This window comes from Phocoena sinus, chromosome 8 (assembly GCF_008692025.1).
Source record: "Phocoena sinus isolate mPhoSin1 chromosome 8, mPhoSin1.pri, whole genome shotgun sequence".
Taxonomy (NCBI): domain Eukaryota; kingdom Metazoa; phylum Chordata; class Mammalia; order Artiodactyla; family Phocoenidae; genus Phocoena; species Phocoena sinus.
The window spans coordinates 100,806,421-100,874,550 of record NC_045770.1 but is presented as its reverse complement, the minus strand read 5'-3'; the positions used below and the strand labels follow the sequence as shown (position 1 = coordinate 100,874,550).

General features: G+C 55.9%; 3 protein-coding genes across 9 annotated transcripts in view; 2 read left to right on the top strand and 1 right to left on the bottom strand.

The window, feature by feature from the left end:
- RAB3IL1 (RAB3A interacting protein like 1) overlaps positions 1-3,562 on the top strand; it is a 20,697-nt gene extending 17,135 nt beyond the window's left edge. For all 4 annotated transcript variants that reach the window (XM_032641752.1, XM_032641754.1, XM_032641755.1 and 1 more), the window contains exons 10-11: positions 1,571-1,637; positions 2,528-3,562. In XM_032641752.1, the coding sequence (XP_032497643.1) occupies positions 1,571-1,637; positions 2,528-2,560 (100 nt within the window). In that variant the 3' untranslated portion in view covers positions 2,561-3,562. The remainder of the gene's footprint in view (positions 1-1,570; positions 1,638-2,527) is intronic.
- A 7,542-nt stretch (positions 3,563-11,104) lies between these two features.
- FADS3 (fatty acid desaturase 3) lies at positions 11,105-26,784 on the top strand. Of its 3 annotated transcripts, XM_032640287.1 has the most exons (13): positions 11,110-11,525; positions 20,765-20,875; positions 21,375-21,572; positions 21,964-22,065; positions 22,198-22,320; positions 22,555-22,615; positions 23,173-23,249; positions 23,709-23,806; positions 24,172-24,268; positions 24,405-24,484; positions 24,545-24,567; positions 24,669-24,794; positions 26,458-26,781. In XM_032640287.1, exons 1-12 carry the CDS (start codon positions 11,319-11,321, stop codon positions 24,758-24,760), a joined length of 1,269 nt encoding a protein of 422 aa, XP_032496178.1. In that variant the 5' UTR covers positions 11,110-11,318; the 3' UTR covers positions 24,761-24,794; positions 26,458-26,781. The 3 variants fall into 3 exon arrangements, 2 of the variants coding, with proteins under 2 accessions (XP_032496178.1, XP_032496177.1); XM_032640286.1 differs by lacking the exon at positions 24,545-24,567 and having other exon boundaries at positions 11,113-11,525; positions 26,458-26,784; XR_004351108.1 differs by lacking the exon at positions 24,545-24,567 and having other exon boundaries at positions 11,105-11,525; positions 23,709-24,268.
- Positions 26,785-31,568: 4,784 nt separating this feature from the next.
- Positions 31,569-66,929, bottom strand: FADS2 (fatty acid desaturase 2). Of its 2 annotated transcripts, XM_032640289.1 has the most exons (13): positions 66,354-66,478; positions 65,942-66,059; positions 57,035-57,145; positions 55,288-55,485; positions 55,067-55,168; positions 48,924-49,049; positions 40,312-40,372; positions 39,824-39,900; positions 34,967-35,064; positions 34,633-34,729; positions 34,247-34,326; positions 33,661-33,786; positions 31,569-33,328 (listed from the first exon to the last, which is right to left on the bottom strand). In XM_032640289.1, exons 1-13 carry the CDS (start codon positions 66,359-66,361, stop codon positions 33,277-33,279), a joined length of 1,254 nt encoding a protein of 417 aa, XP_032496180.1. In that variant the 5' UTR covers positions 66,362-66,478; the 3' UTR covers positions 31,569-33,276. The 2 variants fall into 2 exon arrangements, with proteins under 2 accessions (XP_032496180.1, XP_032496179.1); XM_032640288.1 differs by lacking the exon at positions 65,942-66,059 and having other exon boundaries at positions 66,354-66,929.
- Positions 66,930-68,130: the final 1,201 nt, after the last annotated feature.

The following is a 68,130-nucleotide window of genomic DNA, read 5'->3' as shown; positions in this document are numbered from 1 at the left end:
AGGGGATCTGTGCCAGACGCTCCCATGCCTAGAAAATTACATCTAGAACCTTGTTCTGCCAGGCCTACGTGTCTGCTGTCCTGGGCAGAGCTGGGAAGGCAGAGGGGAAGGGTGTGAAGTTCTAGGATGTGGTCCCCACCCTGATGAGACCAAGGAGTGTGGAATCCATAGGGAGAAGAAAGTTCTGTCCCCAAAGCGCAGCCCTGGGGAGAGAGCCCCACTGCTCCCCACCATTCCCTAGTCACGGGCCTCTGGTAGGGCCTACTGGCCACTGAGCAACACCAGGGCCTGGGACTCAAGCTTCTCCTGCCCATCCCATCCGGCCCTATGCAGCCCCTCCTCAGCCCTCCCAGGAGGCACCTTTGCCACACTGGGTTAGTCCCCTCACCTGGCCTCTCTCACACCTCCCTGCCTTTGCCAGGGCCACCAACCCCCTGCACCCAATTTTGTCCCCCTGGCAAGGGCTCCTGTGTGTTTGAGGGCCCAGCAGGAGCATCGCCCGTCCCTCAGCTTTCTCCACTCCCCAGCCTGTGGCCCACACACACTTGATGTCCCTCCCCCAAAGTGCTGGGTATTCAGCATGGGCAGTTGTGGGCACAGCTGCCAGCTGCCTTCCACCCTGCTTTGGGTTGGGTACCCTAGAAGCAGGGCCTAAGATGGAGACGGTGTGCAATTCTCAGGTGGCAGAATGGGGGTGGGGGGAAGGACAGGCAAAGGTGAGGCTTCAGCTGGAGTCTGGCTTCAGCCTGATCCACAGGGGCTCTGGAGCCCAGAGTGGGTTCCACCCAGAGGCACGGGCGTGGCCTTTTATACCCAAGATGCCTGTCAGTCATTGGCTGAAGTCTGTGAGGGTATGGGGTGCAGAGGGGCACCAGCAGCCAACATTCTCAGCAGTGGGGAGATGGGGCCCCAGCCTGGGGAAGGGGCCTGGGAGGGGCACTGACAGCGCCCTCTCAATGGTATGAGAGTCTTCGTGACAGAGATCAGGTCTGAGCCAGCTCAGGGTCCCCAGTGCCTGGCACAGGGCCTGGCTCGGAGCAGGCCTCAGGTCAGACTGGGGGCTTCAGGTGGGGATCCAGGGCAGCCAGGTGAGCAGCTTCTGATCCCCTCACCTTTCCTAGCATTACGAATAGCACCTGGTAAGGCCTGGCTGGCCGGGGCCTCCAGTAGCCAGAGCGAGCAGGCCCCTCAGGGGAGCGTGGATTCTAGGCAGCCTGCCCGGTTTCATCTTTGCAGCTCAGCCACTTAATAAGTGGAGGCTCCATGGCCTCTGCAGTCGTTGTGGGGTCGTTCTTGGAGCCTCAGCTCTCCCCACGTGTAGACTGGGAATGATAGGCACGTCTGCCGCACCGGATACGCGTACTTGATTACGCTTAGTTGTCGCTATCGTTTTTATTAGGAGTACTAGTATTGCTGCTGTTGACTGCAACGTTAGAGCCCAGAGTTATCTGAGTCTCACAGGACGTGGGTCTTCCCGCTCTGGTCTGCGATCTGCCCTGGCTTTTTTTTGGGGGGGGAGGGGGCAAGTGTGAGGGCTGGGGGGGTCACACCCTGCCCCCTCTGCCCACAGATCACGGCCGTGTGCAACTTCTTCACCTACATCCGCTACATCCAGCAAGGCCTGGTGCGGCAGGACGGTGAGCGCCCCCTGGTGGCCGCTGGGGGTGGCGCCCGGGAGGGGAAGGGCGGGGCGGGGCGGGGCGGGGCGGCCGGGCCAACCCCAGGGCTTTGCTGCCCCCCGTCGGAGGAGGACTCTGCGAGAGAGAAGGTCGTAGATTAGCAAAGCGATCCGGAAGCTCCTGTTGCTGAGCCCTGTGGAGAGAGGAAGAGCGGAAGGAGCCTCCTGGGCTCTGCCTTACCGGGAAAACCAGCCTGGTGCCCCCACATACCTGGATCCAGCTGCTTTTTCCCGTTCAGAAACCTCTCCAGCCCCCCGGGCCTGTAGCGACGGCATTCCTGTTACTGGCCTGGCTTACACGATGGGGCCTCCCCCTGTGAATCTCCTCCCCTCTCCCGCCGCGTGGACCTCCAAGTGGTGGCTGGACACGGCTCGCCCACCTCCCCCTGTAGACACTCCCCGCCCTTGCCCAACAGGTCCTCTGTCCACCCGTTGTCCCCCTGCCCCCATTCTGCCAGGCCAGGGACGGGCCCTGTGCAGGGTCGCTGGAGAGCCCCGGGAGCAGGGGTTGGAGAGCATTTGCAGTCTGTCCAAGTGTGTGGCAGTGTATACATGCGTGTGCGTGTCAGGCTGTGGAGGTGACCGTCAACCTCCATGCCTCCCGGGCTGCAAGCCCCCAGAGTGGAACCTCAAAGAGGTCCGGCTACTCACTGAGATCTGTCCTCAGGGACTGGGGAGTCCTAGGGTGCCCACCAGCTGCCCTAACCAAAGCTGGGGGAGAGGCCAGGCCATCTGCCTGAGGCAACCCTGAGTTGGGCACTGAGTGGGCCCAACTGAGTGGGCACTGAGCTGTCCACTGAGTGGGCACTGAGCTGAGTGGGCACTGAGCTGTCCACCCTCTGCCTGCAGCGGAGCCCATGTTCTGGGAGATCACAAGGCTGAGGAAGGAGATGTCGCTGGCCAAGCTTGGCTTCTTCCCCCAGGAGGCCTAGGTCATGGCCCAGGCCTGGAGGGGGGCTCTGAGCTGGAGCCAACACCTGCCCCAGGAGAGACAGACAGACGGGGTCCTAGAGCCAGCCCTGAGCCAGAAGCTGAACAGAGGGACAAATGGCCAGGCCATGGAGGCAGCACTGAGCCAGCAGCAAATGTCCATCCCAGGACAGGACCTCAGGAGGTGACCTCTCGCCCCTCGTAGTACTACAGCCACCAGGAGACTTTCAAGAAAGCACCAAAGACCAAGGAGCTGGGAGCCGTACAAAGGGCCTCAGCCCTTGGGAGGGCACCCCTGGGACAGCCAGCACCCCCTCCCCAGTCCTAGGAGCTGCTGCCTGCAGGTGCCTCACTGGCGAGATCTCCAGGGTATCTCCGCACCCCCTCCACACTTTCCTAAGCCCTGGGCACCAGCACCCCCTTGTGGCCATCCTTCACCTCGTTCCCAGGTGGGCCTGCTGTGCCCAAGGGCCAGAGAGCTAGGAGGAGCGGACGGGGCGCACGGGGGCCTCGCTGGCTGTCTTCCACTCCATCCTGTATCTGCCTGACAGTGATCCCAAAACATTCTTAAGATGTATCAGGGGCCCTTCTCCCGCCCGCCCGCTCGGCCTTCCTCCTTCCCGCCAGCTGAGCCCAATGCTGCAAGGAGCCTTCGCCCCCACCACTGCTGGGAGGATTGGGGCACTTTCCTCCCAAAGTAAAACACAGACAGGCCTCAGGATGCCCGGGCCTGTTTTCAGCTGTGGATGGCCATTCCGACGATGGAGGCTGAGATCGCCCAGCCCGGTACACAGGACTGGGGTGGGGCAGGCAGGACCCGGGCCCCTCCTCCCCCCTCACAGCCTACTCAGTACTGGGGTCCAACCTGGACACATCCCTCACCACGTCCGATTTCCTCCTCTGAATGGAATGTAACGCGATCTCTATTTAATAAAGGACGGCTTTGTTGGTAGAGGCCAGGCAGCCACGCGCCTTCACTCCTGCGCCCTGGGGCTTGGGCCAAGGCTTGGGCATCTGAAGGAATGAAACAAAATCCTTTCTTTGCCCGCCCTCGTGCTTGGGATTAAACCCAAATCCTGAAGGGATTGCTGGAGGGAGCACCAACCGAGTCCTCCCCAGTGTTCCTGGGGCAGTAGGTGATTGGGGGATGAGCCCGGCTCCCTCTCCCGAGAAGTGGTTTGCTGTCAGGAGAACGGGGGCTCTGTCGCTGCCTCACAGGGGATCTTGGGCAGATCCCCTTGCCATCTCCCTGCCAAGTGTCACGGAAGCCTGGAGCTCAGAGTCAGAGCATCAAGGCTGCCTGGTGCGTGCGTGCGTGCAGGGCAAGGCAGGATTGATTGGTGATGTCTGCCAGCAGCACAGCAAGGCCTGGGGTAGCTCTGGTTTTCCCCGCCCTGGTCAAGGGACAGTAGTCAGAGGTGGAAGAAGGTGGAGTCACCCGGTCCTCTGAGAACCCAGGGTAGGCCTTGAGAGGTGCCTTGTGGGGCCTGATCCCCTCCCCACAAGTAGGGATGTGGGCCCAGGCCAGTTGGTGTCCTTCCTTGTGGGGGTGGGACGTAGCAGCTTCTGGGTCAGTATTTACTGGGGCTGGTGATCCCTCGAGGGGACTTCTCTGTTGGCCTGAGACCTTGGGGCCACTCAGCTGGTAGGTCGAGGCCCCCCCACCCTATCGCTCTCTCCAGCCAGTAGCCTTTTCCCTCTTGCTCTCCCGCCTCCAAGACTCTCCCTCTCTTCCCAGCCCTCCCCGCTACTCCACTTGTGATTTGAATCCCTTCTGTCTCCCCAGCCCCCTCGGATGTTCACGGGTTAGGCCTCCTGTCACAGATGTTCATTCATTCACTCAACAAACGCTGGGCAACTCATATGCCAGACACTTCTCCTGGTGCAGGGGGTACCTCGCTTGAGCTGAGACTCTCACGGGGAGACTGGCAATAAAAACAATGCACGGGTGACATCCACGGTGTCAGATGGAGGAAGGAAAACAAGGAAGGCGATGGAGGATGTCAGGGAAGGGTGTATCCTGTCGCATTATATGGGGTCACCTATGTCCTCTCCTGCATACCAGTCTCTTTCTGTCCTGGGTCAATCCTGGGTCAGCCAGGGGACAAGGGAGGATGAAGGTCTGGGCCCTGGAGCTGCCCGTTCCCGCCCTGAGCTTCTGTGCTCCCGGTCCAGCCCACACCCAGCGCCAAGGAGACACCAGGCAACAGTTCAGGCAACCTGGCAGAGAATCCCCACGGCCAGATGTGCTCAGCCTGACCCTGGCAGGTGAGCAAAGAGTAGCGGAGATGCCTGGGGGGTGCCTGTGACCCTTACACTCTGGCGTCAGTGTCTCCCAACAATACATAATAGCTGAGCACTTACTGTGTCCCGGGGCTAGTTCCAGACCCTTTACATGAACGAATTCACTTCATCCTCAGGACAACCCTATGAGGTACTGTTTTCCTCATTTTGCAGATGAATTGACTGAGGCACCACGAGGTCATACAGGAAATGGTGGCCCCAGAATGGGAATAAATGAGCCCAGCTCCAGAGCCCACGGTATTCGCCAGCTTCCTAGATGCTTTATACTCACCACCTGTCACATCCCAGATGCTGCATTAGGTCCTTCCCTGTTTTTCAGGGATGTAGAAACAGGCTCAGGCAGTGGCGGAGCAGAATTTTAATCTAGGTTTGTTTCTCACCTTTACCTCGTGAGGGGTGCCCTCACCCCTGCTCTGCAGGCTTCTGGGAGTGGGTATGGGGTGAGCTCAGGGCTTTGGCTTTTGGAGTTGGGGGGCAGGGAAGGTTAGCTCACATCAGCCACACGGGAGTTGTTCCTCTTAAGTGAATTTTCTAGATAACCCACTCAGGTCTCTCTAAGTAGTGCCGCACAGGTGGCCACCTCTTACAAGCCAGCACCAACCACAGTCTCCAAGCCTGAGCCCAGCCCCACCCTGGCCTCACATGTTGTGCTGCTGTGTCACGTTTTACCATCTGCCAAGCCTGTACCGATTTGGTCCGGTCAGGGTTGTGTACCCGGGCAAGTCACTCCTCTCTGGGCTTCAGTTTTCTCATCTTTGACTTGGGAATATCAGACTAAATGACCTTTGCAGCCCCACTCTTTCCCTTTTTTTTTTTCCATTTATTTTATTGTGGTGAAAACCCACACAGTTGACCATCTTAGCAATTTTTCATCGTATAGTTCAGTAATGTTAAGTATATTTGCATTGTTGTGAAACAGATCTCCAGCACTATTTTTTTTTTTTTTGCGGTGCGCGGGCCTCTCACTGTTGTGGCCTCTCCCGTTGCGGAGCACAGGCTCCGGACGCGCAGGCTCGGTGGCCACGGCTCACGGGCCCAGCCGCTCCGCGGCATGTGGGATCTTCCCGGACTGGGGCACGAACCCACGTCCCCTGCATCGGCAGGCGGACTCTCAACCACTGCGCCACCAGCACTATTTTATCTTGCAAATCTTAAACTGTGTACCCATTAAACAAATCCCTTCCCCCATCCCTGGCCACCACCATTCTATAACTGCTTTAGAGATTTTATATAAGTGAAGTCATGCAGTATTTGTCTTTTTATGACTGGCTTATTTTATTTAGCATAATGTCCTCAAGGTTCATCTGTTTTGTAGCCTGAGACAGGATTTCCTTCCTTTTTAACGCTGAATAATATTCCATTGTGTTCATAGACCACGTTTTGTTTATCCACCGTCTGTTGATGGACATTTGGGTTGCTTCTACCTCTTGGCTATTGTGAATAATGCTGCTGTGAACATGGAAGTACAGATATCTGTTTGAGACACTGCTTTCACTTCTTTTGGATATTTAGAGGTGGGATTCCTGGATGATATAGTAGCTCTTTTTTTAAAAAAAAATTTATTTATTTATTTGTGGCTGCATCAGGTCTTCGTTGCTCTATGCGGGCTTTTCTCTAGTTGCGGTGAGCGGCGGCTACTCTTCGTTGCGGTGTGCGGGCTTCCCATCACAGTGGCTTCTCTTGTTGTGAAGCACGGGCTCTAGGCGCGTGGGCTTCAGTAGTTGTGGCATGTGGGCTCGGTAGTTGTGGCTCGCGGGCTCTAGAGCGCAGGCTTAGTAGTTGTGGTGCACAGGCTTAGTTGCTCCGTGCCATGTGGGATCTTCCCTGACCAGGGCTCGAACCCGTGTCCCCTGCATTGGCAGGCGGATTCTTAACCACTGCGCCAGCAGGGCAGCCCCCATATGGTAGTTCTATTTTTAATTTTCTGAGGAAACTTCATACTGTCTTCCGTAGCAGATGCACCATTTTACAATGCCACCAATAGTGTACAAGGGTTCCAATATCCTTGCTAACACTTGTTCCACTGGTGTTTTTTGATAATAGCCATCCTAATGGCTGTGTGATATCTTATTGGTTTTTTTTAATTACGTATAGTTGAATTCCAATGTTGTGTTAATTACTGCTGTACAGCAAAGTGACTCATTTATGCATATATACACATTCTTGTTCATATTCTTTCCCATTATGGTTTATCACAGGATATGGAATATATTCAATAGTTCTCTGTGCTGTACAGTAGGACCTTATCCTACTGTTGTTTATGCGTTCTATATATACCAGTTTGCATCTACTAATCCCATACTTTTCCACTCCTACCCTCTCCCACCCCTCGGCAACCACCAATCTATTCTCTATGTCCCTGACTTTGTTTCTGTTTTGTAGGTAGGTTCATTTGTGTCATATTTTAGATTCCGCATATAAGTGATATCATATGGTATTTGTCTTTGCCTTTCTTACTTCATTTAGCATGATAATTGCAAGTTGCATCCATGTTGCTGCAAATGGCAGTATTTCCTTCTTTTTTATGGCTGAGTAGTATTCCGTTGTCTATATGTACCACATCTTCTTTACCCATTCATCTGCCAATGGACATTTAGGTTGTTTCCATGTCTTAGCTATTGTGAATAGTGCTGCTATGAACATAGGGGTGCATGTATCTTTTTTTTCTTTTGTATAAAACACAGTCCCTACCATTTATTTATTTATTTATTTTTATAAATTTACTTATTTTATTTTATTTATTTTTGGCTGCTTTGGGTCTTTGTTGCTGCGTGCGGGCTTTCTCTAGTTGCAGTGAGCGGGAGCTACTCTTCATTGTGGTACACGGGCTTCTTATTGCAGTGGCTTCCCTTGTTGCAGAGCACAGGCTCTAGGCACGTGGGCTTCAGTAGTTGTGGCTCGCGGGCTCTAGAGCACAGGGTTAGTAGTTGTGGCGCACAGGCTTCGTTGCTCCACTGCATGTGGGATCTTCCCGGACCAGGGATCAAACCCGTGTCCCCTGCATTGGCAGGCGGATTCTTAACCACTGCACCACCAAGGAAGTCCCACATGTATCTTTTTAAATTATAGTTTTGTCTGGATATATGCCCAGGAGTGGGATTGCTGGATCATATGGTAATTCTATTTTTAGTTTTCTGAGGAATCTCCATACTGTTTTCCACAGTGGCTGCACCAACTTAAATTCCCACCAACAGTGTAGGGGTGTTCCCTTTTCTCCACACCCTCTCCAGGGTTTGTCATTTGTAGACTTTTTTTTTTGGTAGACTTTTTAATGATGGCCATTCTGACTGGTGTGAGGTGGTACCTCATTGTAGTTTTTTGTTTTGTTTTGTTTTTTAAATTAATTAATTTATTTTTGGCTGTGTTGGGTCTTCGTTGCTGCGCGCGGGCTTTCTCTAGTTGTGGCGAGTGGGGGGCTACTCTTCTTGCGGTGCACAGACTTCTCATTCCGGTGGCTTCTCTTGCTGTGCAGCACGGGCTCTAGGCGCACGGGCCTCAGTAGTTGTAGCATGTGGGCTCAGTAGTTGTGGCTCGGGGGCTCTAGAGCACAGGCTCAGTAGTTGTGGCGCACGGGCTTAGTTGCTCCATGGCATGTGGGATCCTCCCAGACCAGGGCTCGAACACGTGTCCCCTGCATTGACAGGTGGATTCTTAACCACTGGGCCACCGGGGAAGCCCCCTTCATTGTAGTTTTGATTTGCATTCCTCTGAGATTAGTGATGTTGAGCATCTTTTCATATGCCAATTGGCCATTTGTACACAGCCTCTTTATTTTTTACTACGGGGTATTCTAAGGAGCTCTACTGTTCCATCATAGTGATGCCTCCAGGGAGAGCCTTTCATGGCTGCTAGGGCTCTTGAATAATGAATAATAACTCTTCACTGAGTAGTTGTGTCTAGGGCCTAATAACCAAGCTCGAAAAGTGGTGAGCTTTAACTCAAAGCCAAATCGTAAAGCTCTGACTTGGGTCCCCTTTGCGTGTCTGCTGGAGAACAAACGCCTCGGCTTTGTGACTGCTCTTTTTGGTAGGCGCAGAGTTTTTCAGAAATTTGCCCGACCGGGCCACCGTCGCCCCTACGCGGCCTACACAAACATCATTTGACCCCAGGACAGTGGCTGGTGGCACCGTAGGGGTGTGGAGACTTCAGTGTGTCCAAGAGGCCGTGTAGCAGCTCGTGGAGAAGCCCAGCAGGGGCTGGGACAGGGGCTCTCTTCAAACCTCATGTGCCCCCCCCCAAAATATGCTCCAGCTGGCCAGACCCTCCCTTGCCTTTTGTATACTTCCCCCTCCCCCTGCCTAAACCCTGACAGTGGCCCCTTGGCAGCTCAGGAATGTCAAGTAGTCCCTCTCTCTTCCCAAGTAGCCTGAGGGGCCTCGCTGCCCTGATGGGGGTTTGGAGACAATGGAATCCCTAGTTTCCCCAGGGCCCCTGACTCCAGGAAAGTTGCCAGCTCCACTGGTTTGAAGCCCAGAGAGGCTATGGAAGTCCCTAAGGCCTGCAGAGAAATGTGGGAAGCTGCTGGTTGGGCTCTGGGGAGGAGACATAGTTTGGGCTTTTAGCCACTCAACTCTAGGTGGCAGGAGGGTTCAGCCATCTCTCTCCCCCTGTTGGGATGAAGTAGCTGGAGGCAATGGCCTAGCCCTGAGCCCTGTCCTTGCTTTACCTCCAAGGGGATCCTATGAGGGCCTTCATCTGCCTCATCTCTCTGGGGGCAGCTGGGGCAAGTGAAGGTTCTAACCCACTTAATTCCCCGCTACCTCACATGAGCTGACACCAGGCTCGGGCCCAGGGAACGGGTCAGGTGTCAGCAACTGACCACTGATGGCTGCTGAAGACAGGGTGAGGGCCACGCCTCCTCCATCCTTGTGCCCATGTGTGAACGTGGTGGGGGCAGGGGCATCTGCCGTCACCTCCAGCCTTAGCTGCCAACCACATTCCTCTATCCCCACGCATGCTCAGGGAGGGGGCTCGAGGATGCCTCAGTGGAGAGGGCTCAGGCCGCCTATGGCTGTGCTGGCAACAAGGCCTTACTGGTTGTCCTGGCAACCGAATGCAGGTGCTCCTGGTACCAAGGAGAACCCACACGACCCCTCAAACCCTTCTTTGGATCCTGCCCAACCTGTCTCACAAACGTTAGTGACAATGATTTCCTACAAAGTGTTAAACGAAAATAAAATTTTAGCACATCAGAGAACTGTACTTAGGGTTCTCAGAGTGTGTTCCCCAAACCAGGACATCCGCATCACCACATCAGCATCACCTGGGAACTTGTTAAAACACGATTCTCTGCCCCCAGAGCAGACCTGCTGAGCCCCACTCCGGGATGAGCCCAGCAGTCAGTGTCTTGACAGACCCTCTGATGATTCTGACGTGCACTCAAGTTTGACACTTCCTGTCCTGTAGCATAACCTTAGCCTGATTTCATTCGGTGTTAGGTGTGAATTCTTAACTTTTAGGAACACGTACCTTTGTCTCAAAAAAACTACAAAGTGTAGGGCAGCAGCCTACACTCTCAGAAGGAATTTAAGTAAAAAGTAGGCAAGGGTACCGTACCGAGCAAGCCAGCCAGTAGAGCAACCACAGCCGGTGAATGACAGCACCCCACTCCCCACTCTGGCGCCCCTGCTCCCCTTCTGCCCCAATGGCCATCCCGAGGCATCACCGACCCTGCAGCTCCAAAGGCAGGAAGCCCACCGACTTCCATAGATGGTCAGGGGCGGGGGGAGGGCGGTCAGGCCAGTAACCTCAGCCCCGATAGAGGGGCCTGGCTGAGCCGATTCTGGGGACCCATGGTTTGAGAGCTGTTTATGGTCACCCCTAGGTAGTGTCCCCACCTCTGGGCGCTCAGGGTTTAACCTTCTAGGAGGCGCGGCGGGAAGCCCATTCTTCGCAGACTCTTGTTCTGGGCCCCACTGGGCGCGGACCGGACCCCCGAGGGCGCGGCGGACGCCGGCTGTGGGCTTTCCGTCCCTCCGGCCCCGCCCCGCCCCCGCCCTGCCGAGCGCAAGCCCGGCTGCGGACGGTGCCCCCCGCAGGCCAGAGTGTTGTGGCCGCGGAGCCTCGCGGGCGGGGCGCGCCAGCCTCGACACGGCCCTCCCCGCCAGCCCCGCCAGAGCGCGGCGCAGCCAATGGGGGCCAAGGCGCTGCGCTGGGATTGGGGCGGGTACGGGGCGGCGGCAGGGGCCGGGGTGCGGGGAGGCGAGGCGAGCGCTGTCAGCGCGATTATAAGGGAGTGAAAAGTTGCCGGCAGACAGCCCGGCGCACGCTCGTACGGCGGCCGCAGCGGCAGGGCGGGGCCGCGGAGCAGCGGGTGGCGGCGGAGGAGGTCTTTGAACGCGGCCTCGCTCCTCAAGAGGTCTCGTTCTGCGAGGTCCCGGCTTCGCGAGGACTTTTGCACGCAGCCATGGGCGGCGTCGGGGAGCCCGGAGGGGGACCTGCGCAGCTGGGGGCGACGCTGCCCACCTTCCGCTGGGAGCAGATCCGCCCGCACAACCTGCCAGGCGACAAGTGGCTGGTCATCGAGCGTCGCGTCTACGACATCAGCCGCTGGGCACAGCGGCACCCGGGGGGCAGCCGCCTCATCGGCCACCACGGCGCCGAGGACGCCACGGTAAGGCCGCCCACCGCTGGCGGGGTAGAGCCCAGCGCTCGCTGGGGCCTGCTCGTGGGCACCGTGCCCTGCTCCACCGGCGGGGCCTTAACATCCTTCTTACTCTCGCTGACCTTTGACCTCCCGGCCGGGGACCCAGAGTTGGGATCTACTAGCCGGGGCCTGATGTGGAGTAGGGAGACCACATCGGCATGGAGGACCCATACCCCCGGCAGTGGACCAGGGCTGGGCTGGAGCAGATCTGTGCGGGAGGAAGGGTCTCTCAGAGGTGGGTGTGTCATGGCAGAACGCACTGGCCCTTGCAGAAGGGGCTCCCTGATGCTCTGAGGTTCCTCCTCTCAGTGCTGGCTCTCCCAGACCAGGCTCTTCATGCCGAGCGCTTGCTGGATGCCAGAGGTAGGGCGGGTTCCCCAGGGGCTGGCAAGGATGTGCCATCAGAGGCTGGAGGCTGGGCAGCAAAGCTTGAGCGAGGCCTAGAGGTCTGTGGCTCTCCCAAGAGCTGCTGTAAATGGCTCTGAGGAGCCGTGACTCACCTCTCCTGGGCTAACAGCTGCATGGGGGAGAATTTCGCTAGTCAGGCTGGGTGGGCCTCTTTGGGAAGCACATTCACCCCAGGAACAGGCTGGCCCCTGTGGACCCCAGCTTCCCCTTTCCAGCCACGTTCAGACATGTTTCGGTCAAGGAGGAATGTGGCCTGTCCAGTGGGACCATCTGGTAGAGCAGCAACAGGAATGAGGCTCCTCACCAGCCCCTTTTCCCACAGCCCCCCATCTGGACAGTAGGACCTGGGGCCGTGACACTCTGTCCTTGACCATCCAGAATTCTAGGCTGGTCACACTGGGTACCAGGAAGGTCTTCAAGATTCCAGGGGATGAATCCCTAACTGGCGGAACTTTAGATAACAAAAGCGATCGTGCCCCATCGCAGAAGGGTCAGTGCCCCTGTTGCCAGAAACATCTGCTCTCTGCCCACTGCCTTCTCCCGTGGCTTGCGCAACCTTCCTGGGACTCTTTTAGGGGAAAAAGTGTCTCTTCCTCATTTCCCCAGGAAGCTGAGAGGTTAGGGTCAGAAACCTCCTGAAACTCTAGAAGCTGACCGAGAAAGCCTTATGGGTCGTGCTGAGCGGCCCGGCGGTGGCCGCGGAGTTGGAGCTGACTGTGGGCCAGGGAGTGTGTGACCGTGTTAGGCCTGTACACCTGCGAACGAGGCATGTGTTTGTGTCCGTGATTATACATGTGTGTGTTGCTGCCAGGGCGTGGGGGGCATGAGGTGCCACAGCCCCTCCCCCCTCAGCCTGGCTGAGCCCTGGCCATCCCTCCAGGATGCTGGGGGCGGCTCCTCTGGCCTTTTTTTCAACCTCTGACCTGTCGGACGGGATGGAGGCTGGCAAGAGGAAGACGATGGAGAATATTTACGAATCGTTTTTTCCTGCTTGGTGCCTAGGTCTGTGCTGGGGGCCCTCCCGTGTGGGAACCCCATTTAGCTCTAGACCCTGAGACACGCCCCCCCCCCCCCCACCATGACAGGTTTCTCACTGATTCATCACCAGTAAGGTCTGTTTACCCATTTCCATTAAAACACTCTGTCCGTTCCCTGGGGCCAGGTCCCGGCTCTGCCATTGGAGGCTCTGAGGGACCTGGAGCCAGGCATATCACTCCTCTGAACCTCAGTTTCCTCATCTGTAAAGTGGGGACAGCTGGGCCAGACAGTGAGCCGGCTGAGGGCAGGACTGTGCCTTCTCAGCTCCGTGGCCCCAGAGCTGCTATGTAGCTGTTCCTGGTCAGTTTATGTGTGAGTGTGCCCTGCAGACTGTAGAGTGCAGTGGACAGCCATGGCATAGCCACGTCTTTGCTGGGTGACCTTGTCTGGTTCATTCATGGCTGTAACAGGACATGATGTTAGGCCATCTCTTAGCTTCCCCGAGGCCCCAAACCCTGGGCTGGAGTTGCCAGAAATACCTGGTCTGTTCAGGCCAAAGGGGTTGTGAGGAGGCTGGGGTTGGGGGACCCGTCTTTGTCTGTGGTGGGCCCACAGGGCAGAGCAGGGATCAGATCACCCCAGTGCCCTGTGTGGTCCAGCCCAGACCCCAGGCACGCCATCCCCGGCCCTGGAACACGGGGGGGGGGGGGTGGCGCAGCCATCTTGCCGGGCTCTGTTCCCGCAGCCACCTTTTAGCAGCCCTTGCTGCCCATCAGCTGTTCTCGTGTTCACGCCACAAAAGCCTTCCTGCCAGGAAATGCCCAGAGTTCCTGCGCCGTGAAGTCAGTCTGTGGCCATCCTGGGATACAAAGCCGGGTACCCTGGGGAGAGTGCTCTGGGCCTTGGGCCAGGTTTGTCTAAGAGTCATAGGCGGCCTGAGACTAGTGGAGCCAGCCATGGAGGGGTGAGGCCCAGCCGCTGCCGATCATGAGTTTACCAGGGCTGGGTGCCGAGCACCTACTATGTGCCAGGCTCTGAATTCAGTGCTTGATTTATAGATACTCCCTCTTTGAATCCTAACGATACCTCTATGGGACAGGTACTGTTACTCCTATCTCCATTTTAAAGATGAGAAAACAGACTCAGAGAGGCAAAGTGACTTGAAATTAAATGATGGGTCTGGGATTTGAATCCACAGCCTGTGCTCTTAACCACCTGCTTCACTGCCACTTAGCTGTTTATTTCAGTTATTCTTCAGTTATCAAATCATTAAATCCAACAGCAGATATGCAACGAGCATATCCTACGTGCCAAGCCCTGTTCTAACCTCTGAAGATAAAGCTGTGAACAAAAAAATGTGCTAGGAGGGATTTCCCTGGGAGTCCAGTGGTTAGGACTCCGCTTTTCCGCTGCAGGGGGCACGGGTTTGATCCCTGGTCGGGGAACTAAGAACCCACATGCTGCGCAAAAAAAATAAAAAATAAAAAAATAAAAAATCTGCTAGGAGGATGTTCCTTGGCAGAGGGACCAGCTAGGACAAAGGCTCAGAGGTGGGACTGTACTCCGTGCATTTAAGGAACAGCAAGGCTATCAGCTATCAGCGTGGCTGGAGCACAGCAGTGAGGAGAAGGGCAGGCAGTGTGGTCCAGAGGTAGCAGGGGAAGCAGGACTTTTGTTTTATTCTAAGGGGAGCTTGAAGGGCAGAGCAGGGAAGCCAGGGGAATCTGATATACATTTAAACAGATCCTTAATGAGGAGGGGGAAGGCAGAGCCTCCTAGGAGAAGGGGGAGGCATTAAGAGATGGTGGGGACCTGCCCTCCCCAGGGGAGGCCGCTTGGAAGAGGTGGCCATTCACCCGGGCCCTGGCGTGCAGGTGTGTCCAGGGCAGGGGGCAGGTGATGCTGTGGGCTCAGGCACACCGACAGGAACCATTAGGATTTAGCTCACTGTGGTCTTGAGAAGACAAACTTCAGAGGTAGTCCTAGCGTTAGCCCATTTTGCAGATGACGAGACTGAGGTTGAATAAGCGTGCTTTGAAGGGACCTTCTTGGAACCCTCAAAGGGCAGGGCCTTTGTCCTTGGGCTTGGAGGGTGGGGTTTGTATCTGGGGGTTGGGGAGGGGCAGGTCTGGGCAGATCTGAGGCTATGGAGCGAGGGTGGGGCCGGAGACAGGGGCTGGCCAGGAGCTCAGACAACCTGGCTCCAGAGCTGAGGAAGCCGTGCTCTGCTTCCGCTTACCACGCCAGCTGCCTTGAGAGCTGCCTAAGGGCCACTGCCCGTGAAGTGTGACCCCTCTGGGCTCTGTGGGTGTTTTCTGCAATGTCCCCACCCACCCAGGCCCCTGGTGGGGCAAGAGGGGGATGGCAGTGCCCTGGGGGAGGCGTCGGATCATATGGTGCTGGGCAGGAACTTGGGGAGCAGGGCTGGGGATGCTAGTATCCTAAGCATGCCGGCAGTCCCTCTGCATTTCCTCCCAAGGATGCCCAAGTGGCAGCCATGGGTTTCTCAGGAAACAGCAGCGGGAAAGAGCCAGAGCTCAGTGGTGGGGAGAGGACCCGGGGCCAGAGGGTCTGGCCGCTTCAGGCCACCGCTGGGTCAGTGACACCTGTGAGGCCAAGGGTGCTGGATGGAGGAACCCCCACCACCACCACCACACCTGTCACCAGGGGCACCAGGGGTGCTGGGGGACAGGGGCAACTTCCTGAGGACATCCATCCTTGAGCTGGGCTCTGCTGCTCCAACGGGAGTTGATGCTCATGTTCAGGGCTGTGTGCCCTTTGGCCTCAGTTTCCTCATCTATAAAATGGGGATACTGATAGTGCCTCCCCATTGGCCTCCTGTGAGGAGACCCAGGGAGAGGATGAGAAGGAGCGTCTGACCTGGGCGTGAGATCCTGCTGTATCTTCCCAGCCAGGAGAGGGAGGGAGGAAGAAATTCCTGGGTGTGTCCACTCTCCCATCCTCACAACCCACTGCTGCCTCCTGAGCTGAGGTTAAGAGGAGCAGACCCAGACCACCTGAGCCCCCAGCAGCCCTGCTTCCTTCCCTGCTCTACCCCCTTCCCGATCTGGAACATTCCAGATTCTTTGGAGAAGTGACCAGAAATGCTCCCCGCCCCTACCTTATCTCTGGGGTGGAAGGAGGCTGCCAGCCCCTCCTGTTTCCTAGCCTCAGGCTGGCCAGGACAGTGACCAGCAGGGCGCATGCACCTCCACCCTCCACCCTCCTGCCTCAGGCCTGCGGGCCTGAATCTCACTGGACACCAGGCCCCTCCTAAGTGCTCTGCCCGCACTGACTCAGTCCTCCCAGCAGCTCTGCGAGATGGGTATTTGTGGTTCCTGATTTACTGACAAAATAGAGGATGGAGAGGGGGTGCGACCTTGTATGTGGCTCCAGGGCTCAGCTCCTAAGTGGCGGCTCAGATTCCATCCCCTGCAGGCTGGCTCCTGAGTCTCCCCACTCCCACCCTTAACCAGCTGCTACCTGGAGTTCAAGGCGGGGCTGGGGCAGGGCAGGAGCCACTCTGAGGCTTCCAGGGACTGAAGCAAGGCTGGGTGGGAGCTCTGTCCTGGGAGAGCGGGGACGTCACAGAAGATAGACCTGGATTCGAATCCCAGCTCTGCCACTACAAACTCTGACCTGGGCAGGCCAGAGCCTCTGTTCCCTCACGCGCAAAATGGTTCAGACGCCTGGCTTGTGGGCTCCTTGCCCACTTATGCACACCTGCCATCCTGCCCCAGCTCTGTGCAGGGCTCTGAGGCCACCCCTGTGAACAAGGGCCTGTCCCTGTCAACCGCAGCTTATGTTTAGAGACATCGTTTGAATTCTAAAAGTTTCACCCAACTCTGTTCCAAGAACTAGTGAGAGGCCTCAGTTGCCATCCCCGTGGGAGAGGGTCACAAAGTTTGCACCTATGCCCCTGGGAGGACGTTTCCAGGCGCATCAGGGGTGGGGCCTCCTGCAGTACACTGAAACTTGGTCAGTGCAGCCCCAGAAACCCCAGGACCACCATCCTGACCCCCACAGCCCGGTCTCCGAGCAGCCAGATTCTTGGCTTCTCGGGATGGTGACCAGCCTCGTGATGAGGGCCCCTTCCCTCCACCGAGGAGACCCACTGCCTCCCGTCTGACCAGGAGTGGCCACAAGCACAGTTTTACGGTCAGACCAAGTTCTGGTCCAACCGCCACCAAATGGAGCTGTGTGACCTTGGGTAAGTGGCTCAACCTCTCTGAGTCTTCTGCCCAGCTCCTGAATCCTTAAGCAGAGGCCAAAGAGGACTGAGTCACATGGCCCAAGCCAATGTTCCAGAAAAAGCTGTTTGCCGAGGTTTTGGTCTGTGGCCAGGGACCCACCTTGTTGGTACTCAAACGGCAAGCAGCGTAGGCTCAGCAGTGCCCACCCAGCCCCAGGAGCCCGAGCTGCTATCCGAGGACCTGGCACAGCCCCGCGCTTTCCCACTCACCAGCTGAAGGCTTGTCCACCAACTCTGGGATGTCCCTGCCCGGACCTGAGGGAGCACACACCTTCCCTCCTCAGTGCAAAGGACATGCCTGGCTGGGGGTCCCTCGGGCAAGCCTGGCTCTGTCCTCCTTCAGGGCATTTCCAGGCCTGGCTTGGGTGAATCAGGACCAAGGGAAAGGAGTTGGGGAGGGAGAGCTGCTCCCACAGCTCCTCAGCATGGCCCTGGAGCATCTGAGGTCTGCCGGGCGCTGGGGTGGCCCCAGAACAGACACAGAGGTCATGAGAGAGCGGGGCTGGGAGAGAGGAAAGCCTGGGGCCGGAGCCACAGTACACACACCTGCTCTGTGAGTTTGTGCGTGTGCCAGGTTGTGTCTGTCTGGGTGTTCTTGTGGCCTTGCCTGTGCGCGTATTCCCAAGCGTGTCTGGGAGCCTTAGTGGGTCGGTGGTGGTGTCTGCACGTGTGGAGGCGCATCCTTAAGGCACTGCACTTCCGTGACACGTGTGCACCTCTGGTGTCACACTCTTTGTAGCATGCCGTGTGCCTCTGTGTGCATTTGGGCCCTGTGTGCCACCAGGGCAGTTTCAAAGAAAACGAGAGGTAATCAGAGTCAACGCTCGCTCAGCCTTAAAAAGGAAGGAAATTCTGACATGCCACACATGGATGAACCTTGAAGACATTATGCTAAGTGACAAGTCCGTCACAAAAGGACAAATACTGTGTGATTCCTCTTCTACGAGTCAATTCTTCTTTTTTCGGCCGTACCTCGAAGCAGGTGGGATCTTAGTTCCCTGACCAGGGGTGGAACCCGTGCCCGCTGCAGTGGAAGCGCGGAGTCTTAACCGCTGGACCGCCAAGGAAGTTTCTGTGAGTCAATTCGTAGAGACAGAAAGCAGCACGGTGGTTTCCAGAGGCCGGGGGGAGGTGGAAAAGGTGAGCTAGGGTTTCATGGGGACAGAGTTTCAATTGGGGAAGATGAAGAAGGTTTGGAGGTGGATGGCGGTGATGGTTGCCCCGACAGTGTGAGTACACTTAATGCCACTGAACTGAACGCTTCCAAATGGTGACGATGGTCAATTTTATGTGTGTGTGACTGTAATTAAAAAGAAAAGAACCTTAGTGCTCTATAGTCCAGAGCCCGAAAGGCCCTGGGGGCGCACCCCTTTGATGTTCCCCCTGGATTTGCCTAGTTCCAGGCAGGAGAACAGACTCGCTCAAGGTCACAGTAAGCGGGGTCAACCAATCACAAGAGCAATTTTCCTCTTAGCTCCCCAGCCAGTGCCACTCCTGCGGCTCCCCAGTAGGCCAGCGCCCGGGCAGCTTCCTGTGGGGCCAGCCTCCCCTCCCCCCCCCCCCAGGGGTGCTGCCCCTCCATCAAGGCTCTTCCATCGTGAGGGTGAGGTCTGTACCTATACAACCCCTTCCCCTATTATGAGCTCCATATAAGGGTGCGGATGTATAAGGCTGACTTGGAGGGGCCCCAAGTCAGCCTTCACAAGGGCCTAGGTTATCCCAGAAGCTACATCCTCTGAGCCCCCAGGTCCTCAGACTGCCCTGCGCCAGTAAGAGAGCAGGCAGCAAGAAAGGGGACCCCTTGGGTGAGTCCTGCAGGGGTGGCCTTCAGGTGGGAGCTGGAGGGGCCTGAGGTGTTTCTGTCCCCGGGGATGGGACGGTGTGGGATGTCCTGAAGTGAGTACAGGGGCCCTGCTGTTTTAACACCCACCAGGCACTGCTAGGCTCATTAGCAACCAGCAGTCACCTTCCCTGGCCCAAGGGGACCCGCCACTACTCCAGGCACTGCTTCCACAGTTCAGGCTGCTGGCCGGCTGGGGGTTGGCTCTCTCAGAGAGAGCCTCCGAAAGTGCAAAGATAAAAATTGGTTGAAGAGCTGTGAACAGCAATGAGCCAGTGACACCAGGGCTAGATCAGGAAGACTGAGTGAGTCCCAAGCGTGAAGTTCAAGTTTACTCACACTTCAGAACTGCCCGGTGCTAGAGGTCGGGGTCACTTCCTGACCGGCCCCTTTCCACAGCCCTTTATCTTTCCTGGGGTCGCTCTCTTCCTCCAACCCCTTCTCCTGCTCTGCCCCCCGCCCCCACGACAGAGAATCACAGGAATGTTAGATTGTTTATTTAACTTACTGTTTAAAAAACTTGTATTTTCCACTCCTGCTTTTAAAATCAAGTGAGTTTAACTGTTTGAGCATCTTCGGGCTGTGTGGTCCTCGACTGATTTTTTTTTTTTTTTTTTTAAACATCTTTATTGGGGTATAATTGCTTTACAATGGTGTGTTAGTTTCTGCTTTATAACAAAGTGAATCAGCTATACATATACATATCGACTGATTTTTTTTTTCTCCCGGTGGCCCAGTGGTCGTCAATTGCAAGTTTCCTCACCCACGTTTTACCCACTGCTTGTGTTTGTGAAAGGTGATTAATCTGATGTTTGTGACCCAGTAGAAAAGCATATGATTTCAAGAAAGCTTTCCAGTGATCTTTTTGGAAAAGTCAAACCCTTTCAGGAAAGGAATCAGAGTCTTCCAGGGAGAACTTTCTGTAAATCCTGATTTATTTTTTTAAATTAATTAATTTTTCGCTGCATTGGGTCTTCGTTGCTGTGCCCAGGCTTTCTCTAGTTGCGGCGAGCGGGGGCTACTCTTCGTTGCGGTGCGCGGGCTTCTCATCGCGGTGGCTTCTCTTGTGGCGGAGCACAGGCTCTAGGCATGCGGGCTTCAGTAGTTGTGGCGCACGGGCTTAGTTGCTCCGTGGCACGTGGGATCTTCCCGGACCAGGGCTCGAACCTGTGTCCCCTGCATTGGCAGGCGGATTCTTAACCACTGTGCCACCAGGGAAGTCCCAATCCAGACTTTTAAAAAATATATTTATTTATTATTGTGGCCGCGCCGGGTCTTAGTTGCAGCATGCGGGCTCTTAGTTGCGCCATGCATGTGGGATCTAGTTCCTCCAACCAGGGATCGATCCCGGGCCCCCTGCATTGGGAGCACAGAGTCTTACCCACTGGACCACCAGGGAAGTCCCCTGTTAGTCCAGATTTTAAAATACCCGACCAAATTTGGGGAAGCGCCCCATGGTGGCATGAAACAGCTGGAGCCTGGCAGGCGAGGGATGTCTGTTGGGGCACCCATGGCCTGGGGAGGACCAGGGAGGGCTCACAGGCAAGGCTGACCCGTGTGGTCCTATTTCTGTGACGGCTGAAACACAGCGGACTGCCTGCCTGCCTGCCTGTCTTTCTGTCTGCTCTGCCCTTCCATCAACAGCCCTTCCACTTTGTCTCTGCCTACTGCCTCTGGGTGCTACTCCAGCCGTCTTGTCTGTCCACCTGATTGTCTGCTCTCCTTCAGGATGCCTTCCACGCCTTCCACCAGGACCTCAATTTTGTGCGCAAGTTCCTGCAGCCCCTGCTGATTGGAGAGCTGGCCCCGGAGGAGCCCAGCCAGGATGGACCCCAGAATGTGAGAAGGGCCCTGGTGGAGGCTAAGCCCCCAGTGGGGGGCTGGAGGGGATGGAAGGCATTGCCAGTGGCAGCTTCATTCGAATTATCCCAAGGGGCCCTGGGGCCAAGGCTGGGTCTGCCATCCCTTCCTGGGCAGACAGTTGTAGGCAGAGCTGTAGGGACACCCGCACCAGCGTTTGCCGGGGGACCCCAGGCAAGCTCCTTCCCTGCTCTGGGCTCTGCATCCCCATCTATGATGAGGATTTTGATGAGCTGCACTCTCGGGGTTTTCCCTGCTTCTCAGGTACCCCACACCTTTTATGGGTGGTGGAGGAGCCTTTACCGCCAGCCAGCAACCCAGCTCACACCCCAGGCTGGGCACTCTGGTCCCTCCGTCCCCTTCGGCCACAGACCCACTGGGCCTGACGCTGGGAGGAGTGGCTGTTGGGGGGGGGGGTTCCGGGGACGCCTGGGGCCTCCTTCGCTTCCTCGGCTGACCGGCCGTGCCGCCGTGGCAGGCCCAGCTGATCGAGGACTTCCGAGCCCTGCGCCAGGCGGTCGAGGACATGAAGCTGTTTGAGGCCAAGCCCACCTTCTTCGCTTTCCTGCTGGGCCACATCCTGGCCATGGAGATGCTCGCCTGGCTCATCATCTACCTCCTCGGCCCCGGCTGGGTGCCCAGCACCCTGGCCGCCCTCATCCTGGCCGTCTCCCAGGTGACCCCAGCACTGTCTTGCAGACACCTAAACTGACCAACAGACACAGGGCCTGGCACACATGGACACTCGGGACATACTTACTGAATGAATGAATGAATGACCAGTCCCATAAGTGTGTATCTGTGGGTCAAGCTACAGTTTAAATATGCGAAGGAAGCTCTTTACTTAATAAGCCCAGAGGGAGCCCACGGCTGGGAGCTGGACGGCTGCCACCTACAGCTCCTTGACAGACCCGCAGCCCCTGGACCTCCCGAGGAAACTGGCCTACTAGGGTCTAGAGTGGAGTGCCAGCTTTGGGGGTGCCCTGCGAGCTGGGAGGGCTGGCCGGGGCCCGGGGCTCGGCCCCAGGCGGCTCCCTGCCTCGGCTCCTGACCCTGCGTCTCCCCAGGCCCAGAGCTGGTGTCTGCAGCACGACCTGGGCCACACCTCCATCCTCAGGAAGTCCCGGTGGAACCACGTGGCCCAGCAGTTCGTGATGGGGCAGCTGAAGGTGAGGCTGGGGGCAGGTGGTGGGCAGCCAGGGGCTCAGTGGGGGGGCCGCACTGGGTCTGCCCGAGTGTGCGGTTGCCATGGAGAGGGGGGCGTGGCCCGGCCCCACTCCTGAGAGCCCCCTCCCCTGCAGGGCTTCTCTGCCCACTGGTGGAACTTCCGCCACTTCCAGCACCACGCCAAGCCCAACATCTTCCACAAGGACCCGGATGTGACCGTGGCGCCCGTCTTCCTTCTGGGGGAGTCGTCTGTCGAGGTGCATGGGGGACACGCTCGGGCTGGGCCTGCAGCAGAGGGGAACTGGTAGTCCCTGAACCCCCTGCTGTGGCCCAGCCCCCGACTGTAGCTCCAGGCTGAGCCCCTGCTCTGGGGGTACCCCTTCCCCCTCTCCCAGTTGGCTAGAATCCAAAGTTGCCTTGGCCCCTGGGCCCTGCCTGGGACAAGGAGGGCCTGGAGAGCCGCTCTCCCCAACGGCTGCCTGTCCCCACAGTACGGCAAGAAGAAGCGCAGATACTTACCCTACAACCACCAGCACCTGTACTTCTTCCTGAGTGAGTGTCCGCTTGTCCCCCTGGGGGTGGGAGCCATGCCGGGGCCTGCACGGTCCACCTGACGCTTCCAGCCCCCTCAGCACGGCACCTCCAGGTCTCTCCCGGCCTCTCTCTGGTCGCCCTAGCCTGCAGCCCATGCCGACTTCCATCGCCAGGCCTTTGCCCCAGCCCTTCCCTCTGCCTGGGGTACCTTCCGGCAGAAGGGAGCAACCACAGTCTTGCCTGGAGCTTTCAGAGTTCTTTCCTACCCTCACCGCAGGGCGAGCCAGAGCTCTAGGGCAATCGTTGGGGCAACAAGGTGAGGATTAAAGGGCGCGGATGTATAAGGCTGGTGCCGACCTGCTGAAGAGGCACAGGAGGTGGTGGGGCGAGGACCAGCCTGGAGAGGCTCAGACACGGAGGGAATGAGTGAGGACCGGGCCTTGTGGGTGATGCGGGCTCATCCCAGCAGGATGGGACCAGCACCAAGTGCCGCTGGCCTTCCTGGAGGAGCAGAGCCCCGCCCCCAGCCCTGTGCCCCGCCCCAGCCCTGAGCCCTCTCACGCCCCTCCTTGCAGTCGGCCCGCCGCTGCTCACCCTGGTGAACTTCGAGGTGGAAAACCTGGCGTACATGCTGGTGTGCATGCAGTGGATGGTGAGTGGGGGCCCTGCTCGGGTCCCCTGGGCGTACAGCTGTGGTGGCAGGAGGTGGGGCGTCAGGGGGCAGCCTCTCTCAACCAGCGCAAACAGGTGTGCACCCGTGCAGGGGGAGTGAGTGTGTGCCTGTGTGTGGTTGCAGGGGGAGAGCGGGCGTATGCACAGGGCGTGCTGTGGGTCTCTCACGGTGGGGTGTCCTCCCTGGGGCTGGGGATCCACTGGGCCCCCCCTGCCAGGCATTTGTCTTCCCGGGCAAGGCTTCCCTCAGCCCGCACCCCTGCACGGCACCTTCACCTCCATGGTCAGCCCCCTGAGGCTGGCAGGGCAAGGATCCTATCCACTTACTTGGCTGAGGCACCCAGGCCCAGAGAGGGGCGGTGACGTGCCCGTCCAGGATGACCCAGCTCCCCTTCCCGGCTGCCTCGAGGCCTCTGCCCTCCTCCTCCCTCCTCTACAGGACTTGCTCTGGGCCGCCAGCTTCTACGCCCGCTTCCTCTTTTCCTACATTCCCTTCTACGGTGTTCCTGGGGCGCTGTTCCTCTTTGTGGCTGTCAGGTATGGCCAGGTTTGGCATGGCGGGGTATGGGGAGCTCACACACAGGCGGCAGGGGCCCCTGACCTCAGCCCTCCATGTCCCCATCTGCAGAATGGGGACAGTACTGTCTCCCTGGGTTGTCGAGTGGCAAGATCCTGGGGGTGGCAGGCCTCAGGGAAGCGGCCCGGCTCACGAGCGGCCCCGGGGGCGTCCCCCGTCTTGAGTAGGGCAACTCTAGCAGCCTGGCAATGGCCCCTGCACCACTCAGCTACTTTAAACACTAGCGGGGAGGGGTTGCCGCCATCCCGTAGTACAGATGGGGAAGTGAGGCCCAGGTCTGAGTGGTCAGCTGGACGTGGGGTAGCGCCTGAGCCTCCCCTCACAGGGTCCTGGAGAGCCACTGGTTCGTGTGGATCACACAGATGAACCACATCCCCAAGGAGATCGGCCACGAGAAGCACCGGGACTGGGCCAGCTCTCAGGTGGGCAGCAGAGGCGGGGTCCATCCTGGGGGTGGGGGTGGGGTCCCAGCGGAGAGGCCTGGGGGCGCTGATGGGGCTGCCACGGGGTCGGGCTCCGTGCCAGCCCCCTCACGTGTGCCCCGCCCGCTCCTGGCAGCTGGCAGCCACCTGCAACGTGGAGCCCTCTGTCTTCCTTGACTGGTTCAGCGGACACCTCAACTTCCAGATTGAGCACCAGTGAGCGCGGGCCCCGGGGGCCCACGGGGGTGGGAGTGAGGCCTGAGCCTCTCTGTCCAGTCTTCCCCCAGGGAGGCCGAGACGTGAGCCCTGGATTTCCTGGAGGGCCTGGGAGAGGTGGTGAGCGGGGCCCGGGGGGTGATGGGTGGGTGGGGGTGCCAGCACACGCTCTCCCCGCCCCCAGCCTCTTCCCCACGATGCCGAGGCACAACTACCGCAGGGTGGCCCCGCTGGTCAAGGCCCTGTGCGCCAAGCACGGCCTCAGCTACGAGGTGAAGCCCTTCCTCACCGCCCTGGTGGACATCATCGGGTAAGGGTTCTTTGCTCACGGTGGCTCCCTGCGGGCCCCTGCCCACCCTCGGCCTGGTCAGCCCCGTCCTGAGCACCCACCTGGCTCTCTGAGCTCACGTGGGCTCCTCTGTAGAAGCTGGCATCCAAGGCCTTTCCGATCAGCCTTTCTGCCCTCAGCCCGTGACCTCCCTTCCCAGTGTCCGCCCACGTAGCCAAGGTTTAGGGAGCACCTACCATAGGCCCAGGCCCTGTCCTTGGTGCTACAGATACATCAGTGAGCAAAACAGGCTGACATCCCTGCCTTCCTGGAGCTGACATCTGAGCCGGGGGAAACAGAAAAAAGGCAGTTAAAATAAGTAAATTACAGAAAATGTGAGAAGGGCAGAAGTGCTTCGGCAAAAAACAAAACAAAACCACAAAACCTGAGGGTGGGGGCAGGAGAGGGACTGGGTGGTACAGGCAGGGTTGCAATTTTTAGCGGGGTGGCACGGTGGGTGGTATTAAGAAGGCAATGTGTGAGCAAGACAGGGAGGAGGGGAGAGGGCTGGGCATGGAGAAATCTAGGGGAAGCAGATTTGGGGCAAAGGAATAGCCGTGCAAAGGCCCTGAGGCAGGAGTGTGCTAGGTGAGTGGGAGAGTTGCTGAGTGGAGGAGGGGCACGATTTTGGAAAGATGCTCTGACTGTGGGAATGTACTGATGGGGCAGAAAGAACAGAGTGGGGGTTCCTGCAGCTGTCCAGGGATGACATGGCTTGGCCCTGATGGTAGCCTTGGCCGTGGGGAACAGAGGCTGGATTCTCAGCCAGAGCTCTTCCACCTCTGTGCCTTAGCACATGCTGTTCCCTTTACTTGGATGCCCTTCCTTCTATACTGGTGTTGGAACACCTACTTCTCCTTTTTTTTTTTTTTAAATTAATTAATTAATTTTTGGCTGTGTTGGGTCTTTGTTGCTGCGCGTGGGCTTCCTGTAGTTGCCGTGAGCGGGGGCTACTCTTCGTTGCAGTGCGCGGGCTTCTCACTGTGGTGGCTTCTATTGTTGCGATCACGGGCTCTAGGTGCGCGGTCTTTAGTAGTCATGGCTTGCGGGCTCTAGAGCGCCGGCTCAGTAGTTATGGCGCGCTGGCTTAGTTGCTCGCGGCACGTGGGATCTTCCTGGACCAGGGCTCAAACGCGTGTCCCCTGCACTGGCAGGGGGATTCTTAACCACTGCGCCACCAGTCCCGCCTGCTTCTTCATGGCCCTTCCCAGCCCAATCCTTGGGGCCACTGCCACTTGGCATGGCCCCTTTAGGACACCTGGCGTAGGGTTTCCTAGCAAGTTCTTGATGTTTCTGGTTCCTCTGCCTGATGTCAGGCTCCTGGTGGGCAGATTCCGAGCCTCAGCGGGGCTCAGCAGGAGGAAGCAACAGGGAGAGCTGGGTGAAGGAGAGACAGGCCCACCCTGGTTCCTGCCTGGACTTGGCCTTGGCTGCCCCCCTCCCGACTCAAGGTCTAGGTCCCGCTCCAGTTAATGAGCGTGTAGCCTCCTCTCCCAATCCTCCCCTCCAGCCCCACCCAGCTGCCGGCCCCAGGGGACAGGGACTCACCGGGGAACGGGGACATCTCTACTCACACTCATCGTGGGGGGAGGGGGTTAATGTTTGCACTTGAGTCCCTTACCTCTCCCTGCCCCCCGCCTCCCAGGTCCCTGAAGAAGTCTGGCAACATGTGGCTGGAAGCCTACCTCCACCAGTGAAGGCAGCGGCACCCAGGGCCCCAGCGCCACCCAGCCACCCAGCCGGGCTCCCCCACCTGCCCCCACCTTGCCCTGCCTCAGCCTGAGGACACTGCCCGCCGTCCTGGGCCCCCTCCCCGCCTGCTCCACGACCCTCAGGCCATGGCTCTAGACCCCACGGGACCAGGGCTGGGGGCACGGTATATAAAGACACACGGTGAGCATGGCATGTTTTCCTAGCGCAAAAATTTAGGGAAAAAGGTTATTTTTATATAAAAACAAACCCAGATATATTATGGAGTAGAGTATTGAATTTGCATGAATTTTGGAGCTGGAGTTCAGATCCTTGGGCCATCATGGTCTTGGTGGGGCGAGGGGGTAGTGGTGGATGGTGGCTTTCCGAGTTGCGCTCCGCTCTGGGTCAGGGAACTGGCATCTGCCTTGGGCTCAGGTCACCTGAGGGCCTGGTCCCTTCCTGTTCTTCACCCACTCACCAGCAACCTCGGCAGATCACGCTGGGCTCACCTCACTTACTCCTTTGCACAGTGGGACAGGGGCTGGCAACAGATGGGGCCTCAGGGCTGAGCGCCATGTCTGCAGGCACCCCCGGGGGGCACAAGAGGCACCCCTGTCCTGGATCTGCACTGGTTTCTTACAGCCTCAGTCTCAGCGCTGAGGGGCCTCAGAGGACCACGGGCAGTGGGTCCCCTGCTGATCTCCGACCCACACTTGGCATCACACCTGTGGAGGTGCAGCTGACCATGCTCAGTGACCTCAGGAGGTGATCCTGGATCCCCCCAGTGCCTGCCCGGGGCCAGGTGCTTGCCTGCAGTGAACCATTCAGGCGGGACCCCTGGGAAGGGGCTGTTTCCATCCCTAGAGTCTGAGAGCACAGCGCTGTCCTTCACTAATAAGCCTTGGGCTCCTCATCTGGAAGATGGGTGTGGTTGGCCTGGGCCTGTGGTGTTTGGACACTTCTGGGGAGGGATTTGAGTTGCCTCTTGGGGCTTCCTGAAGGTGGGAAGAAGGGCTTCCTCCGCTCCCAGTACACACACACTTCGGCAGCTCCAAGCTGAGCAGAAGATTTCATTTGAAGAAATGTCAGCAGCTTAAAAAAAAAAAAATTGAAATGCTGAGCTAGAATTTCTCCGAGGGACTTTCTGGAGTGGGAGCCGGCATCTCCCCACCAGCTGCAGGATTGCTCCCCACTCTGTCTGGGCTCCCATGGCCCCAGACTGGGTTCCCTACAGGAGGTGGAAGAGGTGCAGGTACCGCAATTCTTGTCCAGTCTTTCCAGGGACCACCCAGCCCCACCCTGACCCCCTCCATGCAGCTTCCACCCCCTCTTCTCTGGAATCAGGCAGCCAAGGGGAAGACCTGCCTGTGCCTGGACTCTAGGCTGTGACCTTGGGGAAGTTATGCAATCTCTTTGAGTAATGGTATGACCTCCTAGGGTGATGGAAGATCAAAGGGATGCTTTGAAAAAAAAAAAAAAAAAGGGATGCTATGTAGGGCTCTTTGCTTAGGGGTTCCAGCAATAGGGCTTAGACATTTATTTTTAAAATGTTCTGCAGAGTCCATGGCCCTGGGGCCATCACCTGCTCTCACCTGAGAAAAGCACTTGGCTGCCTCCAAGCCTGTTTTGTCCTTGAAAGGTACTTCCTGCCCTGAGAGCAAATCCTTGTGTCTAGGGCAAGTCCCACTTCCAGGGCCCCTGCACAGGCTGTTCTCTTTGTGGGAGTCCCTCTTCCTGTGGTCACCTGCTGACTCCTGGTGCCTTGTGGGCCCTGGGATGGCAATCCCCCTGGGCAGATGGTCAGTGCCTTTCCTGCAGTGACTCTGATGCCCTTATCAGGGAAATGCTAACACACTAGACTCGGGGACAGCGGGTGCCCACCCAGCGGGAACGCTGAGCCTGCAACGCCCCCCAGAGGTACCTGGAGTATCTGCACCAATGTGGGGCAGGCCGAGCTCCGTGCTGCCCCTGGTGGTGGCTGAGGGCAGTGGGCCCTCACAACTGCAAATGGGTAGTTGCCTAGTAACTTGCTGAAAAGACCATTGGGAAGGCCCCCTGGCCTCAGTTAGCCACCCCACTCCCTATTGCCTGATATCCTTCACTGGTGGGTCATCTTTGCCCTTGTCCCTCTCTGTCCCCCATGCTGGAACCCCTGAGGACAAGTCAACCACCCCTCTCCCTAGTTGAGTTCCCCCTTCTATGTCTATAGGTTTCTTATGCAGTCACAGGGCCTGGGCTGGGTCTGTACAAGGAAGGAGGGAAGGGCCTTGGCGGAAACTCTAAGAAAGGCCGTGGCCCTGCTTTACAGTCTGCAGTCTTGGGCCCAGAGGAGAAGCAAAACTCCTTAGGGAAGCCATGCCTTTTGCCCGCTTCAGTCAACCAGCATTTAATCAGAGTCTTCTGTGAGCTGGCCTGGGCAGATGGGGGAAAAGGAGATTCACAAGACCCAGCCCCTGCCTGTAATGTTGGAAGCAGCTGGTAGGTCTTTCCCGCCCCACCCCAACCCCACACATGTCCTGGAGCACCTGGCTGCCTCCATCTCCTTGGCCCTTTCCAAGCCCCTGGTACCTGTCACTAGTCCTCCTGGATACTTGCTCTTAAACCAGATAATTTGGAAGAAAGACCCAAATGCCTTCAAAACTCAAAGAAATGTATTTATAATAGCAGAGGACAGTAGAGACATGATCTTTAAGTCCTAGCCTGCTAGGTGTTCTCTTGTTCTGTTTATGCACGGGCTAGTGGTTCCAGATCTGCCTGGGCCCTGCCTTCCCCCTCCAGGCCTCGGTTTCTTCATAGATGGTGTAGGTACCCTACTGGATCCACAGCTAATCATTTCCATCTCAGACTCAGACCAGGGGTGAGAAGCTGTGTTCTGTCCAGAGGGGCACACCTCTCCAGGGACGGCGTGGCTGGGACAGCTGAGGAGTCCCCGAGGCACTGTGTCACACAAGCAGTAGCCTGTCACTCCTGAGGGCTGTCTGTGCCCAGTCTAGGTGGCTGCCACCTCCACCCTGCCCCTCCCACCAAAGGCCTCCTCTCTCCTCCCAGTGGGCCAAGAGGGTCTGAGTGTCCCACTGGATGCCTGAGGAACTTGTCAAGCCAGTGACCACCTCTGGGGCTCCAGGTCCACAGGCTGCTCTGCCAGCCCCTCCTCTGGGCCCGGTGCCCAGCATATGTCCACGCCACCCACAAAGCTGATAGCCTTATCAGGGTAGCCACCTGCCACGGGTGAGCCCTTATCCCCTCCACAGGGACTAACTCCCTGCGTGTCTCCACCCCGTCCACCCAGCCGCTGGGCCTCTCAGGAGCAGTCTGACATTTGGCCTGATGGGATGGGAAGAGCCCATGGTCTGGGAAACGGCCCTTCCCTGGCGGCGGTGAAGGACATGCCAGGTGGAGTGCAGGGTGAAGAGCCGGGCTTCAGCTGCTGCACCGGGTGCCCTCAAGCCAGTCCTTTCCCTCTGGCCTCAGCCTCACCTGTGAATGGAGGTTTGGTCCTGAGACCACTCAGGGCCTTGCACGTTAGGGTGTAATGCCTTTGGCAAGGGGTGGGGATCAGAAACCCACGATTCTGGGTTGGGCAAGAGCCTCAGCAGTCTGGGGACAGGAGGGGCGCTTGGACAGAGAGCAGGTATGGGTGTCCCCAGTTTCTTGCCCCAAAGGTAATACATCAGGGCAAGGTGGGGAGTTGGAGGGGGGGAGAAGTCACAGAAGATCCAGGTGCCCATCAACCTGGGCCAAGTGCCCATCAACCTGATGCCCTCAGAGCCACCACTCTCCTCCCCCTCCTGGGATCCTGGTTGTCACTGGTGATGGATGCTGGACTTACAGCCGGCAGGGGTACAGAGGTGTGTGTGTACTCTACCATCCTGCGAGTCAGGATGCGAGGCCCAGCCCAGGTAGGAGGCAGAACACAGGCACAGGTAAGAAGGATGAAAGGTCTGTTCCCCAATGTCTCCCAGATTTGAAGGCTTCTAGTGGGTGTCCAGGCAGGGCAAGGCCAAGGGCTCACAGTGTTGGGAGATGACAGCATCCTTGGAGCCCTGTAGCCCACTGCCTTCTCTGTACAAATGGGGAGACTTCAGCCTTCAAGGCTGGGGCGGGCAAAGGACTCACCCAAGGCCGCTCAGTGAGCCAGGGCTGGGTCTTTGCCTCTTGGCTCGAGGCTTCTGGAATCCTAGGTCCTACTCCACAGGCTGTGCCCACTGGGGAATCACACACACACCCTACCTGGATCAGCTGGCTGTCCCTGCCCGCTATACTGAGGTCATAGGCAAAGCAAGAGGGAGGGCAAGTGTCTACTCTGGAGCCTCCCCAGCCCTGCTGGGAGGAGGTGCAAGGCCAGGTGGGGAGCCTCTGGGATTCTGGCCCCCGTGAACCTCTTGGTTCTTCCCTGGCACAGCCAGCTTGACCTGCCAGCTGAGCCAGCCCAGAGCAGGGTCATCAGAGAGCAGTGTGGGAGCCACTGGGAGGTAAAAACTGTACGAGTGCCCCTGGCGCGTTCCTGTGGACTCTTTCCAGGCTTGGGGACTGAATGAGCCACTGCACGGGCACAGCGGCCACAAGACATCTTGTCCCCAGGGCTTTCCTCAGCCCCTTGAGACTCTTTGCCCCCAGCGCTCGGTACAGTGACCAGAAACGCGTAGAGGGGAATCCAGCAGAAGCCAGCTGATGTGGGCCTGTGGGCAGACAACTGCTCCCTAAAGGAGGAGGGGGATGGGGAATGAGGATGTCAGGAGGTGGCCTGTGCCAGCCCCCTGCTGCCCCCCGGAGACCTTCCGGAAAGCCTCACTCCGGTGGTGGTGGTTTTGCGGGAGCTGCCGAGAGTCCCCAGCCCCCAGGAAGAGGAAGGAGGGCTCATTTATTTGGGCCATTTGTCCAAAATTCCTGGCCTGGAGTGCACTGCAGGGAAGGGGAGAGGAAGTCCTCTCCCGAGCAAAGGCGTGGCGGGGAGAGGGGGCTGGGGAGGGGTGGACAGAGGGAAAGGGCTCCCAGTGCAACATGGGCCCCCTCCTCCACCCTCCGCCGACATCCCACCTGGCATCAGCATGCAGGACGCGGCCATCGCTGATCACGGAAGTGAGAATAAAATCACTTCATTTATTTCCAAAAATGTAGGGGTGGGGAAGCAACATGATAGAAATTAAGATCAGTTCCCTATGGATCCATTCTGCCCCAGGGGAGGGACAGCAGCTCTTCTGGCCAGTGTGTTCTCAGTGGGAGGGCCGCAGGCGGACCCTCGTTGCCATGGCAACCTGAAGGTCCATCACCAGCCAGGGCGGGTCCGTCCTGGCTGGCCAGCAGCTGGTTCCTGTCCCGCCCTCCCCTGGAGCTACATAATGGTTAGTGGGTTAATTTCCAAATGCAGCAGCTCTGGATCCTCCCAGGGGCACCAAGCTCCCCACCCTCCCCTCTCACTTTCCTGTCCCCTCAGCTGTCTGGCCTCCAGCCCCAACCCCTCCTTGTCCCACTAGGTCCCCCCCAAACCCCCGGCTCCTCAGGGTCACCTCCTCCGGGACTCCTTCCTTCTCTGCCTCCCAACACTCAGGGCCACCATGGCCTCAGTGAGTGAGCCCAGCTCAACCCACTGTGGGGCCTGGGGAGGCTGCGGGGGGCGGCTGGTAACAGGCAGACTGTCACATGGCCCAGTCCCATTGCCACCCCCGTCAGAATTCATCCTGTAGCAAAAGGTTAAAAAACCAGGAAAAGACATGACAGCATAGAAGACGGTGAAAGAGAGTGTCCACGCGGGCAGCCCCAACCTGGGAGGGGCTGGGATGAGCCCCCGGGCTCCAGTGCCCGCTTGCAGCCTGTGGGACCCAAGTCTGCACGGGCCAAGCAGCCAGGGACTGGCTGGCACTGCCTGGTAGGTAACGGAGCACTCTGGGGAAGGGTCTGATTGCTCCGGAATTTTAGGCCTCTCAACCAGGACAAACATCTGAACAGGGATGGGGGGACAGGGCTGAGCCTACAGGCTGGCTGACCCCTGACCTGGCCAATGCTTCTGCTAAGCCCATCTGTGGCACTGCCCCCTTGGACCCAAAGTCCCAGGCTCTGGAGCTGGGAAGCAGCAGGATGGAACTGCTCGAGCCCTGGGTCAGAGGGCTCCAGTGGGGCCAGGAGGACATTTCCTTGGGCCCTGAGGCCTGAGCTGGCTGCGCTACAGGCACAGGGAGACTGGCGTCAGGGCCCAGGGGCTGAAGACATCTGAAGAGAAGGTGGGACCTGCAGGGACGCCCCAAGTACCAATCCTGGCGGTGGGAAGGAGACCCAGGCACAAAGCACGCCGCCCCACATAGGGGCAGACGGTGGGCGGCCATCAGGGAGGGTGGAGCCAGGCTTGCAGGCTCAGGGAGCCGTCCTGCTGGCTAGGACCCAGCCCTGCAGACCTCAAGAGCATCTGAGGGAGAACAGAAAGCGGTGTGAGGCCTGGAGGCCAGGTGCAAGGGGGTGGGGGCCACAGGCTGCACCTGTGCACCTCTGGTCTGGCAGATGCTTAGGGGCAGAGGGTAATGGCCAGGCTGGAGCCACCTGGCTCTGCTCCTAGGTGGGGAGAGCCGGGCTGACCGGGCAGGCCCCAGGAGGGAGGGTGCTGGGGGAGGCGCAAAGGCAGCGAAACCAGAGAGCAAAACAGGAAAGACCGAACCCAGAGTCTGTGAGCCAGCAGGTACCACAGCCTCATGAGAGCCCGCTGAACCAAGTCCCACCCTTCCCTTTGGCCACCATCCCCACCTGGTCCCCCTTCCCCATGGGCACCCGGAGGGCTGCAGCTTCATTTGTGGAGGTAGGCGTCCAGCCACAGCTGCCCAGACTGCCTCAGGGACCTGGGAAGAGAGAGGGATAGGGACAGTCAGGGACCAGGGAGCCTCAGGAAGCGGGGGGCTGGGAGCATGGGTGCCTCCTCTCAGCTCTCAGCCAGGGGCCCGCGGGCCTGCTAGCTCAGGGCTCCCCGGGAGACCCCTGTGGAAGGACCAAGGGAAGGTCCTCATCCAACCCACACAGAGGCCAGGCAATTCCTAGCGACAGAGGGGCCGGCTGGGGGCTCCTCTTGTCACCCCGTCTTCACCATGGGTGGTCCCAGCTACATGCCTCTCAGTCTCCCCCCGTGCCCCACGGACCTCAAGGGGCGCCAGCACCCGTGCCCGCCAGCCCTTACCTGATGATGTCCTGCAGGGCCCGCAGCAGTGGCTTCTGCTGGTACTCAATGCCATGCTTGGCGCACAGGGACCTCACCAGCGGGGCGACCTTGTGCAGGTTGTGCCGGGGCATGGTGGGGAAGAGGCTGGGGAGAGTGCGGGGGGCCGGGCGTGAGGAAGCACCCACCTCCTCTCACAGCCCACTTGGAGGCTGGCCGGGCCCAGGGGACCCCGTCCATCTCTCCCTATGTGCCCACAGGGGCGGCTGGCATGTGGAGGGGGAGGGCTGGGCCTCGGGTTCCCTGGCAATAAAGGGACCAATCACCTGCCCTGCTAGGCTCACGGGATCAAGGAAGATGCCAAGCCACACGTGCAGGGGTGGGCGTCACTATACCATATGGCCCAGGGCAGGAGAACCCCTCTCCAGGCTTCGGGGGGGCACTGGGGTGGAGATACGCTCTAGGGTCGGTGGGGGGGCCTCACTGGGGAAGAGAGAGGTAGTCCCCAACTGCTGCCCTCTGTCGGGGAGGCTGGTAGCTACTTCCCTCCACTGTATGGCCTCCACCCTCCAGCCACTCCCACCTCCCCGCCCACGCCTGCGCTCACTGGTGCTCGATCTGGAAGTTGAGGTGGCCGCTGAACCAGTCATTGAAGAAGGACTGCTCCACGTTGCAGGTGGCTACCAGCTATCAGGGAGAAGGGGGATGAGTGGCCAAGAGCCAAAGCACAGAGGGCCCCGTCTCCTTCCCACGAGGCCCAGCCTTACCCAGGGGTCTCACCGCCCTGCCCAGATTCCCCACTGGTCCCTCCAAAAGCTCCCCGCCACTCTCTCTTGCCCAGCCCTGTTCCTCCCAGCGGAAGGACACAGGCAGCCCCAGGAAAGTGCAGGACGGCGCCGGGCCCACTGGGCAGCCACGTTCCCAGGAACCAAGGACATGGACCTCGGGTCCAGGCTCCGCAGGGCCCCGGTGGCCAGCTCTGGCCACCCTCACCTGGCTGCTGAACCAGTCACGGTAGGGCTCCTGGTCAATCTCCATGACGATGTGGTTCATCTGCGTGACCCACACAAACCAGTGGCTCTCCAGGAACCTGGAAGCGAGCTCGGCTCAGCACTGGAGCCCGGGGAATCGGTGGGAACAGAGCCTCCCTCCCGACCCCGCGCAGCCCAGGGCGGGTGGGGGCTGGAGTGAGTGCAGCCCCTGATGGGGGGCCGGGGCAGGAAGTGGGGACCTCTGAGCCTTTCCTCTTGGGGGCCTCGCATCAAAGCCCCCATCAGTGCCAGTGCTCGAGGGGCCCAGGGATTATTAACCAGCAAAGCGCAGGCACCTGATGAAGTTGAGGAAAATGATGGCTCCCAGGACACCATAGAAAGGGATGTAGGTGATGAAGAAACGGGCATAGTAGCTGATGGCCCAGGCCAAGTCCTGCGGAGAGAAACAGTTAGGTATGGGAGTGTCCCGCCCGCCCCCCGGTACGGCTTCCCGACCACAGGTGTGTGTACACAGCACCTCCCTCTCACTGCTGGGCCAAGGGGGCCAAGGAAGTTCAACAGGCCTCCGTGAAACTGGGCACCAGGCCCGCTGAGGACGCGACGCCTGCCGGTGCAGGCTGTGCACGACTGTCTTTATGTCTAGGGAAATGCTGAGTGTTTTAGCAACAGGAAGGGGGCTGCAAGCTCTGCATTTAGGGAAATAAACAGGGATGGGGACCAGCAGATGCCGGCCCTGGGGAGGGGCCGGGGGTCAGCAGCTCGTTCATGGTCCTGGGGATTCTTTTTTTTTTTTTGGTCCTGGGGATTCTGAAGGTGCGTTACCATCTGCGCGCACCCCTGACACCTGCAGGTTCACAAACTGCTCATCCACCTGGGTCTCCTTCCCGGACAGTCACTCCAGCACAACAAAGGCCAGGGACACCATCCATCGCCCGCCTCTGGGCCCTCCCAGCAACCTCTGACACTGCTGGCCCTCTTCGCACACCTGATTCTCCTCCTGGCCCCTCTTCCTCTCAGCTCTCCTCCCTTCCTGGGCAAGCACCTCCCGCAGCTGCCCCAATGGCTCCATAACCATGGCAACCAGAGAGACCATCTTAGCTCCAAGCAGACTCTATCTTTCCCTGCTAAGCCCTCCCATCCCACCCAGATCAGCCCACAGGGATTGGGGGCCACTCTCTTCTCAGCCACCCTGACCCAGCCTGTTCCCACCTCAGGGCCTTTGCACTGGCTGTTTCCTCTCCCTCATCACTTCTCCCAGACACTCGGCAGGGTAGTGATGAGAGCAGAGGCTCCTGGTCAGGCTTCTGGCCATTAATTAGCGCTCCACCCTACTCTGTGTAGCCGTAAGTAACTTTCTGAGCTGTGCCTCAGTTCCTCCATCTGCAGGATGGGAAGAGAACACCCCCACACACCCTGAGATTCTACATGGCTTGAAGGTGTTGCCACAATAAGCACAGCCCACAAGTCTGAGCTCTAAAGACTCCAATCTGGTCTCTGCACCACTTTGCTACCACAGAGACTTTCCTGACATGCAAGCTGGACCACGCCACTGCGATCCTCAAAGCCATCACGGGCCTCCTTCCCTGCCGGGGGACAAAGGATAAAATCCAGCCCTTTAGTAGGCCGCACGGCCCTCACATGCCTGCCCACCGACCTGGCCTCATCCGCAGCCCGTCTCCCACAGCCAGGCTGTGCTGCAGTGTCTGTGTCTGGCTGCATCCACCTGGAAGCTCCTCCCCTTGTCTGCTCAGCAAACTCATCCTTCAGACGAGCTCTGTTCAGTTAAGCTCCACAAACACTCAGTAAATGCCCTCTCTGTGTCAGGGACCGAGTGAGGTGCTGGGGGCAAAAGGAAGTCCTTCAGAGCCCCTCGTCTGGAAGGACAGACTTATACAGAGATCCCTTCAACATCATATGGAAGGGGACACATAGTTACAGGGGTGATGGGAGTGTGGCGTGACGTCCCGACCCGATCCTGATTTAGGAAAGGCCTCCGTCAGGAGGTGGTGCCCACGCTGGGCTGGGATACGCTGGACGTCAGCTAAGCAAAGAACAGTAGGATGGATGTTTGCAGAATGATGCCAATACAAAGAAAAGCCCAGAGAAAAGACCGGGCGAGGGCTGTGTTTGCATACAGATTATATGCTCCATATACCCCAGCCCAAGCGCTCGAGGTGGAGGCGGGAGACCAAGGCCAGGTCACGTCCGCCTGGGGGGGGCTGGCCTCTACCTTGCCGGCAACGAAGACCCACTGAGAGCTTTAAACAACAAGAACGTGGTCCCATCTGGACCTTAAACTGGATCCCTGCCAACTGGAGGTGGGGAGATTCGGTTATTCCCGTAGCTCAGGAATGAAATGACAGAGGCCCAAACCAGGACCCACGGCACTGAGGAGGAGATAACAGATTCCAGAAATATTTAAGAGGCAGGGACAGCTCCACCTGGGGACTGCTTGGTCATGAGGAATCTGGGCTGGTCCCTGGTGTGGGTGCCATCAGCTGGGGTAGAAAGGGGTTGGGGGGAGCGGCTGGGGAGGGGATTCGAAGGGCCAGCGGTGGGCGGAGGGCAAGACCTCAGGACCGAGGTGGTCTAAACATTCATTTTAATTCCTTGTTTGTGTACACGCAGTGCAGTAGTATGTACATATATATTAACGGAGGTGTGTGCTTACGTATTGTTGTGCTGGGCGATACATGACTATGGGACCACTGGTTTCACAGGTAAGGGATGAAGGAGATGCAGGGAAACAGAGGTGGAGGAGAACCAGCAGAGGCGGCACTTGGAAGCTGACAGGGAGAATTTTAAGAAGGAGCCGTAAGTGGTATCGGATACATCGGACCTCCAGGAAGTTGAGGCCTGGGAAACATCCCCAGGATGTAACCACTGGCCATGCTGGCTGGCATTTGGGGCTGGATAATTCTCAGCTCTGGGGGGCTGTCGTGGGCATGGTAGGATGCCCACTAGAGGCCAACAGCTCTCCACCTCCCCCGAGTTGTGACAACAATCAGAAATGTCTCCCAGGACTTCCCTGGTGGTCCAGTGGTTAAGACTCCGAGCTTCCACTACAGAGGGCACGGGTTCGATCCCTGGTCAGGGAGCTAAGATCCCGCATGCCGCATGGCGCGGCCAAAAAAAAAAAGTCTCCCAGATGTTGCCAAGTGGCTCAGTAGAACTGTCCCTGTTGAGGACCACTGCCCCAGGTCACAGCCGCGCTTGGCACCTAAGCTCACTGTTACCATGAATCAGAAAACCACAGCGCAGGGCATGCCTCTGCCCCTGTGGGCCCCTGAGGGGAGTGCTGGGTCTGGCGCCATGCCTGGCCGCAGTCAGCTACAGTTTTGTACTAGAAACCCAAGCTTGAACCCTACTCCCCAGCGGGAGAGCCCTGCCCTGAGGGGCCCGATCAAATGTCCCTGGCTGGGCCACCTGAGCCGGTTCGGGTACAAAGTCTGATTCCCTTTCCCGCTGTCCCTATGTAATGTTTTGTTCCTTAGGGAACAAACACAGTTTAAAAAATAAAAAAAGGATTAAATATTCATGTCAGGAGTCATTTGCCATGAAAGCAGATTCAAGTGCCCCCGGCGGCAGCAGCACGGTCCCTTTCTGCTGTGACCCCTTCCAGGGCCCAGGTGAGCTCGGGTGCAGGAGATCTGGATTCCAATTTCCATCACTTAACTGATCCAGAAACTCCTTCCCTCTGGCCTGTACCTGCCGTGCTGGCAAAACAGGGTTAGATGACACGACATAGGGGGCAGTGCTTAACCGTTCCCGGAACACAGCGGGTACGGATAAAAGAGCGTGTCTTAGAAGAGTGTAGTACAGGTTTTACCAGCACGGGGCTGGCAGAGACCTCAGAATCCCACCTCCTCCCCAAACGGCCCCACCTGCTCCCGAGTCCCAGGCCTGGCCCTCTTAGCAGAATCAGCAGGCACCTTTGCCAATAACGCCAAGGAGAGAACGTAAGACAAAGTACTTTGAAGCGCTTCAATTGCTGTACAAACATGGGACAGTGGTGGCTGGGGTGTGGGGACAGGATCCAGGCCGTGGCATCGGGAGGTCTGGGTTCTAGTGCCTGACCCACCCCTCGGTGTCACCTTGGGCAAGTCCCAAACTCTCAGAGTTTCAAAATCTTCATTTATGAAACTAGGTGTTTTAAAAAAGACCAGCAACACTGACTCAGTGACTATCCGCTTGGTGCCGAGGGCAGGGGCCCTGTCCCCGCCCCAGGGAACCTTGCTCTGCAAAAAGCAGTCTCTGCCGAGGGTCACTGCTTCACCCAGGGCACCCATCGCGGGCACACCGTCCTCTCCCACAGAACCACGCCTGCACATCTACATCAAGCCACGGACCTCTGTGCACCACGCCACACGGCCCTCTCCAGGGCCCCTTTCTCTCTCTGGAGTTCTGGGCTGGATCACGTCCCCTAAAATGAGTTATGTTGAGGTCTGAATCCCCAGGACCTCACAGCGGGACCTTATTGGGACATAGGATCCTTGCAGATGTAATTAGTGGAAATGAGGTCATTAGGGCGGGCCCTAATCCACTAGGATTAGTGTCCTTATACAAAGGGGGAAACCTGACACAGATACAGACACACACAGAGGAAAGATGAGGGACACAGGGACAAGATGATGGTCATTCACAAGTCAGGGAGAGAGGCCTGGACTAGATCCTTCCTCAGAGCCCTCAGAAGGACCAACCCTGCAGACACCTTGATCTCGGACTCTAGCCTCCAGAACTGTGAGACAATGCAATTCTGTCGTTTAGCAGAAATGCCACTCTGTTTGTAGCACTTTCTCGTGCAGCTGTAGCAAACTAAGTGCCCGGCGGCTCTCCATTTACCAACCAGAGTGCAGTGTGACCCGGTCCACCGGGTCTTAGGGGCCGCACGGGGACACAGGAGGGCGATGGCTGGAGCAGAGCCTTGGATGGGTGGGCTCATACGTTGCCTTCAGGAACTTTCTGAAGAGCTCTGCCAAGACCGTGGCTCTCCCAGTGGGTGCCCTGGGTGGGGGGATCTTTAGGGTTGGGGTGCTATGGCCTCCCTGGCTCCTGGCAGCCTCAGAGCTGGTCCCTTCCTGAGGGTGACAAGGCAGCCACCCCAGGAGGAGATGCCAGGGGCCCTGCAGGCCCCCAGGGTCCACTCGCCTCAGTCGCCCTCCTCCCCACACTCCCGGGCCCCCTGGACTCACCACCCAGTCTCTGTGAACGATCATGGACGTGATGATCTGGTACTGGAAGTATAAGGGGATGAGCAGCGGTGGCCCAACTGCAGGAGAGAGAGGAGAGGCACTTAGAGGGCCTGTCTCACCCGGGTGGGCCTGGAAGATGGGAAGGAGCTGGGGGTAGAAGCCGGAATGTGGTGCCAGCTCTGCAGCTCCCGGGCAGAGGCGGCCAGGGCCCCGGTACCTGAGGAGGGGGCTGGGAGCAGACAGCACCTGCCGGCACCCCGCCCAGCGATTGTGAGTGTGGGACCCTGGGCAGGTGTCTGGGCCCATGTCCCTTCTGTATCATGGGCCATGTGGGGTTTGCCTGGGATGGCTGCTGTGGTCCCTTCTCCTCTCACGGGTCTGGTGTCTCTTTCTGGGTCTGGAAGGTTGTCAGGTGGGAGGGGAGACAGAGGGCCACACTGGGGTGAGAAGCGGGTCCGGGTGTGGTTGCGGGGTGCCCCAGCACTCACTCAGAAAGAAGTACTCATGCTGGTGGTTGTAAGGCAGGTATTTCAGCTTCTTCTTGCCGTACTGAGGAGAGAAGAGACCGTGAGCCCCCAGCACCCCTCAGGCTCCAGCCTCCCGTGCTCTCCTCCACTTGCTCTGCAGCACTGTTCCTTCCTCCTGCCCAGGGGGCTTCTGTCCTCTGCACCCTGGGCTCCCAAGGCTGGGCCCCTGTGGGCTCCCGGCCACTCCGGCCAACACTTCCTCAGCCCTCGCTGGGCGTGCCGATCCCAAGCTGCATCCCATGCTGGCCTCAGCTCACGCGCTCCTCTACGAGCGGTGCTTCCAAAGCTGAAGCTCTGGGTCAAATCACTGCCCGAGGCCAGAGGAGAAGTGGGCTGGCTGGGATCTGAACCCAAGAAAGTGGACGCAGAGCCCATGCGACAGGCACTAAATAAACTTTGAGTGAATGCACAACTCAGCAGTGCAGGTGGGGGGCACAGACACCCAGAGGGAGCTCCTTGGCCAGTTTCCACCCCTTTGGGAGACAGAAAAGCTCCTGGGTCCCCCTGAGAAGCTCCCTGGAGCCCGCAGTGGGCAGGAGAACTCAGGTAAGGGCCTGGGGAATTGTTAACAGTCACCTGGCCAGGCGCATCTACCTTCTCGGAGCCTCCTGCAATTCCCAGGCTGAGACTTTTCACTTGAGGATGCCGGCGGGCCAGAGGAGGTCACCACGTGGACCACGTGGACTCTTCAGGCCACACCTGGTCACCTGGTCCTACCCAGGGCACCCTGACACCCAGACATTCGAGTGAGATGGGCCGGGAGGGCTGGCTGGGGCGTGGGCATCCTCACTATACAAACTGGCTCAGGCCACACTGAGCAGGAACCCGGGTGAGGGGACCCACGGCCCCACAGGGCCCCTGCAGCTCCTTAATTCAAGGCCCACCCCCACAGGGACCAGCCCACCTGGCCCTTAGGGGACTGAGACCAAAAGATGCTGCTCGAAGAGGGGCACCTGCGATGCTGGGTCTGTGTGGGGAGCCTGGGCTTCGACTCTGCCTCTCACCTGCGCTGAGACACCGCACAGGTCGCGGAGCCCGCCTGAGCCCTGTTTGGCATCCAAATCACTGGTTGTCAAGAGGAGCCAATGAGAACAAGGGCGTAAATGCCAGGGGCTGACCCCTGGGACACAGCTCCTCAGCCCCGCTTCCCCCAACCCCACCCCCGGCTCCTCAGGTTGGCGCCGCTCTCATCCAATCATGTCCACTGCTGCTTCTTTCAGCTGGGAGATCAAAGCATGATATGGATGGCGAAACCCTGGACGTCCTCTAGGCCTGTGCTCCTGTTCTTGAGGTGAGAACACAAGAGGGGAGGGATTGCCAAAATCACAGGGAGAGCCCACGGACAGAGGGGCCCCGGTGGGAGCAAAGCCAAGCCTGTCCCCAGGACGTGCATCTTGGCACAGAGGCCATGGCCGTGGCCCACCCAGCTGAAGCACCACCAGAATCAACCCCTTTGTTCCGTGTGGCCCCCTGTGCCTTGGCAGGGGTCTCACCCATCCCCAGAATGCACGTCCTTTGCACGAAGGCTGTCAGTGAGATTGCGGCTGGCCTTGGAGAGGTCCCAGCCGGGGGACACCAGACACAGTTCTGGACAACTTTCCAGAGGAGGGAGGGATTAGAGGCGCCTCCTGAGTGGCCGGTCTGGTGGTCTGAGTTCTGGGGAGCATGGGGCCCATAGAACAGGCCCCCAGGTCTTGCTGTAACCTCCTCCCAGAAGCCAGGAACCAGGCCCAGACTGTCTGCAGGCTTCTCCAGCCCTCCTACATCTCTGCCCCACAGGTCAACCCAGGGGACAGCCCCAGGCCCAGAAGACCCTGGGGCTGGTCCAGCTCTACTCGGGGAGCGAGCACTGAAGGCAGCGCAGGCTGTGGCGCAGGGACCCCACAGAAAGTCTCAGGGGTGGGCGCAGCTGGGGAGTTGGTTTGAAGCTGCATTTGCACAGCAAGACCCTACTTGCACTGACCCACGGTGCCCTGTAGGGGGTGACAGATTACACGGGGCTGATGCTCCCCAGCTGCCCCTGGCCACTTAGCACTGCAGGCTCCCACGTGTGTCCCCTCAATGTCCCAGACTGTCGTGCGGGAGCTGCCGAGTCCCTGCCCCCAGGCAGCGGCAGGCCTCCTCTGTCCACCGCTGGGGGCCCCCAGCCTTAGAGAGGCGGGGGCTCAAGATTTGGAAACAACCTGTTATTTGAGCAAATTGCTTTGCTGTCCCCGCGCCCTCCCACCCCGTGAGCTTTGGGCTCCTTATTTGTCAAGTGGAGGTATGATGGGTACTTCTTAATACTTCTTAGGGCTGTCGAGGGCCCGTTGGTGATGGGGCTGTGAAAGCACTTCAGGACTGTGGGGGAAGGCCAGTCACGGTTACACGTGCGCCCGTGTGTGGTAACGTGCGAAATGTCACGGGACGCCTGTTCCCGTCTTGATGACCTCAGTTAGAGGAACTGCAAGGTCGCCTGTCAGGGTAAGGCTGATCCAGGGCACTAGCTTTCCTCCGAAAACCAGCCAAGCACAGCTGTGGTTTGGTGATGCCAGGCCCGGCCTGGGGCCAACCTTCTGGTTTCTTGACTTTCACACGCTCAGTTCTTTGCAACACTCAGTTGTATGTCATGGGCACAGGGAAGGGATGGGGAGAGCTGTTTCAGAATGTACCAAGCTAGGAGGAGGGGCTCCTGGCTTCTTAATTCATCAGGAAGCTGGAGGGATCCAACAAACACAGGCCTCTAGTGTCCAGCAGGTGGTGGCCCCAGGCAGGGTCCCACAGGACCCGGAAACCATGGCTGGGAGCCAGGCAGCCTGGGTTTGGATGGTGGCACTGCTTTTCTAGCTGTAGCCTTGAGCAAGTTATTTCACTCTCTCAGCCTTAGCTGTTCCATCTATAAAATGGGTTTGATGAGGGCTCCTGCCTCACGGTTAAGCAAGGATTAAGTGACGCCCCACGTGCAGCGCTTGGCACGGTGCTAGGCCCGGGGACTCAGTAAGAGTCAACCTTCCTCCCCAGTGGGGACCACAGGCCTGGAGGACTCACATGCCTCTGCCCTCCAGAACAGTCCTTATCACACACAGGGAGAAAGCTCGGGTCGTGAGGCCATCACAGGGGAGTTGCAGGAAGATAGGGGGTGCTTCCACTCGAGCTGCGGGCGAGGATCCGGGTGGCTTGTCGTGTCCAGACCCCAGGGAGTGGCGGCACGTGCAGATCCTGCTTTGACACGTCCTCAAGCCGAGGCTGAAGGGAGCACAGGCCCGAGGCAGAGGGAGGTGGAGTACGGCCAGCCCTGGCAGCCTGTCCTCCCGGAGGCCCACAACCCTGGGCCCCGGCCAGCTGACCCTCCTGTGCTCAGCCTCTGGAAGGACCACAAGGCCAGGCTTGGATTATGGGCTGAGGGGGTGCCAGGGGCATGTGCAGGGGACTTTTCAGCATTGGAACAAAAAATATCTGAGGATGGGCTTCCCTGGTGGCGCAGTGGTTGAGAGTCCGCCTGCCGATGCAGGAGACACAGGTTCGGGCCCTGGTCCGGGAAGATCCCACATGCCGTGGAGCGGCTGGGCCCGTGAGCCATGGCCGCTGAGCCTGCGCGTCCGGAGCCTGTGCTCCGCAGCGGGAGAGGCCACAACAGTGAGAGGCCCACGTATCGCAAAAAAAAAAAAAAAAAAGTCTGAGGAATGACCAGGCCCTTCCTTGTCTGTCAGGGGAAGGGGGAGGGGAGCAGTTGCAAAGCCCTGCCCAGACTCACACACAGAAATGAGGAACATGGCCATGGCAGGCATGCAAGGTGGCAAGACTCCAGCCCGAGGGCCCTGAGAGGAGGGCCACAGGTGCTCCAAGGGAATATTTGGCCTGTTCAAGAAGGAAGCCTAGAGGGTCAGCTGCAGACAGGCCGTGGGGCAGGGAGAGCCTCCCTGATGGGCGAGAAAAGCAGGATCTCAGGCAGGGAGGCAGAAACATCCCCAGCTTCTGAGAGCCCATTTACAGAGCTACAGGGCTAAGGGCCTCCTCGTTCCCCATCATGATATGGAAAAAAAAAAAAAAAAAGTGGGTGGTGGAGGGGCAGGATGAGCAAAACAAGACCGTCCTTGACATCACCATGAATTCTGTTCTGACGTTCCAGTGATGCCATAAAACCCAAGCCAGAAATAAGAGTGTAGAGCGATTAGAAAGAGTCTAAATTTTCATTATTTTCAGGGATGTGACTGTCTACCCGGGAAATTCAAAAAAATCAACTGAAAAACAACTAGAATCACAAGCAGACATAAGTGGACACTAGCTGGACATAAGATAACTAGCCAGACATCAACAGGTTTCCTGAATACTGGAGAAACCCCTATCATAATGACAAAAAATGGAAGTTACCTAGGATTTACTTGAAAAAAAAAAACCATCCACAAGACATATAAAGAAAAGGACTTCCCTGGTGGCGCAGTGGTTAAGAATCCGCCTGCCGATGCAGGGAACACGGGTTCAAGCCCTGGTCCGGAAGATCCCGCATGCCGCGGAGCAACTAAGCCCCGTGCGCCACAACTACTGAGCCTGCGTGCCACAACTACTGAGCCCACGTGCCACAACTACTGAAGCTGCGCGCCTAGAGCCTGTGCTCCACAGCAAGAGAAGGCACCGCAATGAGAAGTCCGCGCGTGGCAATGAAGAGTAGCCCCCGCACGACGCAACTGGAGAAAGCCCGCATGCAGCAACAAAGACCCAGCACAGCCAACAATAAATAAATAAATAAAAATAATTTTTTTTAAAAAAGGAAAACCTTTCTAAGAGATATAAAAAGGAGACTCAAGCATAAATGGAGAAAGATGTCTCATTTCTGGATGGAAAGGTTGAATGTAAAGATGTAAATTCTTTCCAGGAGGGAAGTCGGCCCACGACAAGCTTGCAGTGAGCTCTAAGGAGCCATCATGGACGGATCGGCACGGATCGGCATGACGCCCAAGTCACCCAGACAGCGTCCCGTGCTGACACTCAGCCCAGACCAGGTGCTGGGGTTCAGGAGAGGATACCCTCCCACTCAGAAGGGGTGGCGTGACCCGGTAAGGGGGAACCAGGAAAACTGGCTGACTCCTGAGAATTATGAAGGTTGACCAGCGGTCTTAGCCAAGTCCCATTTGGCAAAAGTCAAGCATTCAAAAGTGATACCAGGGGACTTCCCTGGCGGTCTAGCGGTTAAGACTCCATGCTTCCACTGCAGGGGGCATGGGTTCCATCCCTGGTCGGGGAAGTAAGACCCCACATGCTACAGTGCAGACAAAAAGAAAGAAAGAAAGAAAAAAAAAAAAAAAGAGGTCCAGGGAACCAGGCTCTGATGGGGGCTCCACCGCTTCTCGTCCACAGCCAGACCCTCTCCACCTGCAGATCCCTCTCGACCCCGTAGAACTCTCCCCTTCCCTGGGTGCAGATCCCTGCCGTCAGCACTCCCTCAACTCCTAACACCCTCAACAGAGCTGCTGGTTTGAAGTCTCCCGCTACCCCCTAGAGGGTAACATGCCCATCTGAGGGCACGTCTTGGCTCCTTCACTGGGCTGGGAGTATCCTAGGAAGAGGGACAATGGCCAGTTCCGAACCTCCAACTCCTAGCACAGGCCGACACAAAGCAGCTTATTCATTCAACAAACATACGTTGAAGGCCTACTATGCACAGGCCCTGGGGACCCAATGGAGAGCAAACCATATTACTTTTTGATTATTTATATATATTTTCCAGGACTCTAATTCTCTCTTTAGCCCTGTCTAATCTATTTAACCCATTGTTTTGGAGATATATATCTCTATCTACACTTCATTTGGTCATTCAAATATCTGTTTGGTTCTCTTTGATAATCACTTGTTGTTTATTTATCTTAAGTTCATACATAACCTTTCTATAATGTACATAGGACCTGAGTATCTGGGGTTCTATAGCATCTAAATCTGTTATATGTTGTTTCTTCTGATTCTCACTTCTGTGCTGTGCTTCTGATTGGGAGCTCATTGCTTGACATTAGCCTGTGGGAATCTTCATACCTATCTTTGGAGACTTTCCTCCAAAGAGGATTTGCATCTGCTTCTGCCAGGAGCCAGAGGGTGCCACCAGCATGGAACACTTCAGTCCTCCTTGAGGGCCCTGGCTTCATGTAGTTGCCCAAGATCCAGCTCCCCCACCCCCTCCTGGCCAACCTCCCAGCTTCATTCTAACTTTTCTTTTGGAGGCAGGAAGTGGGTTTTGGAGATCTTGGAAAACAACAGGGCCTCAAGGAATCATGGCCTCTCTTTGCGGGATATTCTTTTTCTGTAGCAAGAAGGTTCCTCACTGCTCTAAGTCCACCATATGAGAAGAAGGAGAAATTCTCCAATCCAGGGACTTCCCTGGCCGTCTGGCAGTTAAGACTCCATGCTTCCACTGCAGGGGACATGGGTTCGATCCCCAGTCAAGGAACTAAGATCCCACATGCCACGTGGTGCGGCCAAAAAATTTTAAAAATTTAAAGTTATAAATAAATAAATAAAGTGAAACCAGGGACTTCCCTGGTGGTCCAGTGGTTAGGACTCCACGCTTCCACTGTGGGGGGCACGGGTTTGATCCCTGGTCAGGGGATTAAGATCCCGCACGTCATACGGCCAAAAAAAAAAAAAAAAAGTGAAACCATAAAACACTGAAAATATATGAAGGACTTTCTAAGCATAAAAGAAAGGTCCCTTCCAGGCAGCATGGTCCTGTGGACACCAGGGTATGGCTCAACCAGGAACCCAGAAACAGCTGGCCTTTCCCCCGAGTATGTGAGAGAAAGGATTCATGGAGCACCGTGGCCGTGGCCATGGTCTTTCAAGGCCACTGGCAACTGGATGGCCAGATCCCCAAATCCTCCCACCGCACCCCCTCCCCAGAAGTCGGCATTCGAGAGGCGTCTAGGGAGAGATGTTGGAAGAAGTTTCGCTGGCCACCACACAGAGAGGAGAGACGCCTTGTTGCCAGCATCACTGGTGAGACTAGATTTCGTTTTCAGGGACACAGAGAGCATTTGTCAAGCCAGTCAACAGCTCTACAGCATGAAGCCTCACCCAGAAAGGGAAGCCTTTGTCTTCTTATCAGATGGACCCAGGTTAATCAGTGCTACTATCTAGACACCTCAAATCAAAGCGAGCAAACTCTTTCCTAGAAGGAAAACGTAAGCATGTATTTGGCAGAGAATAAAATCCTTGCCCAGCCAGAGAGCCTCCACGCTTCCAAAGTACTGAATTTTGGCTAATTTCCTCTGAATTGACAACGTCACAGAAAACCCACGTTTCTGCTCAGATATTCTGTCAGATAGATGTGAAACCGGAGAGGGGGGTACCAAGCAGGATTGAGGGGACAGGCTCTCTTCTCCCCCTGTTCCAATCCTTGGAATACGACCAACTAAAGACACTGCTCCTTACTGAGGGTAAACATGCCTCTCTTGGCAAACGCTTATTGGGCCCCTACTCTGCGTGTCACACTTAAGATCTACATAAAAGCAACAAGGATCTTCTAAACTTTAGTTTACATCACCAATTTATTTCTGAAAAGTAAAGCATATGTAGATTTTTTTTAGAGGCTGTCACATAGAGGCTCTACTTTTTACAGAATGTTAAATGAGGACAGTCTTTAAATTCTTTAAATGCATTGGGGGGGGCCTTTATTCAAAGACTTAGCAACACCAATTTTTCCTGTCATAAAATAGTGTGGGTTACATTATGGTATAGAAATACGACAGAGCACTTGGACAGCCCCAGGTGGAGGCCCATACACTTCTGACTCCAGCAAGGAAGTGTACGTTTGGTGAGGCAGCAAGTTGCAGAAAAATTGTTTAAGTTTTAATTTTTGTTTTTTAAAAAAGATATGTGTGTGTGTCTACACACGTAGAAAATATCTGGAAGGATTTTGTAGTATGTTGTCAACAGTGGTCACCCTCAGGGGCATGACACTAGAGGCAAAGGGGGGATGGTAGAGATAATAGGAGACTCACTTCTTAGTTTGGTCTATTTCTGTTATTATTTAAATGCTTGTAACAGGTATGTTCTATATTTATAATAATAATAATTTAAAAAAACTAATGTAAAAGCAAGGCAGTGTGATGGAGTGGAAGGAAATGGCCTAGTTGTCAGATCTGGGGCCTCATCCTAGACTGGCCAAAAAATGATGTGACCCTGAACACACACCCTCCTCCTGCCAAGCCTCGCTTGGCATCTGTGGTGAAGCAGGTGGGACCAGACCCCGTTGAGGTCCCTCCCAGCATCGGGGACTGTGACCCTCCACGTAGGGTTTCCTGGAGCTGGTCTTCGGGGACCAGGCTTGAGCTCTGGAATTGTGCCTTCCTGCTAAACTGGAAGGAACAAGCCAGGAAATGCTCTTCCCCGGCCCACGGGAGGTGGGGAGGCATCTACCACTCTGATAAGGAGCTGCATCCATTATTTACACGGGACGCCATCCCACAGACATTTCAGCTTGAATAATTCAGGGTGTCCAGGAAAGGTTTTCGTGTAAACATCAGACACTCTCCACCCTACGGGATTCCTCCCCTGATCCCTGCGCAGGCCAGACACTCCCCATGGCCACTTGGTCCCCTTCATCGTACCTCGATGGGCTGCCATTTACCCAGGACAAACACATGCAGCATGTTCACATCCGGGTCCTTGTGGAAGATGTTGGGCTTGGCGTGGTGCTGGAAGTGGCGATGGTTCCACCAGTTGGCAGAAGCACCCTGTCGGGGGAGGAATAGGGGGTGAGCAGTGCAGTCCTCGGTGCGCAGGAAGGGGATCCACGACAGGCCCAACTCAGGACCAGTTCCCAGCAGGTCCAATACTCAGGGCTGACTTCTCCATTATACACAGGGCCTCGGGCCCCTGAGAGTCAGAATGCAGCCCTGCCGGTGCTGAGGAGTCCAGAGTGCTTCCATATGGAGCCAGGTCACTCCCCGCCTCCAGACCTATTTCCCTGATCATAAGACGGTGCTGGGGATGGACGGAGAGGCACGTGCGTGAGGTTCCACCTCCCTCATCCTCTGCTGGTCTCCTGTTGGCGTGTGTTGCGAAGAGGGGAACCTTCTGTTTTGGGAACAGTAAGAAGTGGTCCCTACCATATGACCCAGCACTCTGCCCCTACGTGTGTACCCAAGAGAAATGAAAACAGAGCCACACAAAGACTTGTACACGAACGTTCCAGCAGCATTATTTAAAATAACCAAAAAGCGGAAACAACCCAAAGGTCCATCAACTGATGAATGGATAAATACAATATGGCAGATCCGTACAATGGAATACATTTGGCCATGCCATAAAAAAGTGTGAAATACTGACACGTGCTACAACGTGGGTGAACCTGGAAAACACGATGCTAAGCGATAGAAGCCAGACACAAAGGATTCCATTGATACGAAATGTCCAGCACAGGGAAATCCACAGACAGAAAGAAGAGTGGTTACCTAGCGCTAGGGTTGGGATGAGGGGGTTGGGAGGTGATGGCTAAGTGGTGTGGGGTTTCTTTTGGGGGTGATCAAGATGTTCCAAAACTGGTTGCACACATTTGGTTTGTACACTTTATTTTTGCCTTGCCTCGCAGCATGTGGGATCTCAGTTCCCTGACCAGAGATGGAACCCACGCCCCCTGCAGTGGAAGTGCAGAGTTTTAACCACCGGACTGCCAGGAATTCCCTGGTTCGTACACTTTAAATGCGCAAATTGTATAGCATGTGAATTAAATCAAGAAAGCTTTTTTTAAAAAAAAAACAAAAATGAACACAAGTGGTCCCTGCTCTCAGATGGCCCACAGAGTAGCTGGCAAGAGACAGCCCAGCAGCCAGACATGCCACTGCACTGAGAGGTGACAGCTGAGTCACACCACGCCCAGAAGGCTTGGCGGAGCTTCATAAGCAATCACCAACAGAGCTTCCTGGTTCTAACGGGTAAATATAAAATTATGATTCTAGGGACTTCCCTGGCAGTCCAGTGGTTAGGACTCTGAGCTTTCACTACCAAGGGCCTGGGTTCAATCCCTGGTCGGGGAACTAAGATCCCTCAAGCTGTGCGGCACGGCCAATAATTAATAATAATAAAATTACAATTCTAGCAGACAAGAAGCTTTGCATGAGTATTTCTTTCAAGGCCACAAATTTCTGTCTCACCAGCTCCAGCTCCGGGCACATTCTGAAGGCATATGTCCCTCTGCAAAGTCACCCAGTGATGCAAAGAAGGAAACAAGACTCCTCTGACTCTTCAGCATGAGGACTTCACTGTTGCTGGATCAATCAATGCTTTGGCCAAGGGTCTGGCCATCTATAAAAAGGCCTAACTGCGAAAATAAATATTTTACTTGGAAGACGTTTTGGTACAAACATAGTCTCTGGACCCTAACGGACATGGGCGGGAACAGCTCTGAGCAGCTGTGGCCTTTGCAGTGACCTCAGGCCCCTGTAAGCAGGAGGGCCTCAAAACCCAACAGGGCAAAAAAAAAAAAGTCAGCGAATGAGAACTTAGAGGATTAAGAAATCAGATGACACATTGGCCTTTCTAGACAAAAGGAACCAAATTCCTGCGAAGAGCGCAAGGGAGTCCCTGGCGCAAAGAAATCAAGGGGCAAGGCGTGTACGCACGATGTTTACAATACACCAACCAAGAGATGTTCGTTGAATAACTGGAGGAAAGACAGGCTATGAGCACCACGGGGATGAGAGGAGGCAAGGTGGGGCCATCCCCGAACTTGGCATCGGCTGTAACGACAAAACTTTTTTTTTTTTTTTTTTGCGGTACGAGGGCCTCTCACTGCTGTGGCCTCTCCCCGTTGCGGAGCACAGGCTCCGGACGCGCAGGCTCAGCGGCCATGGCTCACGGGCCCAGCCGCTCCGCGGCATGTAGGATCTTCCCGGACCGGGGCACGAACCCGTGTCCCCTCCATCGGCAGGCGGACTCTCAACCACTGCGCCACCAGGGAAGCCCGACAAAACATTTTTTGATGGTGCTATTCTCTGCTGTGATTCTTCTCCATCCTTCTTCACTAGGCTCAACCCTACATATCCTTCCTGGGCACTGGGAAGCCCCGCCTGCCCTGGAACAGTGACTCAGTGCTGTGCTCTCGGAACGTGGTGCCGATGTTGCCTGCCCTGGGGATGAAGTGGGGAAGGAGGCAAGCCCTTGTCGAGCGAGGGAGAGTAGGGTATCACTCCACACTGGGGTGGGCTGATGGAGCTGGAAAAGTTTCAGGAGGCCACTCAGAAGGCCTGCCCTTGGGCAGCAGGCTGGGCAGGAGTGGGCCAGCCAGAGTGAGGGTCCCTTTTCTGACAGAGGGAAGAGCCTAGGTGAAGGCCTTGGGGGAAGGGGAGCGTGGAATGTTCCAGAAGCCAAAAGAAGGCCCCCTCAGTTGGGCCAGCAGTGCTGGGCAGAGCCATAGCAGACCCTGAGGCAAACTCATCAACAGTATTTGTAAAAATCTATGCTTTTGTTCATCCCATTTTCAATTGAGAGAACTGCCAAGTTTGACAATTTCTCTCAACCAAGGGACAGTCTTAAATAAATTTTTTTTTTAATATTTATTTGGCTGTGCTGGGTCTTAGTTGCGGCATGTGGGATCTAGTTCCCTGACCACAGATAGAAGCCGGGCCCCCTGCGTTGGGAGTGCAGAATCTTAACCACTGGACCACCAGGAAAGACTCTTAAATAATTTTAAAAAAATTATTGTGCCACTGGGGAATTACTGTGCCACTGGGGAAGTCCCTTAAATAATTTTTAATTAACTTAAACTGTAAAATAATAATAAATTCGGTTTCAGTATAATCAATTTAAACTTCATATTAGAATTTTTAATATACCACCTTTCCAATTTTTAAGTAGTTTTCAACTATTTTAAGGCTCTGGGAAGAAAAATCAACCATTAGGATTTCCCTGGTGGCACGGTGGTTGAGAATCTTTCTGCCAATGCAGGGGACACGGGTTCGATCCCTGGTCCCGGAAGATCCCACATGCCACGGAGCAACTAAGCCCGTGCGCCACAACTACTGAGGCTGCGCTCTAGAGCCCACGAGCCACAACTACTGAGCCCATGTGCCACAACTACTGAAGCTCACGTGCCTAGAGCCCGTGCTCTGCAACAAGAGAAGCCACCGTAGTGAGAAGCCCGTGCACTGCAACGAAGACCCAATGCAGCCAAAAATAAATAAATAAATTTATATTAAAAAAAAAAAAATCTACCATCACAAAAAGAAAAACACGAATACATACAAACATGTCTGTAAGGTACAAGCTGTCCTTCGGCTTCAGATTCCAATATGGCTCAACAAAGTCCTGATCTTTATTTGAAATGCTGGTATTTTGTTCACTGTGGATTTTTTTTGCATTAATTTTTCTTTTTTTTTCTTTAAATATTGCATTAAAATGTTACTTATCTCAATTCCTGACTCTTTTTGGTGTCCCCTTGAATTCTGTGCCCCTGGGACACACTTGTGTGCTCACTTGTCTCACCCTAGTTCTGGCCCTGGTGGCCCCAGATAAGGTTGTGAAAAGGCTGTGGGTTCCAGAGATTTCCATCTCCAGATGTAGAGTCTAGATGGCGCCAGGCCTGGTGGTTTGCATTTTATCCTCAGTGCAATGCCAAACAGAGATTCGACCTCTCAGAACTGTCTTTGTACAAGATCACCCCTGGGAAGAAATGTCCACCAGAAGTGACATGGGCTGAGGAAAAGGGGGAGTTGGGAGGTGGAGGGCTCACCCGTGGAACCCTACAGCAGTGCAGGCTGACAGTAAGAAGTGGGTCCCAACATCTCGAAGCTTGCAGCACCCTGTTCAGTGCCCTCACTGTCTTGAGCTAAGACATCCAAATTGGCAGGGCACCTGAGGACCTCCCTGCAGCCAGCTCCTTTCTGTCCCAACAAAGGGACCAGAGGAACAGCTGGACCGACAAGGCTTGTCTGCAGCTGTGTGGCCACTGGGTGCCAGGGCGATTCCACGAAAGCTGTGATGCTCCTCGCTCTGGGGCACCCCTGCCCAGCCACACCACTGGCCTGGACACAGAACGAAGGTCACAGCTCGCAGCGGGCTGGGAAGCCATCAGCAGAACCCAGGTCCCTGACCTCCTGTAGCCTCCCAGCCTGAGTACCCTGTCACCCCAGAGTTTACAAGTCAATGTTCTACATGGAGGCCAGTCTTCCATCCTGACTGCATCTTCCGTCTGATCCAAGAGCTGTGCCCCAGGGCCCTTCAAGGACCGAGAGACATCAGGCGGGAAAGGCCCTCCTGCCCAGAGTCTGAAAACAGGACACAGTCCATCTTTGTTAAGTGTGTGGGGATAACATGGGTCCGGAGTGAAATGTTACTTTCAGTACCCAGGAGGGTTTTCTCCAACAGAAAAGAATATAAAATGAAACAAAGTGCTCAACTATGTGCAACCTTCACCCCTGAAATTCTGGAAAGAAACCATGTTCTCAGACAGCTCCAGGCTCAGGTCCAGGCAAACTGTCTGCTGAGGAACTGGTTACTAGTTCAATGGTAGTTCACGCCCAACCAGATCCGCAGCCGGCAAGCCAGAGCTGGATGGGGTCAGGTCGCAGGGAGAGACGATTAACCCGGACACGGAGCTCTTCCGAAGCCAGGGTGGGGAGGGATGGGGGTCTTTAGGACACAGCTTTTCTTAGGAAGCAGCTGAATGCTGTAGAGGCAGGGCTGGGGTGGGGGATGAGATCTGTTTCCACGTGAGAAGTGGCAAGGACTTACTCCCGAAACCAAGGCGATAACGCCTATCACAGCAGCACAAGGTCGCTGGCAAGTCGAGCTCGCCTTTTTACAAACTTGCAGAGCTAGAAGGCTACTGCAGGTCTGCCTCCTGATCTGGAGGGTGGTGAGAGAACTACCTTCCCTTCTGAGTTTGAAACAACTCTTGCCCTTTGGCTCAGCTGATCTGTACACTGTTTGATTTCCCTTATCTAAAAAGACTTATATGATGACAATATTCCCTTTTCATGGCCCCATATACTTCCAAAACGTACTGGAGGTGGCTTCTGATAAAGGACTCATCTATAACAGAACGCTTAAAGATAAAAGTGTAAATAACAGGTAGTGGGAGGGGATGATACATATAAGGGAGACGAAGATTAGAGACAGTTGCTGTTTCATGTTTTGCTTCGTGTTTCCTGGCATCCAAGGGGGAAAAAACAGCGAAACACAATGTATCAGATAGCAAACATTACCTGATGGAGGGAAGCAAACCGATTTATCAAGAGAGACTGCTTCTTCAGATGCAAACCATTCTATATAGAATGAATAAACAACAAAGTCCTACTGTGTAGCACAGGGAACTATATTCAATACCCATAATGGGAAAGAATATGAAAAAGAATGTATATATAAGAATGTATATATACGTATAACTGAATCACTTTGTTGTACAGCAGAAATGAACACAACATTGTAAAACAACTCTACTTCAATAAAGGAATTTTAAAAGAGAGAGAGACTGCTTATCTACCGGCCCCAAACTGAAAGGAATTTATCAGTAAGTCCTTAGGTAAGGAACAAATATAATCAACTAAGAAGCATGGGCTTATTTTTATAACTAGGACACTGGTTTTGCATGTCTAGTGTGGTTAGGAGACAGGGCTTGGAAGTTCAGAGAAGTGGAGGGTTGGCAGGTCAGCCGGGACACTGACCTGACAGTGGACCTGGTCTGAGTAAAGTGAGATGGTGCTACACCAACCACTAACTGAGAGGACAGATGCCCAGGGCGGCTGACATTTACCTTTAAGTGACCAATCATGAACTTGTGGGCTATGTGGTTCCACGTGGACTTCTTGTAAACAGAGAGGTGGCCGTAATCGTGTTGCAGCCATCCAGCTTGGGCCTGGGGAGAGAGGGCCACGGATGCTTTCCCAGCGTTGGCACCCAGGCACCAGGCCTCTGCCAGCTGGGGGAGTCAGGGGGCAGGGGCTTCGAGTGACAGGTGAGAGTGTCACGCCTCACCTGAGAGGTAGCGAGGACGAAGGCCGTAATGACGGTTGGAATCCAGCCGTTGCCAAAGTAAAAGATGGTGAACCAGGCGATGCTCTCCATGACGATGATGTGGGCCAGGTAGAGGAGGAAGAACAGGTGGCTGCTCTTGAAGAGGTTCATGTCCTCAGCCGTCTTCCTCAGGGCCCGGAAGTCCTCAGTGATCTGGGACTGTTGAGCCAGAGTACCGGGAAGGAGTCAGCCTCCCAGCTGCTCCAGAGGGGACCAGTCGACACACCTGAGCTCCACAGGAGTCCGGCCGCCGTTCACTGCAACAGCTGCTGTCACCGCACACCTGCCTGAGCCTGGCACAGCCCTGGCGCTATGTGTCTGTCCACAGCCAGTTCAGTGGCAGAGAAAGGACTTAACTCAAAAGCTTGCATTTTGAGCATTACTCAAAATAGGCAAAAGGTGGAAACAACCCAAATTCCATTGATGGATGAATGACTAAACAAAATGTGGTCCGTACGTACGGTGGAATATACAGCCTTCAAAAGGAAGAAAATTCTGACACTTGCTACTAATGAACGAACCCTGAAGACATTAAGCTGAGTGAGATTAAGCCAGACACGAAAAGACAAATACTTATGAGTCCTCTTATATGAGGCACCTAGACTAGGCAAACTCCTCAATGGAAAGAAAAGTGTTTACCAGGGGCTGGGGGGAGGGACAGATGGGTGGTTAATGTGTAATGGGGGCAGAATGTCAGTTTGGGGAGATGAAAGCTCTAGAGATGGGTGGTGGTGACGGCTGCATAACAGCGGGAATGCGCTCAAAGCCCCTTAACTGTGCGCTTACATTTGGTTAAAATGGGGAATTCCCTGGTAGCCTAGCGCTTAGGGTTCTGCACTTTCATGGCGGAGGGCCTGGATTCAGTCGCTGGCTGGAAAACTCAGATCCCCGCGAGCTGCCCAGTGTGGCCAAAAAAAAAAAAAAAAAAAAAAAAAAAAAAAGTTAAAATGGTGAATTTTATGTTGTATCTATTTTACAACAATTTTTTAAAATACAAGGTTTATAGCAAATGTTTTCTTTCCTTTTTTTAAAAAAAAACATTTATTTATTTATTTGGCCACATGCGGGATCTCCGCTGCGGCACGCGGGATCTAGTTCCCTGACCAGGGATTGAACCCAGGCCCGCTGCATTGGGTGTGTGGAGTCTTAACCACTGCGCCACCAGAGAAGTCTCACAACAATATTTTTTTTTTTAAAAAAAAGCTTATTTTTCCACTACCTGACATGCACCAGTTGTTCCAGACACTCTATCAGGCAGGAGAGGGCTGGGTGGGCACTGGGCATGTGGGGTCAGGGAGATAGAGGCAGAGTCAAGGGTGGCTCTGGGGACAGGAGGGCATCACTGAGACAAAGAGGGAAGCTAGGAGGCAGGGGCAGGGCAGGAGGGGGAAGAAAGGCCAGATACAAGGGCAGGGGGCTGGGCAGGACGGAAAGACCCTGTGCCCAGCCTGGCACCGCTGAAGCCCCAGAGGTGGAAAGGCTGGGAATGAATTACTCCAAGGTGAGGGCCAGCCCAGGCTGGCAGCAGGAGGGGGGCTCACCAGGGCCATCGGAGGCTCTGAGTCCTCCCTGACCCTAGGTGATGAGCAGTGGCTCCCCCTGGACTGGCATAAAGGCTCCTTTGCCCCACGCCCTGCACTCTCCTTCTTGGGGCAAGACCCCCTCCCCCCACAAACCCTCCCCTTCTTCCTTGTGAGGCCCGACTCACATTCTTGCTGTGGTCCTGGCTGGGCTCCTCAGGGGCCAGCTCGCCAATCAGCAGGGGCTTCATGAACTTGCGCACGAAATCAAGGTTGCGATGGAAGGCCAGGAAGACATCCTGGGGAGCAGGGGACAGGTGGTGAGTGGGAGACCCCGACATCGGCCAGTGCCTCCGCCCCAGGCAAGACGGGGCTCGCCAGCAGAAGCTCTGTCCCACTAGGACATCAGGACACTGAACAGGGCTGCAACCATCCGACCCCAAATGCTCTCTCAGCCTCATTCCGGCAGGTCCCTAAGTGCCCAATTCCAGTGGAGGTGTCACTTCGGGCTCTGCCCTGATGAGGGGCCGCTGAACTCGCCATGGTTGTTTACAAAACCGCAGAGACGTGCGGCCTGCCGCTGGGCGAGTCACGAAAACGCGCCCCTGCAGGGCTACACGGCGCGGGCACCGGGCGGGGCACAGCCGGGAACCGATTCTCCTCCAGCTGCTCCAGCGGCGTGGGCTGCCCGGTTTCCTGCGAACTGCACCACCCACCACGTGGTGCACACGCCTATCAACAGAAAGAACAAGTCTGGAGCCTACCGCAAGCGTGCAAAATGTGCTTAGATCATGTTAAACCAGAGACAAATGCAGAATTCCGTAAAATGCATTTCTGGAGGGGTGGGGGGAGCTTTTTCATATTTTGAAAAGGTATGAAAATAATTGTGTAGATTATGAAAACTTTTTTACGTAGAACTCTAAACTGTTATGTGTTAAGGTGGTGGCATTATGCCTTGCTTTCTCTTAGTTTTTCCAAACTTTCTCTAACATTGCTGTATTGCTTTTAAAAATTTTTTTAAATTAAGATTGTGCCTTTTAATCTTTTTTTCCAATTATAAAGTAATGTGCGTAGTTTTGGCAAATTTAGAAAATGTACAGAAGAATAAAGAGGAAAATAAATACCACCCAGGGAGTGACCACCATTGCTAATATTTCAGGATTTTGTTTTCCAGTTTTTTTCTATACATGCTATGTAAATTAGATAAAACAAATACAGCATCTCCATTAGAGATGTGATGACCATAGACCGCGCCCCCCCCCACCGCATGGGATACAATATGATGTCGTTGTGATAAACAATGTTCACCTAGCATCAAACCAAGCTTCAAGGTGAAACTCACATAATATTGTACGTCAACTATATCTCAATTTAAAAACGTTTTTTAAAAACAAGTCTTGAGACTTTGCTAGGAGAGAGGAACAAGTTGCATGATACCACGAGAAACAATCAGAAAAATCAATGTAGTGGGGAAAAAGAAGTGAGGGTGCACGTGTGTGTGTGTGTGTGTGTGTGTGTGTGTGTGTGTGTGTTGGGGGAGGGGTCCTAGATTAAAAGAGACAGAAATATATATAAAAAAAGGTTATAAAAACTGCAGTGTTTGATTTGAAAGGCTCCCATTGGAGGGCGAGAAACCCAGCAGTTATCCAAGACATTTTGGTATTGAATGAGAGATTTTGGATATGGACAGGATATCTGATCATATTAAAGAATCACTATCAGGACTTCCGTGGTGGCGCAGTGGTTAAGAATCCGCCTGCCAATGCAGGGGACACGGTTCGAGCCCTGGTCCAGGAAGACCCCATATGCCACGCAGCAACTAAGCCCGTGTGCCACAGCTACTGAGTCTGTGCTCTAGAGCCCGCGAGCCACAACTGCCTAAGTCCCGCAATGAGAAGCCCGTACACCGCAACAAAGAGTAGCCCCCGCTCGCCGCAACTGGAGAAAGCCCACGCACAGCAAGGAAGACCCAATGCAGCCAAAAATAAATAAATAAATAAAATTTAAAAATAAATAATTAAGTTAGAAAAAAGAATCACTATTAATTTTCTTAAATGTAACTAAGGTATTGTGCTTATGTTAGAGAATGTCCCTATTCTTAGGAGAAGATGGTGAAGTGGCATAATGATGCAATTTATTTTCACATGATTTGGCAAAAGACAATGCATATGTGCATAAAGAGGAATATAAATGTGGCAAAATGTTGGAATTAGTGAACCTTGGTTGAGGAGATACAGGTGTTCGATTCTTTCAACATTTCTGTATGTTTGGAAATTTTCAAAATTTTTTAAAAAAGAGAAGGAATGAGGAAGATGCTGACAACTCATAAAAATGTGCTCAGGGCTTCCCTGGTGGCGCAGTGGTTAAGAATCCGCCTGCCAATGCAGGGGACACGGGTTCGAGCCCTGGTCCGGGAAGATCCCACATGCCGCGGAGCAACTAAGCCCGTGGGCCACACCTACTGAGCCTGCGCTCTAGAGCCCACGAGCCACAACTACTGAGCCCGCACGCCACAACTACTGAAGTCCACGCGCCTAGAGCCCATGCTCTACAACAAGAGAAGCCACCGCAATGAGAAGCCCGCGCACCGCAACAAAGAATAGGCCCCGCTCGCTGCAACTAGAGAAAGCCCGTGGGCAGCAACGAAGACCCAACGCAGCCAAAAATAAAATAAAGTAAAGTAAATAAATTTATTTTTGAAAATGTGCTCAGTCTCCCCTCCCCCCACCCCACCCCCCTGCCAAAGTGTCTCACAATGGTAATTGCCAGTCTTCTCCCATTCCCTGGCATCAAGCCCTTTTGCCTGGTCTTTGTTCTGTTTGTGTCTAGAACAGACTTACAAAGCAACGCTTTGTGCAGAGGAAAACTGGGCCCAGAGTCTTTTAAAAATGTCTGCGCCCCCCTCACTGAACAGAAAGGGATGGTAGCAGAGGATCACAGCAAGTGTATCTTCAGAGGAGAGATGGGCTGCTATTCCAGGGGTCCCGAGCAGGCAGCGAGGAGCCGGGGGTCCACTCTGGGCCAGCTGCCACCCAGCCCCCCAGCCTCCGTCTCCTCTGCAAGGGAGGACCCTCCCAGCTCCAGTGTTCAAAGGCCCTGGGAAAGGGCCTACCAGGAGCTTCCAAAGTCAGGGCTCAGGCATTGGTGGTAGGGCAGTGAGCACAGCTGCCTTCCAAAGTCAGAGCCGTAAAAGGCCCTTTCCTTGGCCACCTCACATGACACCACGGCCTTTGAGAAACGAAGGGGACGTTCTTGGGAAGGCAGTTTCCTGAGGAACGACGGCTGATAATAAATAACGAAACAATCTCTACTCTTCACTGGGAGACAGACAGCCTGCAAGTGCATCACCGCTCCTCCGGCGCCCGCTGCCCCCCACCAGGTCCAGGTCCCACCTCCAAGCCTCTGCCTGGGCTGAGGAACCTGGTGAAGCAGACTCCTGTCCTGACTGAGGCCATCCCTGGGTCAGTTCCAGAGAGCTCTTGGGTGGCATCAGCTCCCTGAGGCCAAGGGAGAGGAGGGCCACGTGCCAGGTGGGGAGCCAGGAGAGTTGTCTCTGTTACCTCCCTGATGCCTCAAAGTCCCACTTTACAGTTGAAAGCACTGGAGCCCAGGAAGCTGACACCCAAGTGGCAGAGTCAGGGTCAAATCCAGGTTCACCCGATCCAGGGACCGCAACCCCACAAGCCTCACGCAGGTTTAGAAAGCCGAGCGCTGTTCAATTATCTCATTTTCCACGGCAGATCCAGCAGCTTTCCGAGCAGACCTGGTAGAAACCACGCTTGAACCCACCAAGGTGGTTTCTACACCGGGGCCTCTGGCTCTTCCTTCTGCCTGGAGCCCTGCTCCCTCAGCGTCCCGGGGCTGGCTCGTCCCAACCTACCACCCTGTCTGAAAGAGCCACCCTCCAGCCTCACGCTTTCTGGGACATCACCCTGTTTTAACAGTTATCAAAACCACAAGCTCTATTATGTGCTCACTTCATTATTGCCCGTTTCCCCAACTAGAATATAAGCTCTACTAAAGGGCCAAGCCTGTCTCGTTTGTTGCAATAACCCCAGTGTCAACAACGATGCCTAAGAGAGGCTCACAGGACCCCACAGCTGTGCACTCTCTCAGCCCAGGAAATTTTCCACTCTTCGGTCATTTTGCCCAACCCCGCTTGTGCTTCGGCAACATCTTCACCTGCTCAGTGGCTGAGATTACACAGGTCGGCCACTGAGCCACGGGCTTTGTGTACGTAACCCACGAATCTTTACCAAACTCTGTGAGGCAGGTCCTATGTTAGAGGTGAGAAAGGAGGCTGAAGGAGGTGAAACCACTTGCCCACAGGTCACACTCCAGGTGCGCCTAACTCTAGACTTTTCTGCTGTTCATACAAAGGCCTCGATCAAAATGAGCTTCCCCCTCCCGAGAGTTGATCACTTTTTGTGTCTCCCCCTTGCAAGTGTCACAGATGGGCCTCACAAACTTACAGCGAGCTCCCAAAAGTTAAAGTGTCTGTGGCACAAGGCAGGACACGGCCAATCCAAACGCTGACTTTGGAACAAGTATTGGAAGCAGGCTCTATCCTCGTCCGACAGGGAGATAGATTGGAGGCAAAGACATTCCAGGAAGAAGGCCGGGGACACAAGTAAAGGGGAGGGAGTGGCCAACAGTTCCAGCGGGGGGCAGATCCACCCCCAGGAGGGTAGGTGTGCCTGTTGGGTGCTGGGGAGGTCAGGCTGAGGATGGAGGGACAGAACACCCAAATTCTCAAATGCAAGACCTTCACCAGTTCCTGCTTCTGCCATCGCCCGGCTCCCATGCCAGCCCCTTCTGCATGAAGACATCCTCCCTGCCTGGCTCCCAGGCGCTGAACAGAACTCACAGCTCCTCCCGCACTGAGCATCAGGCATCACGTCTCGTTTCTGGCTGTGTCCACCTTCTCTGCAGAGCAAGGCGAGTCTCTAAATCCAGCTTCGCACATCTGGGCACACGGCCAGGGACTGGGGAAGCGCAGGAGAAGCAAGCTCAGGGCAGACAGTGTTGCCGGCAGCAGCCCTGGGAACCAAGACTGTGGGGCACGGGGTTAGGGAGGCAGAAGCAGAGGAGGGACCCTACGTTCTCAGCTGGAAATAGGGATGCTAGCTTCCTTTCCATGGCAGAGAGATGTGGGCAGGATGTCCCCTCCAAGGGAAAGAAGCGATGGCGGGGGGTGGGGGGGTGGGGGGCGGGGTAGTGCTCTGTGGCCGAAGGGCCCTTGGCGAGAGCGTCCCTGCCGATGCCACGCACAGGCAGCCTGGGCATGAAGGGATTACGGCAAAGGAAACACAAAGGAAACACACCTCGATAAGCTGCCAAAGATACCAGGGATGCTGGGCTCGGTAAGGGGTCTAATGGGGGCTGCAAGAAGTCGACTGCTCCTACCAAGATCTAGCTGAGGGGCTGGGGCTGCCCTCCAGGCACAATCACAGGAGGGATTTCAGGTAAACGCCTTTAACCTTTGGCGAAAAGGAGGTCACCAAGGTTCCTCTGCTTCACCCTTGTTCTTTTCCTGTTTACTGAACCCCCTACTGTGCGTGCTGGGAACATGCACACGTGTGCTCAGGAGGCTAAGGGTTCCACGGTACTGTCCCCTCACACCTGCAGAGAGAATGATCTCATCTACAGCCAATTTGAGCCTGATAATAACCTTCCCATTTCCTAGACCTGGAAAGTGAAGTTCAGGGTTAAGTGCCCTGCCTAGAATTCCTGAAGCTGGGACTCGAACCCAGGTCCTCTGCCTCTCAATACCTCGACCCTCCTGCCCTAAGGAGGCCAGAGATTCATTCCATTTTCAACCTGTTGCCTTTTCCCAAGAACGGCATAGGAGCAAGTTCAAAGACGGAATGAATCCTGATCTCTTCCCGCCCTCCCTGGGCTCCAAGAGGAGACTGCCGCAGACAGGGCAAAAAAAGTCACCGAGACGAGGGGGGCAGAGGTGGGGAAGCTGGTGCCTAGAGGCAGAGGGTCCAGATTCAAGTCCCAGTTTGAAAGGAGAGAAGCAAATCCAACAGATGCACTCACTATCTGTGAGTTATTCATCTTTGTGCCCAGGGCCAGCTCGGAACCACAGAGACACTGGAATAAATGTGTGATGAGTCTTCGTTAGAGATGAAAAGTTCTGGGGAACTTTTATAACACTGTATATAACTGAATCGCTTTGCTATACACTTGAAACTAACACAACATTGTAAATTAACTATACTTCAATTGAAAAACAGAAAAAAAAAGTTCTGCAGTGGTGGGACTCTGCCCTGAAACAGGAGAGACACCCCTGGGACCCAGGCGAGGGCTCCCTTTGCTCACAGCAAGGCAAAGACCAGGGGAGTGCCAGACGACCAGAGGGGAAGAAACCCAAGGTGTAAATAGGAAGGAAGGAGGAGAGGAGGAAGGGAAGGGAAGGGGGGCTGGGAGGTCTCTGTGTTGGTAGATCCTGAGTTGAGGTCTGACTGCTGAGAACACAGCAAGGTGTTTAAACCCAAGGGAGCTACTCCCTACAGGGCTGATCGAAGCACTAAATGAGGTGATCCGTACAAATGTGCTTTGTGAGCTGTAAAAATTTAGTTTCCTTTTTCATTCTTGCAAAGAGAAGGACCACATGACGATTGGCCTTACCCTTCACTAAGCCACCCTTCTGGGGAGGAGGCCGTCCTGACTTCTGAGGTCTTCTCTTCTTCAGTAACAGGAAAATCCCCTATTGAGGCCCCAGATTACCGGGCTTCCTTGACTGTCAGCCTCTGGTGAGGGTACTACTGCATCAAGATTGGCTCATAACAGTGCCTTCAAGTGCTCCCTGGAATCTAACCTCTATCTGCAGGTCAGTCCTTCCCAAACTTCACATGACCGTAGATACTCACTCCCCCAGATCTGAAGAAGCCCATATGCCCCAAGGGCAAAACCATCTGCTCAACAGCCCAAAAACAAAGAGACAGAGTCTCTCCATTCCTGGCCTGTTCCTGCCCCTCTCAAGTCCCCTGCCCAGAGACCCCAGACTTCCTGTGGCCTTTTTCCAACCTGGTCCCAGAAAATAGAGAAAGAGGGAGAGGGAGAGAGAGAGAGAGAGAGAGAAAATACCCAGTTGCTCAGTCCACCATTATTCAACTAGATTAGTGCATTTCATGCCCCCAAAGTTTTATCTCGGAAGGCAGTAAGCTCTGGGCATAGGGATTGTCTTTATATCTTGCTACACCAAATAGAGCTGGCATGGATTGAAAATTTTTTCCTCCAAATTCCTCTTTGTTTACTTTACATTCTAGCTGTTACATAATCCTCACTCTTACGCTCACTTAATCTGATAATGTAATACAGAAGAACCTTTTGCATTCTATTACAAGTTAATCACTAAAGGGATGTTGTCTATAAGCTTAAATTATACATAATGGCCTATCTCTGGGAACCCTGCTTCTCAGGTAGTGAACATTAAGCTACAGTACCTTTGTTGAGCTCACAGGAAACATCCTGACCAGGCCCACCTATGACTACAGGGAGGAAGAAATTAACACATACATCCCCTCCAGAGGCTGATGGGAACCAGGAAATGTTTGACTTTACACCCTCCCCTTTTAGTATAAAAAGAGCCTGAATTCTAAGTCAGGCAAGATGGTTCCTTGGGCACGAGCCCACCATCTTCCCAGTTTGCTGGCTTTCCGAATAAAGTCGTTATTCCTTTGCCCCAGCAACTCGTCTCTCGATTATTGGCCTGTCGTGCGATGGGCCATATGAGCTTAGACTCGGTAACAGTAAAACTCCATTGCATTTATCTAGTGCTCAGTTTATGAAATGCCTTGCCGCAAAAGAAAATATATTTATTTAACACTACGGAATAAACAGACCAATCCATTGGATTTGACTTTTCCTTCTAGGAAACACTTTGGTGAAGGCTCAACCAGGATAGGAACCTTCAGAATTCACCTATGAAAGATCTCAAACCAGGAGTCAGGTCTTTACTTGGGAATCACTCTTACCCCACCTCCTCACAGGGCTGTGGGAAGGTCCCAGTGAGAAAGTATACCGATGGTACTTGAAAATCTTATACCCACCTAAGTTACAATCGGTATCACAGCCCCAAGGGCTCAAGGCGAGTTCACAAGCAGGTAAAACGGGATCGGGCCCAAAGCTGTAGGCGCTATTTCTGACCCTCTGCTCGCCAAAGCAGCGAGCCAAGCGACAGCTTACATCATAGCTGCCTGATCTGCCCCCCAACACTTGACTCTGTCTGTCCCAATTAGATAGAAGAGGTAGGGAGATCTGGAGTTCCACCAACTGACGGCCCCATACAGCTTGCCCAGCAAAAGCCCAAACAGGTCAGCATGCCAGACGTCCAGGTGGAATGAGCTATGTCAAGCTGATCTCTCCCTAGTCACCCTTCCCAAATTCTCCATGCCACCAGAACTGCTCTGCTTCCAGCTCACTGCCACCAAGAGTGGCCCCTTCCTTCCCTCCCGGCCTCTGTTCTTCGAGCCCATGGGGTGGGGGTGGGGGGAGCAGATCCAGCTGCACCCGAAGAGTAAGCAAGGATTTGGGGCTGGGGGGTAGGGGGCGTGGTGGGGTGCTGTGTCATCGCAGAGCTGCAGGTTTGGTGCGCAAAGGTGAGGGTAAGATGTACAGCCCCGGCTCCAGGAAGATCCCAGAGTCCCACTACCTTTCCGAGGGCAAGATGAGGGAGGGCATTCCTGGCCGGATTTGGGAACAGGGGACCATTGAGTTGAAGTCCCAGAGTAACCTCGAATGCAGCTGGACCTGTTGCCAAGCTAGCCTAGTGCTGCTAAATCGTCCCGTCTCAAGGCCCCTCTCCACCTGGGCTTTGCAAACTCCAGCCCTTTTTCTTTCCACCGATTCCCACCCGGGGCCCCCAAGAAGGCCGGCCCTTGCCGGGGGGGGGGGGCGGGGGGAGGGGGTCCTGGTAGTCTCTGAGAGCGTGGGAACAGGAGCTACCAGGCGGTGTCTCCGCGGCAGCCATTGCGGACCTTCTGAGACCGGAATTCCAGCAGGAGCGAGCCCTGGCCGGGGACGAGCTTTCCTTCCCCGCCCCCTAGTCTGGCTGGCGAGTGGGGGACGCGCGCGGAGTCCCACACCTGGCTCCTCTCCCGCTCCTCTCCGCGGGGCCCAGGGGCGGCCATCTTCCACGCTGGGGGCGTCAAGGCTCCAGGGCCCCGGCGCCCTCTCTGGGGAGTCCCAGGCTCCGGCTGAACTCTGAGGAAGGAACGGACGCAAGGATCCCAGTGCGCGCGGTAGATCCTGCATGGTTCTCCACCGCTCGAATCTGCCTCTTGGGCTCCAAAATCCGACCCCCACAGCACGTTGGCCCAGCTGTCCCAGAGGACGAGGATTCGGGGCGGGGGATGAGCGCAGTAGACTCTTTCCTTCCCTCCAGGACGCCCCAAGCTCCACTCAGCGCTGGAGGTCTTGTTTGGCGCCCTGGGACCCATGACTCCTGATTCCCTCCTGCAGCAGAGAAAGGTGGCGGGAGAGGCCCCAGACCCTTACCGTAGCATCTTCCCCTGCGTAGTGCCCGATGACCCGGTGGCCCCCCGGGTGCCGGTGTGACCATTCGGTGATGTTGTAGACCTTGCGGTCGATGACGAGCCACTGGTCCGTGCGCAGGTTGTGCTTCTGAATCTCCTCCCAGCGGAAGGTAGGCATCGGCGCCTCGCGCTCGGTGGCCCCCTCGCCCTGGTTCCCCCCCTTCCCCATGCTGCCTGCCGACAGGGTTGCCCCGTGCACTGCGGTGTGTGCGGCCCGGGGCCTCCTCGCTTTCGGCTTTTGTCTTCTCCTACTCCTCCCCCCACCGCGCCCCCTCCCCCAGCCGCCTCGCCTTCGCTCCGGAGTATCCTTGCCTTCCCTCCAGGCTTCCCAGTGCCCCCAAGCGGTCCCCTCCTTCCGCCCCTCCCTCCGCCCGCTAGCCCGCAGTGGACTTTTGCCTCCTGTAAAAACTCCTCGGTAGCTCAGGGCCTCGAAGCCTCCTCTTCCCGCCCCGCTGGCTCCCCCCGTCCGGGGCTTCGCATCCTCCCGCGTTCCCCTCCGCCTGGGTTTCCACAGTGATCAGCAGAGCGCCTGCACCAATCCGGGCGCGTCGCCCCGCCTGCCATTGGCCCAGGAGGATCTTTCGAAGGCCAGCGGGCTGGAACAGCGGTCCCCGGCTCCCCCGCCTGCCCCCCCACGCGGAGTCGAGAGGGGCCTGGAGGTCGGTTACGTGTCCGAACTCCTCCCTCCCCCGCTCGAGCTGGGGGGTTGGAGGGGGGGACCCAAGGATATCCCAGGGTAGCTTGGCGGGCGAGCTGGGGCGGCGGCTGAGTTCCGCGCTTTCCGGGAGCTTACGCGCACACCCACGGCCCGCGCTCCCGGGTTTGCACCTGATGCCGGCACGTAGAGGACCCAGCCGCTCCGCGCGCTCTGCGGTGGGGACCGGCCCAGGGCCCGGCTGGCGGGCGCGCAGACGGCGCCGAGCCGCCGGGCTGGCGAGTTCCACTCTGGGACTGGCCTGGTTAGGTGACGCCCTCCCCTAACCCGCTGGAATCCGGACTCCAGTATATCCACATTGTCCGTGCTATCCACAGTGGCGCCCTTCTGCAGCCTCCCTGGGGGAAGAAGCCGGCCTCCGGCTGGCCCAAGGCCTGTAATCAGTGGATCTTAGAAAAGAATTGTGGAACCTCTGATGTACTTTCCTGTGTTAGGCGCCATGGTGGAGGGAAGCGGGGGTGGGGGTGGGGGTGGGCATGGGAGTGGGGACTCCAGGACTTGGTTCTTGCTCTGAACTCAGGTATCTCACAGCCGATTTGGGAGAGGTACCATGGAAACAATACAGGACCTCATAGAATTAATTGTTCAGTGATGTTATAAATAACAGGAAATAAAGATGGGGGTATCAAAAGTGTTGTGGTCCGTGCGCGGGCTGGAAGAAGAATTTCGAGACACGAAGTATTTTAGAAAAGAGTGAGTTTATTGAGAACAAAGAGCAGAGTTAGGGGCGCTGCAAATACAGCGGGCGACTTCCTGATAGACCAGGGAGAGCCGACCCCCTTTGTGGGCTAGTAGCCAACTTTTATAGCCTCAAGACAAAGAAAATTCCTGCTGGCAGGATGGCATTAGGTGATTGGTCAGGATGCTACAAGGTTACTACATGGTGATTATTTTGCCTAATATGGAATGGGGGAGGGGGGCTGTCTGGTTTAGATTAGGAGCGCGCATGGCAACAGTTGCTATGGGGGCTTGGTTAATTCCAGAGTTTTTGTCATGTGTCCTCGATGTAGGGTGTCCTTGATGT

Excerpts from the sequence above, each read along its gene's own strand:
- FADS3 (XM_032640286.1), top strand. The coding sequence starts at position 11,319 with ATGGGCGGCGTCGGGGAGCCCGGAGGGGGACCTGCGCAGCTGGGGGCG. Across the intron at positions 11,526-20,764 it reads ACGGCGCCGAGGACGCCACG|GATGCCTTCCACGCCTTCCA; the intron begins GTAAGGCCGCCC and ends GCTCTCCTTCAG. Across the intron at positions 20,876-21,374 it reads GCCAGGATGGACCCCAGAAT|GCCCAGCTGATCGAGGACTT; the intron begins GTGAGAAGGGCC and ends CCGCCGTGGCAG.
- FADS2 (XM_032640288.1), bottom strand. The coding sequence starts at position 66,560 with ATGGGGAAGGGGGGGAACCAGGGCGAGGGGGCCACCGAGCGCGAGGCG. Across the intron at positions 35,065-39,823 it reads TCGTTCACAGAGACTGGGTG|GACTTGGCCTGGGCCATCAG; the intron begins GTGAGTCCAGGG and ends TTCTCTCCGCAG. Across the intron at positions 33,329-33,660 it reads GCCCTGCAGGACATCATCAG|GTCCCTGAGGCAGTCTGGGC; the intron begins GTAAGGGCTGGC and ends CTCTCTTCCCAG.